The 71,851-nt window shown below is 42.7% G+C and overlaps 1 protein-coding gene across 4 annotated transcripts; it reads right to left on the bottom strand.

Moving 5' to 3' along the window:
- Nucleotides 1-34,493: 34,493 nt before the first annotated feature.
- Nucleotides 34,494-61,964, bottom strand: BCHE (butyrylcholinesterase). Of its 4 annotated transcripts, none has more exons than XM_040074186.2 (5): nt 61,773-61,898; nt 60,970-61,077; nt 57,172-58,693; nt 41,344-41,510; nt 34,498-34,738 (listed from the first exon to the last, which is right to left on the bottom strand). In XM_040074186.2, exons 3-5 carry the CDS (start codon nt 58,686-58,688, stop codon nt 34,617-34,619), a joined length of 1,806 nt encoding a protein of 601 aa, XP_039930120.1. In that variant the 5' UTR covers nt 58,689-58,693; nt 60,970-61,077; nt 61,773-61,898; the 3' UTR covers nt 34,498-34,616. The 4 variants fall into 4 exon arrangements, with proteins under 4 accessions (XP_039930119.1, XP_039930120.1, XP_039930122.1 ...); XM_040074188.2 differs by lacking the exon at nt 61,773-61,898 and adding an exon at nt 61,614-61,720 and having other exon boundaries at nt 34,518-34,738; XM_040074187.2 differs by lacking the exon at nt 61,773-61,898 and adding an exon at nt 61,623-61,645 and having other exon boundaries at nt 34,518-34,738.
- Between the last annotated feature and the right edge of the window lie 9,887 nt (nt 61,965-71,851).

Raw genomic sequence — 71,851 nt, 5'->3', positions numbered from 1 at the left:
TGCAGTGGCTCTCCCTGCTGCTGCCTCATTTATCTTTTCTGGGCAGAGATTGATCCCAACTTTCCCCAAGTTGTATTTATTTTGCTAAGCAGAGCATTGATCGATGCCATATGAGCTGAGACAACAAAACTCATTTTTCTAATGAGAGATTTTCCAGAAAGCCTGGTGAAATTTATCTATTTGGACGATACCTTAGAGTTAATTACTCCGTGCAGAGAGCAAGATAATAACCAAAGGATCAAGCAAGGGTAATTGTTTCTCCCATTTGGCAAGACTCTGCAGGAGAATTTGGGTATTCCTGGGAGGTTAATGTGAGTCCAGGCTCATGGACTGCTCATCCCACAAAGCCAGCCATGTCCAGTTGGGCTGCTCTGACACTGTTCTCAGACACATTGATTAACTGGGTAAAAAATATTTGGGAATATAGAATAAATAACATGGATAGAGAGCAGCCACTTCTTTCTGCGGCACCTCTGTGGTGAGTAGATGTGAATGTGCTGATGTGAAAAGGGGGATGAAACACTTCCCACTGAAATATAGACACACTCCACTGTAAAAGTGCATGGGAAAACAGCCTGCAGCCTCCAAAGTGCTCCAGCCAGATTTTTGACACCATTTTAGTACTGAAATTATGTTAATTTAACCACTTTACTTGAGGTTATTTCAAGGCAGAAAACAGCCAAACACAATCAAGTGTGTAGAATTTTAAAGTTGCTTTAATACCTGATTTTAAAGAAATTCCTCAGTCAACCAAGGCCACACGTTCTCCATCCCACCATTCCTGAGTGGGAATTCTCCTGGAGCACAGCCCAAGGCCTGCAGCAGTACCCCAGGGTACCCACCTGAATTCTCAGGTGTCCAATAAAGGATGCACTTTTTATTATCAGTACCAGCTCTAAAATCCTCCCTCTTCTCCAGCTTCTGGCTTTTTACAAAAATGGCAGGAATTAAATCTCTCCGTGATCTCCATTTCTTTGTTAAATTTCATTATAAATACTTCATGGCCTAAAAATCCATTAGCACAGATACCTGGGGAGGTAAACAGACACAAATGTGCAATCTTATATACATATATATATATATATATATATATATCTGTAGCTCATGCATCTCTAAAAATAAATTTCACCTTGGTCACATCACCAGTCTTTTCCTGCTTCTCCAGGAACATTAGAAAGTAAAATCCTCCCTTGCAGCAAGTGCAATTAAAGCTAATTTTGTCTCAGACTCATTCCCCAAATGACAGAGCACAAAGCCTGCGTTTTGTACAGGTGAAGCATCAGAAGTTTGGAAATGACATGTTCAGGTAATGAGTGAATTCCCTCCTGGTTTCTTCACCCAGCATGGCCTAAATTAATTCTGCACCTCCCTTGTACCCCAAGCCAGGAACATATGAATCAAGCGCATAGCAGCACATAGAAACCTTCAGAAAATTATTCAGCAAAGGGTAGAAATTAATTCTTGATGCTCCACCAGCATGGTACCATTCTTCTGGGGTTGTAATCCAATCCAAACTGCAGGGCTTCCAAAGCTGAAAAGAGGGGGAAAAACATCCTAATGTGGGATAAACAATATCACAAAACATCCTGATGTGGGATAAACAGAATGGCTCTGAGGATCTTCTACAGAGAAATTAAAATGGAAACCACACATTAATGTCGTTAATGGCACTTTATCCGAGAGCGTTCTTCATATTGCAGGATCCAAGGGCTCGAGTTCCACATTAATATCTGTTTTATGGTTCTCTCTGCCCCGGAACGAGCCATAATTTCATTATCAATTCCAGATATCCCTGTCTGAGATGTATTTTTGGTGTTTACAATGCTTTTCAAAACAGAGCTAATGAACTGTGTGTTTTAAAGGATTCCAGGGGGTTTGAGGGCAGGCCTGGTATTAGAGATAGAAAGGAAATGGCAGCAATAAAGTTCAAACAATGCCTGGTGTACAAATAAAAGTTGCAAGCATCAAGTGCTGGATCTTTGCATAATCGTGACTCATCTGAGTTCTCCGTGAGCAGGGAGGGGAAACCACGAAATGCTGCTCCAGGAGAGAAAGGAAGAAGTTCTCCATGCTGGGATCATGTCTGCCACCAACTCCTTAGATAACTAAACTCATCCAGTAATCACACCCTCAAATTCAACATGCACATTAAAAAACAAAGAAAAATTACAGATATTCACAATTTTCTAATTTATTATTTTTTTTTAGTCTGATTTCCTCCATCTCTGATTATTTTTTGTGTTTATCCTCCTCCTTGTTTGGCTGAGCCAGCTCCTGCAGCCTCAGCTCTTTGCCTGCTGCTCCTTTGCTCAGATTTGATCACAGCTAAGAACGGAGATCCCACTCAACATTTCTACTTCTGATCACCCTCAGGTCTCTCTCTACCTCAGCTTTTCACATCTCCACAGTTCTGTATATCTGTGGAGATATTCGTGATAACTCCACAAGTCTCTCTGCTATTTCATGCTTGGAATTATTTTGTTTTCTCATAATGCAAGAACCTATTCTTCCCTCATCCTCTCTAGAACATCCAAATATTTTCTTTTACACAAATTATTTAACTGCTAGTTCTTACACCCCTTACATCCTTTTGCAGGTCTATTTCTTTTTTAACTGCAGAAATATTTCACACATCTTCCTCAAAACTTTTTTTTTTTTTTTTTTTGCATTTAGCATAGACAACAATATTTGGGCAGATTAGACTTTTATGGCAGCAAAATGATCTGTAGCACCCAGATGCAGGCTGTAAATGCACATCAGCGAGGAACACGTACATTAAAACTGAGCAAATTAGAGAAATTTACAGATATTCTGGGAAAATCCTGACCTTGAACTGTCTGTGGCTGGTGAGTGCTGTAACGAGGCTGTAAAGCTCCAGCATGTGCTGTATCACAGCATGTTCTGTTATCAGCACCTTTGGAGATGACAGGAAGAAACATATTTTTGCAGGATCAGTTCAGTCAGCCTAAACCAGACGTTTAAAATAGGTCAAGGAATCGTAAGTTGCAGCACTTAGTAGTCATTAATTTCAGTGATCAGCTCAAATGCAGATGTCTGCACTGTCACTGGGGGAAGTTTGGTGGCACAGAGCCTTGGTGGGATTTCCCTCCTAAGAGCTTTTCCCTCTTTTCAGCTCATCCACTAATAAACATCTGTCCTTGGCTTTATGGTAGGAACCCTTACCAAGACACAAAAAAATTGCTGTTTTGGCAGCAAATAAGATGAGAGATGGCAATGGCAGGGGGCTCCTCGCAGAATTTGCAGGAAAACCCTAAGTGCACAACCCCTTTTTGATCTTCCAGGGTTTATCCCAGGTCTTACACCTGGACAGAAGGTTATGTAAAACCTTGTCCAACGACCCCGTGCCTCATCTTCGGAGCAGGTTCAGTTCTGCCCGCACAATCACATCCTTTTCCTGGTGGACATCCGTGTCACACTTTGTTTTAAGGTGTGGCAGGCTGCCTTTTAACTCCCCTAGCAACTGTGAACACGCTCAGAATTATGTTCTGGAGCATGGTGGGTCTATCTCACCAGTAATGGATGAGCTGTTTCCAGAGGAAATCGTTCTCCATGTTCACGTGTTCTCCCTGCTTGCTTAGCTCCAGAACTTCTCCCCGGTGGGAAAAGCCTTCAAAGGTCACTCACTGTGTGTGTGTAGATAACCTGAAATTGCTCCAAGACCTGCCTGCTGCTTGTCTGACATCTCTGCAGTGGGGCATTCTCCTGCAGGTGAGGCCAGGCCTCATTATCCCGATCATCAATCTAAGAAAGGCAATTTAGCGATGCTTTCCCATCTGGAGCTCCTTTCCCGGCTAAAATGTGAACTCGAGTCTGAGACAGGATCGTTCTATCAGATTAGGGAGTGTTCCAGGAGTGCTTGTGGGATTTTTCTTCCCAGGAAGGATTTAACACGAGGAATGGCTCCTCTTGTGTGGTTGGGGTGGTCTCTCTCAGGTGAAGAACCTGCCATTTATTAAATTAATTTTATTTTGTTTATGCAAGGATCCAGGTTGGAAGTATAGAAGAAGAGATTGAGAATCCAAAGGGGCAACCAGGAAAAGCTGTGTGGGAAGGGTCAATTATCAACATCCAGGCCAGGAATGCTGTTAGAGAGAGCAAGCTGTGAGTCCACACTGGGATCAATCCACACCAACACACTACAGGGCGTTGATTTTCAGAATTTTAAAGCTGGTATCTCTGTATATTCCTTAATCCTCTTGCTCCAAAGGAGATTAGGATTAAATGTGTCTCAATATTCCAAATCCCACCAGATCCCAGCCCCAAAAACAGAGGAAGACTCTGGAACAAGACTGTCTGAGGTTGCACCAGGCACACAGAGGTGAGAGGAGAAACAAAAGGAGAGAAATCAGGATCTGACTCTGTCCAGGTCCCGAATAAATTGGGATCCGGACACAGTCCAGGGTAATTAATTGCCCTCTACAGTTCCATTAGTTTCTGCTGGCTTTAAGTTTCTGCTGCCTCTTAAAATTCTTGCTCACAGTCTGTTTTTGCATGGGTTTTTTTTAATGCTTTCTTTTTCCTTTGGAAAATCCTGGTGTTCAGTTTGTGTAGGGAACCCAGCATTGAATCAAACCCCCAGGAGACAAAAAGAAGGAGCTGGTGGCAAACCGTCCTTTTGTTTTGAGAGAACTTGCCCTGAATTTAGTAACGTTTCTGCTCTCACTTTTCAGAGCTGATAGGGACTGGCCTCAGTTTCATGGGAACCTGGAGAAAGCGTTTTCCTTGCAGTGCCTTTAGCTAGGAAAACCCTCCTTGTAGATCACCCTGAGCTGGAAAACCAAAATCCTCATAACCCCAAATTCATAAACTAAAATAAACAAATTGAAACAAACAGCTTAAAGAAAGGCTTTCCACTTATATGTGTGTATGTCTCCATAAAGATTTATAATTTCTACCATCATTTTTAAACAGTTTGAGTGGCTTCAGAAGGAATCTCTGGACTCAGGATATTTTAAGTCTCTCCTGTTTGCATGATGCTTGGGTTATTTCTTCTGCCAGACCTTCAGGGAAATATGATTTTTGTAGAGATATTTCATGTATTAAAATTCTGAAAAGGAGGAGCAAACCCACACACCCCACCCAAACCAAAAAAAAAAGGCTGAAAAAAAAAACCCAAACAACATTTACAGCTGGATCCATGGAGATACCTGAAGGAAGGGAGAAATAACAGAAAAATGAAGACGTCCAATGTGATAAATATCATTCAGAATTAACCATGTTGTTCTATATGCACACATCACTCCAAGTTCACTTTGACTGGGATGTTTTATTCCAGGTTTTTGCTGGTGATCGTTGCCAGTCTCCCGGGACATTGCAGTGCCTGCACACTCGGTTTCTCTGTGATGATGCTGCATTCGGTCATTTACTGTCCCCAGCTCAGGAACCAGCCCCTCACAGCGCTGAAGGGAAGTGCACAGCCCCGAGACAGAAGTCTGGCACAACCCAGAGACAGCTCGTTAGGGTTTTGTCCAAAATTGGCTTGTCTGACTTATTGCAGATTAAAGGAGCCTTAATGGGGGCTGGTCGCTGTGTTTACTTGAGGAATACACTTGACGACGCTGTGATTATAGGAACAGACACTTTAGCTTAGTTGACCTGTCCTGATGTAATTATTTCACCGTGCACAGCCTTTGCTGGGCAGCCGGGTGTCCTCAGCAATCAGTGTCAGGTGCCAGGCTCCTGATGGCCTCCCCTGGCACCAAATGTGCCTCCAGGCCTGAGTGACCTCCGTGCCTCCATCCGTGGATGTGCAGAGCCTGGGATGCTCTGCCTGCTCCTCCCAAAGTCATTCCCAGCACACAGGATGAGCCAGGGTTGCCTCAGCTCCTGAGAACTGCCTGGAAGTCTGCAGATGGCAGGGTGAGCTAAAGCTTTATTTCTTCACTGGAGGACTGGTTAAGCTTTGGAGGTGTCTCCTCAGAGCAAAGGTGGGGTCACCACCCCTGGAAGTGATAAAAAGAAGAGTAAGTCACAGATCACAGAAGATTCTGAGTGGAAAAGGACCCACCAGGATCGTCAAATCCATCTCTTAAGCGAATGGCTCGTTGAGTATTTTGGTGATATGGTTTAGTGGGCAGGGGGGGATTAAGGCAAAGGTTGGACTTACTGAACATTGGAGGCCTTTTCCAACCTTAATGATTTGGTGATTTTATGGTTGATGCTTTTGCTCCAGCTTGGGGCATGCCTGGGCTGGAGCACATGTGGAGGAGAGCTGGAAATGATGGGAGGGATGGATGGACAGGGCTGGATTTACTGGGTGCTGCCCTCAGGGAGCTCTGCATCCTGCTGGCTGCATGAGAGAGAGCCAGAGTCAGCGGGTCCTGGTTGAATATACCCAAAATCCCCCCAAAACTGGGGCTGAAAGTCCCCAAAATCCCCCCAAAGCATCAGCTGAATCCTGTCCCGCCCCAGGACTCACACACAGCTCCAGGAATCAGAGAAAAATGGGATCATGGAATGGTTTGGGTTGGAAGGGACCTTAAAACTCATCTCCTTCCAGCCCCTGCCATGGGCAGGAACACCTTCCATAGACCAGGAACTCAGCTTCCCTCTTACCACCTTCGAATGCCTGTTAATTAGGAAATATCATCTTGGTGGCAAGAGTTTTTGGCACAACTTTTCTATTTGCAAAGTACATGTGGCCTTTAAGGGAATGAGACCCAGGAGATGCGAAGATTCCTTTATCCCTGCTCAATTCGAAGTTTATGTTGTTTTGCTTGAGGAGTCCTGGTGGTACCCCAGCATTCTTAATCTACCAGCTGCAGGTCCTTTAAAACAGAGGGACTTAAGTCCCATCATTTAATTTAGTCCAGGTCTGAAAGTTTTATCCTTTTAATTCATTTTTAATTCCTTTATACATTTTTAATTACATTATTAGAGTGCTTGTGCTGAAATTCACCTGGAGTGCTGCACAGAGGTAATTAGTTAAAGCAGAGAGAGAAAGCCTATTGTGTTTGGGGCTGTCGAGGATTACTGGAATTCAAGATATTCCGGCTCTTTAACTCCAAGATTGCGCACTAATATGGTCCAAATGCAAATCTGCAAACACAATATTAACCTGGCAAGTGTGAATGGGAAAGAACAAAAAGCCAAGCAAACACCCACCTTCCCTGGGAGTCACAGAACGCTCATTATTAGACCTGAAGCAGTAATGACACTCTATCTGAATCTTGATTAAAAAATTAATTGCTGGCTCACTGTAAAAATAAAAATAAGAAGAAAAGGATAAAGCAAACAAGAAAAGAGGTTTTTACAGAGCTGGAATTAATTGAAACACAATGAATTCCCAAATCCTGCAGTGTAGAACTTATTCTGACAGCCTGAAGAGTCATTTCCCACTCCAGCTCCAGAGCACAGGTCAATAAACCCTGGAAATGGCAACAATTCCAGACACATTCCTGTTTCAAACACTCAGAGCTAATTTCTTCTGTATTTCCATTTGAAATTGAAAACAATAACGTTACATTTATGCTGTGGGCTTGTACATGTTAATTTTACTGGTTTGTGTCTCTGAATTTTAGGGGGTCTCTTACTGAGCAGCGGAAGACAAGTTTGGTTTCTTCTGGTTCACCCAAGAAAAATTTGCTTCTTGGGAAAGCTCAATTTGTTTTTAATTCTTTGCTCCCCTGATGACCATTCCTCTTAATTGATATCAGCTCAGAGTTCAGAACCTCAGTGCTCACCAGAGAGAAGTACAAACCAAGCTCCAGAGTGGACTTCAGAGAAAGGTTTGGAGATTATCTTGCTCAGAGCTGATATTGGGCCCAGTTAGGAACTTTAATACCATTTTTCTTCCCTGGGAAAACAATGGATTTCACAGCAGCCTGGAGCATGTGCTGCTCCAAACCCGACAGGAAGAAATGCTGCTCAGTTCCGGGTGAGTTGCACACAGGATAAAGTTGAGCAGATGTTTGTTAGAAACTCCCTGACTCACTGAACTCTTAAAAAAAAAAAAAAAAAGAAAGAAAAATAATAGAATCGTGTTGGCTGTGTTTTACACAAGTCCTCAAATGCTGCAGGGGAGGAAATGGGAGCAAAACAATACCTGGAATGAAAAATATGAAAATTTTAAAATCCCAAGTGCCTTGTTATTTATTTATACCCTAAGGCACTTCCAAAAAATTTAAAACTAGGTTAAATTAGGTGAAATAGTAGATGAAATCTAAAGAGTACCAGAAAAGTTTTTTTTGGATAGGGTATTTTTAAATATAGACCTCAGTTTTTGTGAGGTTTGTATGAGGCAACTCAGCAACAGAGGCTCTCAGAATTGAAGACAAATTCCCAATTTTCCACTGGAAAACCGCTTTGCTCATACATTTGGGATTAATCACTGCCTTTCTGTATACATTCCCTTGAACTTGGATTTCTTCTCTATGGTTTTACCATCCACCTGATAAAAACAGTTCTGGAGGAGAATTTAAGTGAAAGATGATTAGCCTCTGGTACCGTGCACTGTCCAAGGACAAAGATCAAACCTGGTGAAAAGGGGAATTCCTCTTTCTCCAGAGGGTGTGAGTATCTGTATCCCACATTTGGAAACGGAATCTTCCTTTGGACACCAAGATATCAAAGAATCCTCGGAGACTGCCCATATTACAAATTCAGTATTTGTTTTGTCTAACAGTCAAAAAAAGGCCAAAGGTCCGCTTAGAGATGAGCAGCACTCTATAATTAAAGCCCATCAGTTCCTAAATTAAATGCTAAAATATTCTGTGGGTAGCATAAAATTTCTTTGTCTTTTGACCACATCATCCACAGAACTCTTAATCCCACGTAATTTAAATGGAGTGAAGAATTTGCCCAGCCTGTGGCTGCAACGTGGATCTCATAGAAGGACAATTGAAAGGAACCTTCAAAGTTCCTCCTCTGTGGGGAACCTGCTGGGTCCTCATTTCCCAGGATTTCTGCTGGACCATCCAGCTGTGGCGAACTGCTCTGATGGACTTGCACGAGGAAAAGAAAAATTAAATCCCGTTTTCTATCTTCGCTTTTCCTTGAGGTGGATTGCTTCAACAGCAAAATGTCATTTACAAGGACATTACGAGTTTGCAGAGCAGAGGAAAACCCCTTTGTGGGGGATGAAGGAACACACTGGGGATGGGGGGAATCTCCAATTCCTGAAGGCCCCATTAGTTTCTAATGGTCTTGTCTTTCTGAAGGGAAGGGATAGATGCTGCTCCTGCGGCAGCTGAGGGGTTTCAGGGACATTTTTCAGTCTGGGCATGACAAATGTGCAAGCCAGTAAAGCCAGGCTGTGTTTGTCGCTGCTGCAGTAACAACTCCCAGTAAATCTGAATTGCTGGCATGGGCCTGATTCAGAACCTTTTAATGCCTTTACAAGACTGCCCGTGCAGACAGCTGGAAAAAGGGGATTGTTTTCCCTGACCTATGTTCTTTTTTTGAGCATTCTGGGTTTAGTTTTTATAGTTGTGGCAAGCTGAAATGTCAGAATTTCAGGCCTCCGTCAGACAGGTCATCAATAAATCATAACGATCCAACGCGCTGGCGGCTGTGCTTGTACAAACTTCTAACCCCAACAACTCGCACTTGTTGCCTGCCTAAAGTATTTTAATCCTTTGGGAGCAAGGGAAAATCATCTCTGCAAAAGTGTGATTAGAGCTGGAGTCTCTCACCATCCTGCCTCAAAAGATCTGTGTAAATGAAGGTTCTCATGGCATCTCTGCATGATCAGCCCATTCCTTTCACTTTCACACCATTATTTAATTTTCACACCATTATTTAATCTTCACAATCACTCTCATCACTTTGGGTGACTAGATTTTGCTTTGCTGGGTCGTTATTCACCTTTTTCTGGCCCTTACCTGCTTGGAGCACTGTTCTGACCTCATGGAGAGCCACGTAAGTGTGGATCAGCTTTGGGGCATTCCTGAGCCTCCGCTCCCAACTTCAAACAAAAGTTCAAACTTCCAGCTCAGAAGTTTGTAGCTTTGGGTGCTGGCCAAGAACGATGCTGTCAAGCTGATATAAACCATCTGCTATTGTATTTACTTTTTTTTTTTGGCTCTCTATAACTCTGGTTTGGAGGCAAGTCCTTTAGCACAATCCCTGAATGCTAAGTCTTGGATGGAAGGGACAATATGGTCACAAACCATCAATTTAACTGAGCTCAGGGAAAGTTAAATAGCAGAACACCTCCACAGCCACCTGTGAGATCCCGGGCCTGTTACACTCAGAGGTGGCTGCACAGCTTTGGTGCCCCCCGACTTGGATGGAAAACTGTTTTTGTGATGACAACAAAGACAAAAGCACAGATTCAGAGCTTTATTTTTTTCCTTATGGATATTTATTATCAATGCTTCCTTAACCAGATAAAAATATTACCAGTGTTTATCCATTTGGTTGAAAGCTGTAGGGTTTCTTCAGAATGTGAACATTTCCATCTAAGAGAACATGGGAAATTGTTTTGCCACAGTATTTTGTCTTTTTTTTTTTCTTTTCAGGTGGGGTCAGAAAGGGAAAACCCAAACAAAAGGCAACAATGATGCTACTGAGAACCTGCTGTAGTTGAAGGCGTTGGACATGAGAGCGATGGAAAGGTCCCTTCCAACCCAAACTGTTCCATTAAAAAAACCCACAATGCACTCTTGTAAATTGTCTCTCTTCTCTACACATTCTTGAAAAATCCCAGAACAGCTTCCGTGGCCCAAAACCATGACCCAAACTCCTCAGCTTTTCATAAGCATGAGGCTGGAGTGAAATGATACCCTAGGAAGTAAAAAACTTATTTTATTCAGACAAATCACCTGGCTATCAGAGTTTGCCAGAGCTGACAGAAGGGTGAGAACAGCACCACAAGATGATGACTCTGGAAAATCCAAATAATAATCAAAATCCATGAGAAGTAATAGTGTATTAAGTAATCCACTCCACCATACTTTGGAGCACGCCACTCTCCAATCTCCACGAAAATAAAACATCAGTATTTATCTGTCAACACTGCTTAATCCACAGTCAGCACCCTCAGAAATGGGCCCACATGAAATAAAGTCTGGCACAAGCAGAGAGGCTGCTTTCCATCCCACACTCCTCAAAATGTCACGGGGTGACATATGATTGTATTTTGCAGCAGAAAGCACTGCTGTCCAAGCACTGAGATTTAAACAGACATATGTATGTGGTATTTCTCATCTGGCGCATCAGCTAATTAATTTTCTTTTTTTAAAATTTTCTATTTTAGAAGAGTGTCATAAAACTTTGGAGAATATTAATGGGTTTGTCGTGGTGTTTTTATCCACTGACTCCACTATGCTTCAAGGAATCTTTTGGCTAAACAATGCAAGAAAATGGAGACTTTTCAACTTTCAATCCTCTCCATGTCAGGAGAGATTATGCACAAAGCCCAGAAATTATTTTGAACCCAGACATTTTCTCTGAGTGTGATAGATGCAAATCCAGAGCCCTTTGGCATCTCTGGCACTCGCCAACATTGGGCTGGAGACTGCAGATCCCCCCACACGATCCTGACAAACATGATTACTAAGAAATGATCAGATCTTTCCACGCCATGTGCAGCACAGCAACCAAATGTGAGCCTCCAACAGCTTATCTGCTAAATCCTATTTCTCACCCTTATCAGCAAGGGATAAACTGCTAAAACAAAGCCCACCCACTTTTTAAATTTTTTTTTTGCCTGCTCTGGGTTTTTAGGATATGCCGTTTTTCTATACTATCTTTATTATACAATCATTTAGAGACGATTTACAAGAGTGTGGAGTGACAGGACAAGGGGGAATGGTTTCAAACTGAGAGAGAGGAGGGGGAATGGCTTCAGACTGAGAGAGGAGGTTTAGATGGGATAGCTGTGGATCCCTGGAAGTGTCCTAGGCCAGGTTGGACAGGGCTTGGAGCAACCTGGGACAGTGGAAGATGTCCCTGCCATGGCAGGGGTGGCACTGGAAGAGATTTAAGGTTCCTTCCAACCCAAACCATTTCATAATTATCTCAAATAAACATGACTGAGGAGAAGAAGGGAAAGGAGCAATTTCAAATATGAGCCTTACAGAAACTACTTAGCAAAGCTTAGAGCTACCTCAATTAAGTTTGGTGTCTGCTGTTTCCGCCTTAGGACCCTTCCTTCCCCTGCACCTCCAGCCCCATCTGCGCCTCCTCTTGAACCCGTGCATTTGATGAAGGAGCCGTGCTCAAAGCCAAGTTTCACCACCATTTGCTCTCGTTAAATGCCTCAGGTGGTAAGGATGAGGCAGGGCAGTGCCATGGAACCAGGGCCCCTGCAGACGGTGTTCGATGGGTGGTAAATGTGCTGCGAGGTGCTGGAGTCACACAGGCTCACTCTGCCTCAGCACTCTTTTTTTTTCTAGGAGTGGGGCTGGAGGTGTTTCAGCAACGTTTTATTAAGGCAAATGTGCACAGAAGCACTTTTTAAATTACCGGTGTTCAGGAAACCTGATGTGTTTTGGAGGCAAAAAGAGGGATTGTCCAGGGATGAGATGCGTTTGTGTACTCAGGCTAACCAGGAAGAAGGATACAACTGCTAGAAAAAGGCAGAGATAAAGGCAAACAAACCCAAACAGTCATTTTATTCAGGATCTTCCTTATAAACAGTCCTAGGTACATTTTTAAAGTTATTATGAGAAACACTGCATTACTGGACAGCAAAGACACGACACAGCTGCACTTCTTCTTGCTGCTAACCATCCTTTAGTACCAAGAAAGCTGAATCTTCATCTGTTCTTTGTTTTCTGAAAGCAGGTAAAGGAAATGCTGGAAATTCCACCTCAGGAAAACATTTTCCATTCTCTAACCATGTAAGCTTCATCCCCAAACACTTTTCTGTACACACCCGTTGCTTATGCGAGGCACAACATATCCCCCACATTGCACTCAGTAGATCAACACTATAGTGATTGTTTTATTAGCATTAAAATCAAATTATTAATGAACAATATCAGCAGCTTCTTTATGTTAATAATGATTAATTGCACTTCTATTTTGGAAAACAGCCGACCTCCAGCAATGGATGAGAATAACATTTGGTGCTGGCGTCTCTCCTGCAAAGCTTACAAATAATTTGGTGGAGCAGCTAATTATCTGACAAAGCCAATCAGTCATTAATCTCTTAGGAGATTCCAGGAGACCGCCCTTTTATAGAAGTCAATCATTATTAATTTTTTTTGCGGTTTTTCACTGGACAGGCTCTCTGATGTCACCACTCAAAATCTGGGTGTGCTAAATCAGGAGCTCTCCTCAGTCTGCCTGATTAAATCAATTGGACCCGCACCATTTTTTTATTAAAACCAAACATTTCTCAAGTTCTGAAGTTCCTAAAGAGAAGTGTGTGCAGATATTCGTTCCAAAAATATGTTACATGGAAATGTTTTTTTTTTCATAGGAATTTAATGCTTAGTACATAATCAAATGGGTTTCAGCCCAAATACCAGAAATCTAGTTTGGATTCTGAGATACACAAAGAGATTCAAAATAAGAATTATTAAACACTTATCACAGAATTGGTCCATAAAATAGTGGAGAAAACTTCACAAAAGCTGTTCCTATTCTCAGAAGAACGCTTCCATATTAATTTTCCTTCCAAAATAGGTCACTCTTTGTTATTAAATAACTATTGCTTGCTTGATTTCTCTTTTTAGAGGAAAACTACAAGGCTGACATGAAACTTGGGAGGTATTTTTGACTGGAATGTGCTTTTAAATGAGACCTACTTCTATTCCTTCTATTTCTTTTCTATTTCTTGCACCAGTTCCCCTTGTTGAACTTTCAAATTCAGGAGGAGATTATGCCCTCATTTATTCCCTCTAGCTCTGGGTTGCTTGCACCAGAGAAAATAAGAACCTTATTTTCCCCACTCTTCATTCCCATCACTTTTTCAAAAGCAGGTGGGATGAAAGAGATGTATTTATGGCATCCTTCGTGATTTATTATATATTTTTTAAAACGTGTGGAATACTGGATCTGATCCACAGGTGCACACCTGCAGGCAAACTGAGGAGCAGGAGAAGGAAAAGAAGGTTGGCAAGTGGACAACTGAAAGATTTTACAGCTTCTCGAGGGCAGGGGTTGTTTTATACTCAATAAAGGTGCAAGAAACGACCAAAACCCTGAGTTGAATGCAATGGAACATAAAAACTCACTGATTTTATACGTGAATACATCAAAAGAGGCTTGGGTGGAGTTTATCCAGGGTGGGGGTGCTCTCCAAGGAACCTGCAGGAGACGCTCAGCCTCCAGGCCACACTCAGATCCCAAATTTCAGCTCCTCCAATGCCCACCGACAACATCCCTTTGTTCCTCTCCCCACCACCTGCACCCCACAGATGATGCCCCTGCTCCATCACAGGTGTTTGGGGATGGGGAATTGCTTCCCGTAGGCAGCTTGTCCCCCTCCTGCGCCCCAGAGCCCAAGAACATCCCTGCAAAGATGGTGCCCACGGAAACCACGGAGCTGCAGAACTTCACAGCCCACGTTCCCGACAAAGTGGTGACAAAGCATTTCTCATATCTCTTTTAAAAGTAGCAATTATGGTATCTCCCGCACTTCAGCTTGCAGTAAAACACCTGATTGTGGAAGTTTTTGGGAAATGTCTACACACAGCCGTTGCCACTCGGTGTTTTTGGCCTCATAAACCCTGATACTATTCACTTTGCTTTGCCGAACTGCAGGCCAATAAATTTTCCTTCCCATTAACTTGCCTGAGCAGGAGCACACAATCCCCAAAGGAGAGATGCAGTGTTTGCCCTCCTCATTTGCTTCCCCAAGTGAGGGAGGCACTCCGGGTACCCAATACTGCTGTAAATCTCCCAAGCTCTTTAGGAGAGGTGGGCTGCAGGTAGGATGAAATCCAAAATTCCTCCTAAATGCCCTGGGATTGACCCATGAGGGAGAATCCTTGCAAAGAACTTGTGTTAGAAAAAAGGGAAGCTCAACCACATTCCCTGCCTGTGTCAGGAGGCTGGAACGAGATGATTTTTAAAGTCCCTTCCAACTCAAGCAACTCCATGACTTTTTGATGTGTTCTTTACCAGAATCCTCCAGGATTTGTATTAATTCCGAGCGTTGTCAGGGTCATCTTTATAAATAGGGGACATATCAAGATGGGAAGAAGGAGCTATTTCCTTGTACCTCAGCCACGCAGGGGATGACTGCAGAGCATCCATATGGTTCCTCCTCTGTGCTTGGTACAACTACACCTGGCCCAAAACATTCATTGGATGTAGTATCCCAGGAATTATATGGCCCCCGAGACAGCAGAGCTGGTGCTTCTGCCAGGGTAAGTTATGTTACAGCTAAATAATGTTACAACCCAAAGTTCATTGTGCCACAGGAAGTGTGGGAAAAGGTTTAAAGGGATCTTTGCTTTCCCAAAGGATCTATGTTTCTTCACCTTCCATCCCTGCAGTCTGAAAATGTTATCTCTATTACCTCAACAATCTTTTTTTTTTAAGGCTTTGCTGGTTATTTCTGTGTGCTTGTAGGTTTTGCTGGCTTTTTTTTCTCTTTTCCTGTCTTCTATGTGTGCATGAAAAATGAATAAAAGCCGTGCAATAAAAGATATTTCATTAATAAAAGCTTTTCAGCTCTATATTAACCACTAGTGCCATTAGTCAGGGAGAGGAGAAAATTCCTCACAGTCAGAATTCCCAAGCTGATTCTCTGAGATAGGAAAAAAGGGTAAAAATCTGTTGCAATTAAAAAAAAAAAAAAAAAAAAAAAAAAAGTGGAAAATTCCAAGCTGCTTGCCGCCTTCACTGCTTCATGCTTGTGTTACTTACATTAACCTGATGAAAACAAACACTGGCTGTAAATGTTAAACAACAGGACCTGAAGCAGAAGCGCTGGTGCCTGGCCCACAGTGGAACCATTTCCACCACACGGGTTGCAGTTATTGCCAACACACCCTGCTCTCCCCTCAGATTCTGTATTTCTGTGACTAACCACGCACTAAAGAGCTTCCCACAAACACTTCATTAAGGAACTTTCGATTAGTCGTGAACGCTCTACAGCCACCAGGAGATTTGCTGAATATTAAAAAATTTTCCTGTTCCACCTTACCATGAAAGAGATTGACATATTTAATAGGAACAAACAGTCACGTCTTTCCTACAGTCATCATTTTGGAATGTAAAATCCAATATCACACTGAGAAATATTTGTCTAAATTTCCTAATTAATTTCCCTAATTTTGTCTTTTTCATCATTATTTACTTAAACATGATATTTTTTTCTGAAGCACAGGAAGACACAAAACCAAGCCTTCACTTGTGATCCCTGCACCAAACTCTATTTTTGGGCAATCTCTGAAGGCCTGTTGGGGCTGCGCAGCAAAACATTCTCATAAACACTCTGTAACTGCCCTGCAAAATAATTTTTCATTTCACAGGAGCTCCCTTAGGGTGCAGAGGAATTCCTAAAGATACTGTGTTCTTTAAAGGAAGAGAGATCCCAAAGGCTGGATGCTCCATGAGCTAAAGAAAATGGTTTTTATGAGCTGGTTGACATGACAAAGTTAACTGCAGCTAATCAAACACAGGCATCAATGACCGTGGTATTTTTGGGGATAATAATTCTGGATAAAATGAGCTCCAAGTTGTCAAAGATTTGGACTTGGACTTCAACCTCTGGCATAGGATTTGGTTTTAGATGGACTGAGAGTCTTACTATGATTTATGAAGTCTTAAGTGAAGGGTCAGAGGAAAAATACTGTGAGGAAAATATTCTGGGGCTCCAAAAGTGAGGATTATATTGGGGTTCCGCAGGATGGAGGGAAGCGTTTTTAAACAAATTATTTTAAATCCTTCAAACAACTCTGATTTGTAGACACTGGTTGAATTACAGTAAGGAAAGAAACCAAATAATTGATTTCTCCTGGTAGTTTCCCTTCCTAGAGAGTTTCAGACATCCCTGGTGGTGCTCTCTGACCCTTTGTACCCAACGGGAAGGACAAACCCAACGTCGTGTCGTCCTTCAATGGAGTCGAGCACACACAAATTGGAGACTCCTCATTCCCGCACAAACAGGAGCTGATTTCCCACTAACTGGGATCACTTCCTCAGGTTCAGTGGAGACACTCCTTATTCACCAACTTCAGACAAAGGAAGGCCCACGGTGTTTGCAATAAACTTTGCTTTTTGCCTGCAGATAAAGCAGCCAGTATTACATCTGCAGCAGGAGCAGCCATGGCCTCCATCCTATTGATTTTCCATGCTGCTGCAGATCGGGAATATTGTCTGCTCCTGCCCAGCTGGAGGTGTTCGGTGAATTTCCAAGATTTAAATATTTATTGCTCTTTCAGTAATTTCTCAAAGTTTCCCTGAGGTTTTTTTTTTTTTTTTTTCCCAACTCGTCTGATCCCCGCCTTTGGGGAGGAAATTTTTAAAGCTGCCAAAAGCCAAAGTATTTTTAGAGAGGGCATCACGTATCGATTATTGCCAAATCTCTGTGGACTAAGACACTATGTTATTGTCAGCATTTTTATTGCTGCCACTGCTTTTTCTTTTTTTCCCTTTAATGGTTACAAGTGAGTCTAATATATTTCAGGCCAAACTCTTCCACCAGCTAGAAGCCACTGAGAACTTTTCATAAGGACCATATCCAGCTTCAAGAGGCAGAAAAATGAATATATTTGCTGTGCTTCTGTTTCTATCAGCCATTGCAAAGAAGAAGAAATGTTATTTCTGTTTGTTTTGACAAGCAAAGGGAATAATCTCGTTCTTCTCTTGATCTTGCTATCCCTGCACAGATTACAGTTATCTCATATGTAATGTAAAAATCTTGTAGAAATTGAAATGTGTGAAGGGGAGACAGGAACACATCTCTCAGGGTACATGGAAACAGGAATTTGTCAGGGGAACTGGGCCCAGAAAACACAGGGATAATTTGTGAATGACAAAGAATCTGCCCGTCTGGAAAATGTTACAGAGAGTTCAATCGGATGCATGTCTGAAAGGCAAAGCCCTCCTTGTTCTGCTCCCCTCTCTCTGCAGCTTGGGCAATATTGACCCTCTCAAAACCATCCCTGCACAGAGCACAAGGCCAAAAGAGACATCAGGCCCTGGGCTCAGACCGTTCCTGGTCCCATGGGCAGTGGTTGAGGGAGCTGGGAAGGGTCTGGAGCACCAGGAGGGGCTGAGAGAGCTGGGAAAGGGGCTGAGCCTGGAGAAAAGGGGGATCAGGAGGGACCCTGTGGCTCTGCACAACTCCTGACAGGAGGGGGATCAGGCTCTGCTCCCAGGGAACAGGGACAGGAGGAGAGGGAATGGCCTCAGGGGAGGCTCAGGGTGGACAGCAGCAGGAATTTCCCCATGGAAAGGGTGCTCAGGGACTGGAACTGTCCAGGGAGGTTTGGAGTCCCCACCCCTGGAGGTGCCAAGGAAGTGCTGGAGGTGGCACTCAGTGCCCTGGGCTGGGGACAAAGTGGGCATCAGGCACAGCTTGGACTCCATGATCTTGGAGGGCTTTTCCACCCTTAATGATTCTGTTGTTCTGACATCTTAGTGGCCAGCTACATTTTATTTCTGCATTTATCTTCATGAAACAGCTTTTTATCTCTCCTGCCTTAGTTTATTCAAAAAAAGGAAATTTGTATCAGAAATGTTCTCCTTTTTTTCATGCCATAATTTGGCATAGACCCTGACATTAAGCAGACCTTTTCTTTTTTTTAGATCCTGATAGCACATTTCTGTTCCCAAACAGACGCAGATAACCAAGGCCACTGCTGATGAGAGGCTTATCTGTGGTGTTTCTGTCAGAGAAAGTGCAGTGCAATGCGGGTCAAGTAAGCCAGGGCTTGTGTGAGAAAAAGAGAAAATTAATTGCAAAGCCCAGCTTACAACATCTCCAGTAATGAACTCGTTCAGCTCGCTGTTCTCTCTGATACTGAAATTCGGGAGGCTGGGGCTGAGCCTGCTGTGTTCCAGCTGTGTGCACAGCATTCCTCCCCGCAGGAATAAATGGGATTTTTATTCCTTCTGCTCCTCCCTCTGGGTCAGAGCAGGGGACGGTCCGTGGGGATTGGTGTGACACATCAAACAGGAGCCTCAGCGCGCCCAGGGTTCCTGCTGCAGCTTGGACGTGCCATTCCTGTGCCTCAGTGTCCCCTTGGAACACCCTGGGGCAGAGGGGGGGCACCGAGGGAGTCCCTGGGAGAGGAGCAGGAATGCTGCAGCTGCTCCCCAGGGGCACACGGAGGGAGCAGGAACCGCTCCAGAAATGAGGTGTGAGGAGAAACGAGCTCCACTTGAAAGGACCTCGAGAAAGCTCACAACTGCTCAAGTTACTGGGTCGGTGGTGACGGAGAGGAGAGCGGCTCCCCTGCTCCATGCCAAGGCAAATCCTTGGAAAACGGGATGGGAATTACCCAGGTACACACATTACCAGCACTGGAAAATATTTCTGCTCCTCTCTGGCGTTTCCTACTGCTTAAGTAAGGGGAAGCATGGAATGAGAGCTGGAGCTGTACAATCTCCAAGGATTTTAAAGGCCATTGGCTGATCTGCTCTGGGGAGAACCTTTCCAACACCTCTGCCACGTCCAAACCTGACACTGTCATCGTGCTCATCCTTGCAAGTAATCCAGATTATTTTAACAGATTGTATTTACCAGATAATTTTAACCAGCTCCTGGGCAAAATCAGATTATTGTGTTTAGGAGACTATTATTTTAACAGATTATTTTAACCAATTTCTGGGCAAAATCTAAACTCTTCCATAAATTTTGCACACCCAGAGAGCAGTAACAGAGCCAATACCTCGGATAACATTGAGAGTCCTCACTAAACTCTGCCTAATGCACAGCACAGGCCAGCAGGACAATTCTGAATTTACTCAGCAGAGTTCTCCTTCCCGCATTTGTTACACGCAAACTTTGTACAAATAACATTATTTTCATGTTCGCTTTGGGTTTGTTTTGCCTTTGCTCGTTATTCCCTGCGGCTTTTTTTAGTGCTATTTTGCCATTTCTCACAAGTTTCTCTGTGCTGTAATTATGCCAGTCTGCTTTCCAAATATACTTTTTTTTTTTCCCTGGTACTAAAATAGAAAGGTTGGGACTGCACGAAGAAAAGGGAAATAATTTTCACAGAATTATTTCGGCGACTTCAGGGACTGCGCACGATGTTTTTACAGCTTCCCATAGATTTTCCTTCTCCCTCTGCTTGCACACATTTGGAAATCACTCAGGCAACACGACATCCTGAATATCCCAGCCCAGGAAAAGCAACTGCTGTGCCTACAGGAGTGGATATTTTACATGAGACAAGTGGTTATTGTCAACGAGACTGGGAATAACTCGCCAGAACATTTCCAGGCTGGCTCCAGCTCTGTGTATGCAACACGAGCAGTGATGGAGTAGTTACAATATTTCTCCAGCAGCACAGCTCCCTGCAGACATCAGCAGGTTTTATCAGGCTCACAGGGAATGTTCCCACTGTTTATTGCACTGGGGAAGTTCTGCCTCCAACAGCTCGGGCCAGATCAGGCTCTTCAAAAGCCCTCATTCTTGAATTTTATATTTTAATGCTTTTTGACTTGTGGGCATGAAAGGTTTGTGTTTTTTTGTTTGTTTTTTGTTTGTTTGTTTGTTTGTTTGTTTGACAAATTTTTATCAGAAGCAAACAAAGAGGCAAAATATTTCCCAGGGACTTCTGGAACGTCCATAATTTTATATCATTTTGGGGCTGAAATGTGCAAACAACATGATTAGGCAACATAAGAAACACCATATAAGATAAAACCCCAAGAACTAAGTTCCTAATATTCTGAGCAGACTTTGGGGCTGGTGATATTTAAAGCTATGAACTCCAGCTCTCATAAGATAACCAAAAGAAATCCACTGCAGCTGTCTGCACCGAGGTGGAGATTCAGGGATATCTCCTTTAAAATCTCTGCTCATCAGTATGGGAGGCCAGCTCTCCTGCCTCAGCTCGCAACTCTCCCTCCAGCAAGGTTAGAGAGTGGCATTATAATTTCATTACAAGGCATAGGATGAGCCCAGCATTCCTGATATGTGCAGGACTGCTTGGAACTGAAGGCACGAGGAGGTGCCTCCAATTAAAGGATGGCAAATCGCGCAGCCCAGTTAAAATACTGACACGGACAGAACTTTGTGCAGCAAAGGCCTCCAGCTCAAGCCCAGCCTTTCCCAGCAAAGCACTAACTTCTGTGGGCAGCTCTCAGCTGATTTTAAGAGGGCTTTGCTGCTTAGATGTTTGTTGAAACTAAAACCAGGAGAAGAGTTGAGCAGAGGCCACGCCGTTCTCCTGGCAGAGGCAGCGGCTCTCACATTCACTGGGGCAGAGATGAGATTGTGCTCCCTGCCAGTGCAGCACCTCTGCCTCTCTCTGAGCCCTCAGCTCATTTGCTGGCCAGGGGACAGGTCTGTCACTGTGCCAGCCTGGGGAGGAGACGTTTCTGCCAGAGAAATTCTGTGGTACGTGACCCGGGCATTGCATTTCTGCCATTCCCTTCCATTTCCCGCTCACCCCCGTCCCAGGATAACTCTGTCATCACTTCCCGGAGCACAGTGTGGACAGAAATCAGATCTCTGACTCCTTTTCCTTCCAGGCACCTGCTGGAAGCAGGATTAGAAGGATAACAGGCTAAGCCTTCCCCTGCCAGCTCTGCAAAAGGAACTTGCAGGCTGAATATCCTATCCCACACACGATCCAGGATTGCAGTGATCCTGCCTATGGCCAATTACTCACACACATGAGATAAAAAAATGAATAAATTATTAGAAAAAACCCCATATTTTGAAGTCACAGCCCAACAGGGGATCTCCACAGGCTCCCCAGCTGGCGCACTGGGCTTGGCAGTGTCACACATCCCAGTTTGTGGGATGGGGAGAAGTTTGGGTTGTCCCACCATGGGGTTTGCTGCCATCCACCACTCCTGACACGAATCCTCAGGAGGAGGATGGAACTGCTGAGGTCTCTCTGGTTTGTGAGACCCTTCTGCAGCATCTTATAATATATTATTGATATCATAGGATGATTTGGGTTGTAAAGGGCTTTAATCATCTCATTCCACCCCTGCCATGGGCAGCTTTCACTAGACCAGGTTGTTCTAAGCCCCTTCCAGCCTGGCCTTGGACACTTCCAGGGATGGGGCATGAAGAATTTGGTGCATCCCTAAAAGCAGAGGACTCACCCTTCCTAATAAGAAACTGCTCCAAAAGAAATGGAACCAATTAGTAATAAAAGGCAGATCTCAAGAGAGTTAAACCCAGATTAACCGCCCCAGATGAGGACTGGAGGCATCTGATGGCAAAAGATTTTGGTCTCTAAATTCTCAGTTGGAATACCCTGGTTTGTATTGGTTATGGCTGTATTCTGATACCATTTGCAGACACTGTGTGAAATCACAGGCATAATAAATCCAGGGAAAGAGCTCCCGAAATGGAGAGGGAAATTTGCACTTCATTGAATTCGGTGTCAGCCTCCATTAAATTCAAAGGGACAAGAGAGTCTTCACGGGGTTACTGAGCATCTGTAAACACTTCAAGCATGCCCCAAGTTACAGGTTTATTTTTCAGTTCAAAAATTTAGCCAGGCGAAGAAGCATTTATTTCTTATTACAGAAATAGGAGAGCAGAGAAGAATGAGCCAAGAGGCTTCATAAGTGAGCAAAGACATCCAAAAAAATGATCTAAATATTAAGATATTTAGGGTGCTATGCAGTCTAGGAACCTCTCAGAATGTGGGTAATCTAATCTAATATGATTTATCTGATAATTTTTTACTGCTCTTGGCATTTTCATTTCAGGCCGGCCTCAGAGGCACCTGACATCCTCACATTTCATGTCCAATGTGCTCCACGTTGAGGCTCTGGATTAATGGGCACATTCATGGAAGTTCAGGATGGTTCAGGTTGGAAGGAACCTCCAGAGATTGGTCCAACCCTTCAGCTCAAGCAGCACCACCCAGAGCCACTTTTCAAGGCCAGCTTGATGAAACCGGGTCTGGTGAGTGACACCCCAGCCCAGGGCAGCGGGGTTGGAACGGGATCATCTTGAAGGCGCCTTCCAACCCAAAATATTCCATAATTCTATGACTGTGTCCAGACACCTTTTGAATAATTTCAAGAATGGAGTCTCCAGAACCTCCCTGGGTTGGCAATCCTCACAGTAAACACGTGTTTGGTCACCCTCACAGTAAATTTGTCTTTGGTCATCCTCACAGTAAACGTGTCTTTGGTCACCCGCAGAGTAAATTTGTGTTTCCTGGTGTTCCTGGGTTTCAGGTTTTGCCCACTGACTCCTGTCCTGGAGCACCGCTGGAACGAGCCTGGCAGTGTCACCTTTGCAGCCTCGCTTCAGTGATTTACACACTGATCACACCTCAGCCTTCCCTCCTCCAGGCTGAGCAGCCCCAGCTCCGTTTGAAGACTGCTTCCTCCTCATCAAAAGGCAAACTGTCAGCTCCTCTCCAGGCAGGGCCAGCAGGATCGCTGGGGTTTGCATTAATTAATCACAACTCTGAAATGAGGGGAAAAGAAAAACCCTCCCTGTGATGAGGTTAAAGAGCTCTTGTTCAAATAAAGCCTCTTGCTTAAATATCAGAGGGAGAAAAGTGGAGAGGAAAGACAGGTAAATATTTCAGCGGTAAAGCAGGTTTAAAGGCTGTGTCTCTCCCAGCAGAAACAGGAGAGGCAACTGCTGCAAAAGTGAACTTGGCACCTCACCCCTTTCTAAATCTTCCTGGGGAATGCTACGGTCAACAAAGCATTGCAATTCCTGAGCATGTGTGACTTACTCATACCTTCAACCTCAGCTGTAAATAAATGCTCAATTGTTCTGGAGTTTGTGTGCGCCTGAGCCCAAGCACAACCATGCGCTGCTGAAAGGGCTGGGGCTGGCTCAGCTGGTAAATTGGGGTTCACTTCAAAGTCCACACACCCCAGCTGCAAGGCTTGCAGGCTTCAGCCACCTTTAGATGAGGATTTTAGTGCAAAATATTGGAGCAGTTGGCAGCAAAAAAATCTTAGGGAAATCAGAAGATGACTGAAAATAAAACCATAAAATTTTGTTAAGTCTTGGGGTCTCTCTGTTACTGAGTGCTCAAAGGACAGACACAAGAGCTGGGGAAAGGGAAAGCTCTTCTAGGGTGAAGCTTTAAGAGTTATAAACTGCTTGGAGTGGTGGGAAAGGTAGAATGAAGGAAGAATGAAGAAATTATTGCAGCTGAATTCTGTGTATGGGAACACCCTGCTTGGCAGCCTCTGTGGAAAAACACCTGGTGGTTTTTTTCATCATAAAGCAAAAGGATAGAGAAGAATTGATTTTTCAAAATTCCATAACGCTGAATAACAGTCCAGGCAACACAGAGAGGAAAAGCAAGAAACAGAAAGGAGAGGGTAAAAACACACGAGTAACTGAAGCCTACCTGATGCACTTTGCTACAGTGATTCAAAAGAAAAATAGAGAGAGTACTCAGTGGTTAGTGAGAGATATTAATTAATCGCAAAAGAAAAATTGCCTAAGTGCTTTTCATATGTGAATTTGGATTGAAACCGGAGATTAAAAAGTGCCACAATTGGCTGAGCTCTGGATTCTGGTGAAGAAAAACATCAGAAGGTTGGCATTCATATTGTGTAGTTTGCTGAGTTTTAATAATCTAAATATTGACCAGGATAACTGTTATACACACACACAAAGAAAGGCTGATTCGAGGGAATGGCTCTTCTCTCCAAAGATGTTCTCGATTAACAGGTTTTTATTTTTCCTTTGGCACATTTCAGGTTAGTCACAGACGCAGGTCTGGAGCTCAGGAGGTGTTTGATGTGGGTGTTGGGGACGGCACATCCCAGGCTGGAATATTTGACAGGAGCAGCAAAGGAAGCAGCAGAAAGTTTTCCTGCACCAAGGAGGCGGAAGAGAAGGAAAACTGCGGCGTCAGCAGCTCTGCACCTCTGTGGTGGTGTCTGAGAGGTGCCATCCATCAGGCCTGAGCTCCTCCTGTGCCTTTGGACCACTCCAGGTCTCAGAAGCAGCCGAGATACCTGGCTGGGGGACCATAAAGTGAAGCCAGGCAAACCAGCCCTGATCCCCAAACAGCGCTTGAGGAGCTCCATAACTCAGACAGAAACACCCTTGGAGCAGCACACGTATTTACTGCCAACCACAACTCATTCTTTTGTGTTTTATTTTACAAATTCTCCATTACCTGCTCCGGTTACGCTGAAACTGCCTCCTGTATTTCAAAGTGTTTCAGGCTGATCCTGTACTTGGCTTTTCCGTGTGGAGAAATCTTCAGACAATTGAACAATCAGATTACTGAGAAGCTGTTAAAATGCCTCGTGATGCGAGGAAGTGCGAGCTATTTAAGAGCTAATGTGAAAAACGGCAAATTATATGCTACCAGCTAGGTCTGAAAGGGAAAAAAGGAGGAATAAGTCAATATGATTAGACAGGACTATATTCAATAAGCACAATTTTGGTTTGAAATTGCGCAAGAAAAATTTTATTCCTTTGCAGATTTTCCTTTGGATTGCAGAAAATACTCTCTGCTCTGCAAGAGACATTTTGCTTTTCCAGTCCACATATTTATAAGAATAATCTGATTGGAAATAACTGGATGCACAGAAATGAGAATTTCTTGGTTTTTTACGATGTAGATATTAAAGTGGATTCTCTATATTAAAAACTGCAGAGATTATTTATACAAGAAGTGCCCAATCAATCATTTTCCAGGCAGAAAAGCTGTCAAAAAGAAAAATCTTGCATTAATGATCGTTCTTTGGCAACTCTGCACAGGTTTCTCTGGAATGAGAAGCTGTTGAGTTCATTTGAGTGGACACAGCACAAAGCCATTACTTTAAGCAGCTGGTAACTTTGGCCAAAGGACCGAGCATTTGCACAGAAAAAACTGAGTAAAATTAACTGCAATGTCTGTGCTTGCCTGCATTTTATTGATGGGGATTTACCAAGTCCTCAGTTCTGAACCAAATCTGTAGTGAAAAATGTAAATGTTAACAGAAGAATTACCACATCATCAACTGAGGCACCGGAGGTTTAAGTGAGAGTTTTCTTTTGTACAAACTCTGGAGAAACCCAACACTGTCAGAGAGCTCCTGGTAGAAGAAGAGACTGTTTGGAATTCTTATGGGATATCCTCAGTTAGGTCGCAGTGAAATTCTGAATCTGGCTTAGAAGGGGGTGGGAAATTGGCAATGCAGAATATTCAATAACCTGTGGGTCATGTGCTCATAAAGTGAGAAAAGCTTTAATCAAAAAATACTTTTTTATAATATTTACACAAAATATAGGAGAAACTGTGTTTTTAATAGAACCTCCAGCATGGAAATACAATCAATGTTTAATACTGGGGAAAAAAATGCAAGGGTTTATGGTACTAAAGATGGAGTCAAAAGAATTTACCAGACTGTCCATTTCCATTGAAATTTAACTCAATGACAAATTATTGAGATGTTTCCATGAAGCCCAAAGGATTACAAGGAAAATGTAGAAAATACTTTTAATTACAGCATTTTCTACCATTATCTATATATTTACAGAAGTAGCTGTACCCTGGAGAAAGATGGCAAGTGTTTGTATGAAAGAAGGGGAAGAAGGTCACAAAAATTGCACATTCTGTGGAAAATGGGGAATGTGAGCACTGTAATTAATGGATCAAATTGCCAGGGAATTGTAGAGAGGATCAGAGGGTAAAAAGATAATTAGCAGATCAAAGGGTAAGAAGGCAAGCATTGAAATAAAGTGGTGGTAATAGAAACAGCTAAAGAGGAATTATTGACCAATAATTGTACTGCTTTGGGCAATGTCTGCTTTGATAGAGCTGTTATTAAGGAGGTTTTTAATGCACTAATCTGTTTTTATGAAAGTGGAGCTCGGAGTGTCAAATGCCATGAATTCACTGCAGAGCTCTGACTGTAACCTGGGTTTTAGGAGTTTGTAACCAATGCCAGTGGGAAAGAAAAGGAATTCAGGCTGCAGGGGTTGGACATGCGGCCAAGGAATCTTCCCTTAAATGGAGAAATAACACAGAGTAGGATTTTTCAGGGATTTGGGAATTTTTCTTGAATCAAAAGCAATTTCAGAGTTTATTCTGCAGTGGGGGAAATGTTGGGTTAAAGCCTCCACTGCTCTGAGTTTTATTCCTTTCCCTGCAGGCTGACTTTTGTCTGAGATCCCTCTTTGCCATCTGGACTAACAAGCCCCAGGCTTGGGAGCTCCTGGAGAGATTTGTTGTCAAGACCCCTCTCTAGAAAGAAATTTTTGGGTGTGTCGGTCTTAACCTTTGAAATAATACCTACTCTGAGTGTGGATAAGGATGGGAATCACCACAGTGGATCAAATTTACGGGACAATGGCAAAAATCTGTCGAGAGCCTTGGTGAGCAGAGGATCCTCAGGTGGGCTGCAAGTTTTTCCAAGGATTGGCAGAGGATAATTTTGGTTTCTCCTTCCATTTTTCAAAGTCCATTTACTCACGAACAGCAGCAGCACGGAATATGTAAAGGAAATGGCATTTGTAGTTAGCACCTGATGGATTTTTCTCTGCAAAGAGGAGCGTATAACCACAGTTTTGTTCACATCTTTACTCTCCCATTTAGCTCATCATTAAGAGAAATCTGTGGAAAAAAATTCACGTTCTGAGGAGTGGAATTTTCTTTGTTAATAGTAAATACCTCCCAGATTATGAAGTGATAGGGAAGATTGAAAATGTCACTTCAAAGGAGCTCTTGTGCTTCTGCTGAAGGCAATGACAAAATTTAATTAACTGAAAGTCACCCCATGATCAAGAAGTGGGAGTCCTTTGTCATTCCCAGAGATCAAAGGATACAGAAGTTTTATGGAATGGTGGCAGCAGTGAGTGTTTATGGGTAAAATTGTGGGTTTTTGTTTGCAATAATTGTTTTTGCAACCAGAATTGCACCTGCAGTGAGAGCTCCAGGGTCAAGATCTTTTTAAGGGCAGAGATGGAGAAAATTCTAACTGTTCTCATCACTGCAGCACTGAAAATGAGACATGAAATGGGATGAAGGTCTAGATAAAGATATGCTGAAAAATAAAATAGGAGCAATTTCTTTCTTTTTCTGCAGTTATAGCTCTTAATTAAAAAATAAAATAGTTTAAATATATTTCCTTTAGGTCATGAAAAATGAGGCATGGTTTGGGTTATTTAATGACTGATGTAACTTCTGCTAAGAGTACCTATAAAATTTAAATCTCTGTGATTAGCGAGTGAGAAAAGTTTAATATTTCAGAAGAATCCCTTTGGATGTGTAATTTCAACTGGTTCTCACAGTCCTGAATAAGGTCCTTTGAATCACTCTAAACAATTCTGGATAAATGATCAGTCACACCTTTTGTGGCTTTTTCTGGGTCAAAACCTTAATTTTCTCGCATGTGAGATGATAAAATCAGATCAGTAATAAAATGGAGTTGAAATGTAACTGTTTAGTAAGAAAAGGTGCTGCACAGGCTGCGCTGGAGAGAGGCTGATGAGGTGATTAAACATCCTGCAAGCAGGAATTTCATCTGGAAGATTGAGAGCTGTGATGAGAACTCCTCTCTGCCTACACGCTTTTACCACTTCTCGCTCTAACTGAGGACTTATAGAGTTTATAAATTAAAAAAAAAAAAAACAAAAAAAAAACAAAAACAAAAAAAAATTAACCCCAACACTGCCAGACTTACACTTTTCACACATGGTTCTATTAACGGTGGATAAAACATTAACATTAAAATGGAACAGAGTTGGAAAGATCAGGAGCTGGTGTTCTTTTCCAGGCAAATATGGGGATTTGGAAGGAAAAGATGGATAATTTGCACTACAACGATGATTTAGTACATTAACAATTTCCTGGCTAGCTCCAGATCCCTGAAAAGAATTCCAGGGTTTTTAAAAAGTGATACATGTAATGACCAAATTAGTAAATCCCCCCAAAAAACCAGCACCCACAGGCTCTGGAAGTGTCCTCAAGCTGTCAGGGAAGGAACTTTCATCATTGTTCACTTTGTGTAGAAGACCCTGTGCAGGAATTAAACTTCATTTTTCCTCCCGCTTCTCCCCAAACCAGCACGTGCACTTCTTACAGCTTGCCTGGAAGCCTTAGTTAATCTCACCTGCAATCCAATTAAAAGCCTCTTAAAACTTTGCACCTGCACTAATTGCAGATTCACATCACTGCTTCGCAGTCATTAAGTCCACGAGTTAAAGTTTTGATGAGTGCAGCTAATCTGGTTTATCAACAAAGAGCTGCAAGGTTCCCGTGCTAAACCAGGATAATCAGCAGGGGTCAGGCAGGAATTATCTTGTCTCGCCAAGCATTTCAAAACGGCTAATTATGTTTGTTCATAAAAGTTGGACCTGAAACAACCGAAATCCGAGGGAAGAGCTCGGGAACTCTTCGCTGTGAATAACACATTTGGCTGAGGTGTTGGTTTATATCAGGACGCTCCGTGAGCGTCTTGTTCTTCAGCAAAAAACCAAGATACTGGGGCTGCGTTTTCCAAGTGCAGCAGATGAAATTCCCTCTCCATGCTGCGGACAAAGGCTGGGAGGCAGCTGCTGCTGGACCTGCATTTCTCTGGATGGCTGTGTGCGTGGATGCTTATTCCCGGAGAAACACACAGAGTGGTCCTCCCACCTCACAGAGCCAAGGTTGTTAAATACTAACCCTGTTGCCAAATTCCTGCTGTAGATCCCAAAGCTGCAGTATCCTAGCAGTCCAAAATTCTATATTTTACCAGAGATTTTTTTTTTTAAGAAGTTTCTTTACACTCACCCACCTAGAGCTGTAGATGAGGATAAATAAAAACAGAGCATAAATAAAAACAGAGCATGGAGAAAGAGAGAAATACTTGTAATTCAGCCAGGATTTTTTTTTTTTTTTTTCCCTTTTCTTTTCTTTTTCTTTTTTCTGAAGGATTCTTGCTCCCAATTCACCCGGGGTAAATCAGCACACCTGTGGCACGTGGAACAGATGGAGCAGGCATGGCAAACACCTCCAGCTGCACAGATCTGTTACACAGATGCTGGGATCAGGCTCTGCCTAGCCAAGGGTACTGGGGCTTTGGCAAGTGCCCAGAATTCCAGGGGCTGGAGGAGAAGAGACAGGGAGAAAGGAATCAGCTGGCAGCAGCATCTTCCAGAGCAGCCCCCAAGCCTGAGCCAAACCTGCCCAACTCATTCCTCACCCGGTGCTCTGAATCACTGTCAAATTCCTAAACTTATTTGGCAGTGCAGGGGGAGGAATTTTTGGCTGGAGTTGTTGGAACAGAGGCACTGGGATGCTTAGTGCCTCAGTGGATGGTGTTAAACCCTTCCATGGCTGATCATTCTGGGGCAGGTGCTCTTGTGTGAGGTCTTTTAATTCCTTCCCCCTGATTCGTTTGGGTTCTTTTCACACCTTATTTTTTATCACTCCCATTTTCTGCCACGCTTGCTCCTCCACCTTAGTTGTGCTTTTCCTTCCTTCCTTCCTTCCTTCCTTCCTTCCTTCCTTCCTTCCTTCCTTCCTTCCTTCCTTCCTTCCTTCCTTCCTTCCTTCCTTCCTTCCTTCCTTCCTTCCTTCCTTCCTTCCTTCCTTCCTTCCTTCCTTCCTTTTTATTTTTGGTGCCTATATTTTTTCTTTCCTCCTTGCTTGTTTCTAGTTTTTTTGTTTGTTTTTCTTTTTCTTAATTCCCCCTTTTTTTTTTTTTTTTTTTTTTTTGGGGGGGGAGGGTTGATGGTTTTTGGTTGGTTGGTGTGGATTTTGTTCTGTTTTCTAATTTTTATTTCTCCTTTTTTTTTTTTTTTTTTTTTTCCCCTTCTCTTTTTTTTAAATTTTCCTCCCCTCGTTTTTGGGGGTTTTTTGGGGGGTGTTTATTTTCTCCCTTGTGGAATTTTCCCCCTCCAGCTGGAGGAGGACAGTGACAGTGTCAGGGGGCAGTGGCAGCCCGGGCTGCTCTCCTCTCCCTGGACACGCTGCAGGTGTAACTCAAGCAGGGTGACGTTTGTTATGTCCCTCTAAATAGCTCTGCTGATGGTGCAGAACTGGTGCTGAGCCAGGAGAAATGATAAAACATAATCAAGCCCCAGAAGACGACGTTGTGATGTTGATGGAGAGAAATTTATATCCCTCCTCTGTCCATGTAACGTTCAGATTAATCCATTTGGTATCTGTGTGTTATAGGAGCCAAACCGCTTGGAAACGATCTGCTGGGACAGGAACGTTAGAAAGGTCTATTCTTTTATAAACTGATTTTCTCTTCAAAACTTTAATTCAAATAATAATTTGTCTGTTTAAAAAAAGCCAAACAAAAAACCCCTTAAATTCCTTCTGTTGAAAAGACACCTTTCCAGCTCTGAGCTGGTGGGGATGAGCTGTCTCTTCACAAAGATTTAACTGGGTACATATATCCATGTGTTTATAGAACAGAAATCTCTGTTGTATAAATAGACTGAGCCTCTCCTGACCAAAGGCGGCCAAACCCCAGCCTGCCACTTCAACAGAAATCTGCCTTTTGTAGTGTGGTAACATTGGAGGGACAGATGGCCAAGGCCTGAACTCCCGTTCCAAAAATCCAAGCTCTGAGGGGTAAAAAGCTCTGAGGGGGGACAAGTTTGAGGGTAATATCTGCAGCTGGGAGGAAGCCTGGAAATTTTGAGAGGGTCTAGGTTGTGTTTGAGACAATTTTGGACTCAGTTGAAAGCCAGAGATCTTCAACATTCGTTGGTCCAACTTTGCAGACCAGGCCTTGGTCAGATACCATGAACATCTCAACTCCTTCTGAGTTTGATACTCCAGCAGGAGAACAGATTGGATTTCACACAAATAACGCTTGACTTCACTGAAAGCTTATCTAACTAAAATCTCTTCGGATAAAACATTTAAAATGTGAAAAAATAACGGTGGGTTTAATTGCTGGGAGAAGTCTGACTTCAGTCCTCCAATGCCAGTATCTAAAATAAGTGTGAAATATCTGTCATTAAACCTGAGAGATTATAAACCCAATGACAACTGGTTTGATGCCAACGTTTTTATTGGCACTGCAGTTGAATTTGTTCTGATCTTTCATCAACTCTGTGACAAATTCAGAATTCTTGCTTTGGGTATCAAGGATGGTAAGAAAGAATCAACATATTTTCTCAGGTTTCACAGAGAAACCTGTGTTTCTTGGCTCTCAGGAGCAAAAATAAAACATCAATTAACAACATTCCATCTTCAGGAAGATTTGGGTGAGATATCTCTCTAATATATAATCATTTTCAGCAATCACAGTCTTTTTTTCCCACTCTTCATTACCCTAACCATTTACATCCAAGTCCTTCAGGCTTTGTGTTTTTTTGCAGACGTGAGCAATGAATGACTACATGATGTATTGATTTCATTTGAATGATAAATGGAGATATTATTTCCCAGCAGGTGAATAAATACAAAGCTAGCAAATCACACCAAGAAAATCAGTAAAACCTTCAAAAAGTGGTTTAACCTTTGTTTTACTCAAACAAAAACCACCTTGGCAACCAAATATTTTATAAACTCCTTCGCCACCTTTCCAAAGGTTATTTTGCATTTTAATTTGCTGAGATTTTTTTTCCCCCCATTGATTAGGCTGATCAGACAGATGGATAAGGAAACATTGCTGTGAAGAGGATGGCTAAAGAAATAAAAACTGCTTTGATGGTGCTGCCAAGGCTCCCTGTGGCAGAGCAGCACCCAACATACCCGTGAAGAACAGCATAAGAATAAAATGAGGAGTGCCAGAACTGCTCAGGGATGGACAAAAATTCTGTGTTTATTTTCAGTACCCCATCATTAGCCTGAAGAATATTTGATAAATACTATGCTAATCTATGTGATGGGCTAATTGCCTGTGGTATAAACATTTAGAGTTACATGGTTATACTCTATAACCATAGAATACAACTATAAACATAGAGTTACATGGGCTTTTGGATCTCAGATCATTACAAGTTTTGATCAGCATGTTCAAAACTGATCAGATTTTTTTTTTTTTTCTCTGCACAGGTTTTGAAACACAGCCTTTGAAAATCCTGTGCTAAAAGGTGGTTTTTATAATGTAGTCAGGGAAATAATTGTGTTCTCTTAGAAATAACTGGAAAGATGATAAGCCATCCTCTCTTGCAGGATTTGGCCTTCCTGTATAAATAAATCCTTTCAGTGCAGGGATCCTGTGTGGTCAGACTGATTGCCAGGAAGAGAACGCTCTCAGTTCATTATCCGGAGTTCTTCAGCTCAATCCAAGGAGGCATTTTGCAATCACTAGCACAGAAAATAGATGCACAGAGATGCGATTGCATTTACAGAAAGCTTCAGGATAATTCATTTATGAGATGCCTTGTTGCTCTTACATACTACTTACATTCATCAAATTCTTGGCATTTATTCTTCCCAGTTGGGCCAGTGAAAAGCAACCAATTAAGTTGGCGTTCAGGCAGAAAAATTCCAGCCCCATCCAGAAGCAGGGGAGTAGGAGGAATTATCCATGGGTTTCTTCAGAAGTTTTTAATAGCTCAAGCAGGTGGAAAGGAATGTGGGAGATGCCAGCTCACAGGGCAGGGAGCTCACCTGGTTGGGACCTTCCCACCAAGGTCACAACATCCCTCTGCAAGGATCCCCTTCCCAGCCTCCCATCCAGGGGATTTCTGGCCAGGCCCCATTCTCCTGGCAGTTTTTGGGGCTGGGGATCTGCTGACACAGAGACTGAGGCTCTTCTGCAGGTGTAAAAACCCACCCCTCGTGTTCTAGTAAATGTGGGGCATCCCTCAACCAGGAGGCAACTGAGTGGACAAAAAAAAAAAAAAATAAAAATCATAATTGGAGCTTTCATCCATAGGAGGGAATTTTCCCAGGGTGCCTGAGCTGGAAAGGTGTGAATTCCTTATTTGATAATTCTTTACTTCTTGAAAAATGAGGATTGTGGGAAAGGTGTCGGGTTTTCCAGCTTATTTCACTGTAGCACTTGATTTAGGCTTTCAATACGCAGCTCAGATCCTCTCCTACCATGGCTTTGTTCCTACAGATTTGGCCAGAGAGAAGCACTGATGCACACTTTTATGGCAGTCTTAAAACTTTTTGGTCTAACAAGACAATATTGCCTGGTGCGTGCAGCAAAGTTATTGTATCTTTATGTTTATGTCGATGAAATTATGTCTGAAACAAGGCTTGAGTGCGGTGGCGTTGCAGTTAAAGATTAAATCTGATTGTGTTCTGCAAGGCAATGCCGTAAAACTGCTATTTCTGTTAAAAAAAATATCCGTTTCCCTCTAAAAGGTTACATTGTGTCTTTGAAGGGTGAATTTAAGCAGCGAGTATTTATAATAATATGTACATCATTAATCTCCAGCCTTCAATCTCTACAGTCCTACTTAACCCAGGGAAGCTTCAAAGGGTGTGGGTGCCTTATATATATATATATATATATATATATATATATATTTTATATTATTATTATTATTTTTTTTTAATTGAGAGAGGAGGTAAAATAGAAAGGAAAGATCTGAAATCAAAATTGTATCTGTAGCATTTTCCTTTTAATCTGCATGACGCATTTAACGCTCGACACGTTGGGAAGCTACCTGGATATTTGCCTGATGAACAGTTCTAGGGACAAACTGGAAAGAGTAAACATATTAATTAGAGGCTGCACAGCTCCTTCTTGCTGGTGTAATCATTAAATTGATTTTTCCAGTCTGACATGTAATTGTTCCAGCGATGGAATCCTGCTTTCCACTCTCGTTCTGCTTCATCAATATTTCCTGTAAAACATGAAATGGGTTACATTAATCTAAATTTGAATCTCTTTGTGTGCTAATTGAAAAATAATTTTGATTATCAATGTCATCTGCTCGAAATACAATATGGGATGGTCTTTTGCTTCTTTTCTTAAACCTGGAATGACTGAAAATTCAGTGATTAGCATTTTGTCTTTACATCAGAAAGGAAGGAGTGCAAAGATATCATTTTGGCAGGGTAATAAATATACTTTGGATTTTTTTAATATATATGTATTTAATGTACATTTTGGATTTTTTTTTTTTTTTTGCCCATCAAAATCATAATTTTAAAGTAACTTTTTTTTGTTCTTTTTCATCCTCAAAATATTCCTTTGGTTCAATATTCCCTACATTGAAACCCACACAACCTGAAGAATAAATGATGCAAAATAAGAGAGATGCTTGAAAAGATAAGGTAAAATCACATCCTTGTTTAAAGCAACAACAGGATTTCCATTGTTTTAGTGGATTTCAATGGATGTCCAGGATCTCAACCTCCCATGGAATAAATCCCCAAGTTTAAAGCATAAAGGGCCCAGGTTTGGAGTAGGACGCTGCCAAACGTGCACTATGTCAACATGAAATCATCTTCTCTTTTCTGTTTCATCCCCACCTTCAAAGCTTTCTCCAAGTAATCCTGAGACCCAAGGAAATATTTATTGCCAGATTTGTTGTAAGCATGGGAGCAGAGGGTGAGGATGAGAAGAGTATTAAAAATAAAGCATTTCACAGGGATCCCAGAGTACTTTATGGACTTCCTGCAGCCCCAAAAGGTGATTAGCACTGTGCAGAAAGGCAGTGGCCTTGCAGGAACACCCCAGACACCACCAAAAAGCTGGATAAAACCTGCAGGCTGTGTCAGTCACTGGTGCTCCCCATTTTGTATCGGCTGTAGACTTCAGGATAAAGTTCAGGGACCATTGAAGATCTGTGAATGCTTTATTCACTCTGGACCCAGCTCTGGTGGTGTCCCACAGAGCTCCCTTCCAGAACAACTTGGTAATGGTGTTCCTGAGGTAACAGCTCTGTTTCTTTATGCCCCTTTGGCTTTTATGTTCTTCTGCTGCAGCAGAGCCCCGGCCCTCCATAAATACACCCCTTCCCCTTTTTTTATCACCTGCCAGCGCTGCAAGTGTAACTGGTGATGTGCAAATGAAATGCTTCTGTGTTTTACACATCGCTAGAGAAAATATTCGGGGGAGAGAGTTCACTGATTCCGAGATTTAGCTTGGAGAAGCATCCAGTAATTTGGTCGCTTATCTGCAGTTTAGCTCAACGTTTCCAAACCTTTTTGGTCTGGAAATCCAGATGGCAGTTTAATGAGACTTTGAAACGAGATTTACTTCTTGGTTCCAGTGAGACCAGAAATAAAACCAAGATGCTTTTTCTCCGGGAAGTCCTGTACTTTTACATGCAGTCAAACAGAAAAGTGTGAAGAACAAATATGGGAAAAAATGTCAATAAATTAACCACATCCTTCTCCCTCAGCTCAAAGTTGTAAATAAGCTTGGTTACAACAGAGACCAAAGGAAAGTTCAGATACTTTTAAATTTTCTTTCTGCAGGCCACAACTGTCATTAACTCAGAGATGATTTGGAAGTGCTGGTAACAATAAAATCTCATTTTCATTGCCAAGCTATGCAGAGAAATATGGGGACAAAACATGCACAGCATTCTGCTTTCCTGACTCTAAGAACTCTCCTTTGTGCATATTTAATTTAAAGATGTAGTCAGGGTCTCAGGCAAAGCCAAAATTTTCACATTAAGTCAAATGAATCGGTAATTTAATGCATGAAGCAGTAGCAATATTATTTGGAGAAAACTGCCTGAATTGTGTTTCTTATTTCATTCTTGATTTTGGATGTCCAGTTTTATTTATGCAGGCAAAACCTCCACTTATGAATTAAAAAGGAAACTCAAACCCCTCTTTTCTTTAATTATTCAGGTGTAGAGGTGTTTAAAGTCTGCCCAAAGACTTTTGGCAAAGAGATATGGAATATCTCTGCCATAGACACATCTTGAATTAAAAGTCACTATTCTGGAGGAAAAATTATGGGGCTTTTCAGTCCTTTTTAAAGGTTATAGTGAACAAATGAGCCAGCTAGAGAAAGAAGACATCAAAAAATTCAGGAGACCCACCACTATGAATCTAAAAGACTAAAGGGGGACGGAAAACACTGAAATAAGAACTTGGATTCCCATTTGTTTGCTTTTTTCCCCCCAGTGATAAGATCCAAATTGAAGTCACAAGTCAATGCATCCCATTATCACCAACACCATCAATCTCTGGGAGGCAACCACCCATGACTTAGACGGGCTGACAGCTGCGAGGCAGAAAAGAGAAAGATTAGAGAGCCCAAGCTGACCGATAATTACAGCTCAGAGCCCTGGGTGCCTGCAGAGCCACGGAGGCAGCTCACAGTGAAAACAGGGAATTTTCTGTGAGCCACTGAGGCAATCCCAAACTTTACCTTAATTCCCATTAGCCCCATGCAAAGCCCAGCGCGACTGACAGGGAAAAAAAGAGAAAGATTCTGTAGGCAGTGAATCAGCGCTCTGAGAGGTTCCACTTTAGCAGATCAAAATTTTAAAAAGGGTTGGTTTTTTTTGATTCTTCAGCTGGAATTTCCTCCCATTCCATCTATCCCTTGCTTTAATGGTGTTACAGCAAAGTTAAATTTATCACCATCCCATCCTTTGAACTGCTGGATGTGCCAATAAAGTGCTAATCTTAATGTTAACACACAAAAAAACCCACTTAGGATTGGGATAAAGGCCATATAGCTGCTAATTAATAAGGGATGGCAAGTTAGAATTAATTTTTCCACTCTCAGCAGCAGGCACCTGCAAGTTCCTGGGTTCAATAGTCTGATAAATGCCACAGGTTTATGCTGTAGGTTCTCATGGTGAGAGTTTCTTCACAAATGTCCAGAAAGGAAGCAACAAATAATCTCTATATTGAATATTCTTAAATCACATTCTCTGGATAAAGCTTTGTTAGCCATAGCAGTGTATTCACGTGTAGCTTTTAAGGCTACAAAATCCTTTATTCTATTTTTTTAGTTCTTCCAAAAGTCAGCAGAGCTCTCTGAGAGATGAATTATTCTAAGGGCTGTTGTTTTTCCAATGAGATGGAACGAAATGGTGGAGAGTAATCAGATGGTTTAGGTACAGAAACTTATTGCTCATAGGTGCAATGAGTAAAGTCTTTGTGAATTAATCACAAGTAACTTCACCATTACTACCAACCTCCCAACCTTTGTTGACTAATTCACATTTCTTCATGTGGAAATTTAATTGAATCCTGATGGTGAATTTTCTATGTAGTCAATTTTTTTAATATTGTTACCACCCTGAGTATTTACCTCTGTAGAATCCAGATATTGGTTGGAGGATCATAGCAAATGCAAAACTTTTTGTTGCTCATTGGTCAAGAGATTGAGCATTTTCTCTGCCTCCATGTAAAAAAAAATTCTTTTTAGGGTGTTTTTAAAAAGTAATGTATTTAAATGACCAAGCTCGATTCCTTCATCGATGATACACGATGCAGTAATATCAAATAAAATAGAAAAATATGTATTGAGCACACTAAAATAGTAATGGAAGAGTAAATGGAAAGTTTGGCTGCCTGCAGCGCTCTGCAATCAAGAGGAAACGGGCTCATATAAATAGGAAGGGCTTTAGATGCATTAAGGGTTGTGTTGAGGAGGTAAAGTCTAACACAGATGCTTTTATAATTAACATATGATTGCTCTAAAAGCTACTTAAAAGTCACTTACTGTTTACTGCCCCTCCAGTGTGATTCTCTCAGCAGCAGCCAGCAGAAACCCTTCTGGTTTCCAAAGGAAATGGGAAATGCTGAGGGCTCCCAGCTTGTCCTGGGCTGGGCAGGGTGCAGCAAATGGGGTGAAAATCCGTGTGGGAATTGTGTCTGCTTGGAACTGAGAGCCCAGGTCTACTTGTCCAGTGTTTGTTATCAAGCTGGACGCAAAACTGCAGGTTCTGGCTTGTGTCTTTATTGATGGATTTATGAATTGAAACTCGAGGAGAGGACATTGAGAAACCTTCCAAAATAATACAAATTTCTCTAGAGGTAACAAGGCCATGCTTTATTTATGGCAGTTGCTCTTGTGTTACTGTGAGAGCCTTATTTCTCCCTTATTATTTTCCTACCCCACAACCAAAATATTTTTTTTTAAAGGTATCTGATATGATTGCTTGAGGAAAATGTGAATTATCTAACAGCAAAGATATTTATTTCTCATGTATTTTACTGCCTGAGGGAACTTGTCTTGCCCAGCCTGTGATGGGAACAGGCTGGTTCAGATCCAGGACACATTTGGAGCTGGCCTTCAAAGGCTTTAAAATCCCCCAGTGGGTGGCAAGAGTTGGGATAGCAGTGGGTCAGGAATTAAGCAAGGGGTTACCAAGCACATCCATGGCAAATCCTGATCACTTGATGCTGAAAAATCGTAATTTCTGCAGAATAAGTTGTTTTGATTATCCTTTTTGGGTTCTACCTGATAGAATTCCACCTTGCCTATCTGAACCCTACTTGAACATGTAACAATGAGAATATAAAAATTCCTTACTTGTTCCCTGTCATCTTACATCACCTCATGTCAAAGCAAGCTTCTTCTCCTAAGAATATTTCAGTGAAAGGAGCAACAGAAACCAGAGACTCTCAGAACGAGAGGAAATCTCTGCATTAATGGTGTGCACCATCCTTTGGGCATAAAAGGAAAGAGAAAATGCAAAATAATATTTCAGTGAGGAGAATTATTGAAATACAAGCTCTTATATCACGTTTGTACACAGGATTTTAAAGGGTTTTCTGTCAGAATTGGATAATATTGTGTGGGGAACATAATGGAAATACTCTGTTTTTATTATTGCAATGTTTCAAGGACTGACAGATGATACAAGACAAGGCAGTGCCACTTGTTGACAACGTTCCTGCCTCAGTTCTATATTTGGATCCAGACACCACGATTCCTCTCCTTTTGCTAAGAATACGCTCGTGAATTTCTTTTAATTAAATTATGCAAATTTATGTTGCGGATTACCGAATGTGGCACAGTGATGCATTTCCGTCTGCTGGCGGATCCTGGGTGTTCCTCCATCACCCCTCACCCCACAGGACCAGGCAGAGCAGCTCTCCTCTCCTCCAGGATGTGCTGGGCTCTGCTCCCTCCTGCTCCACAGGGTCTCAGTGAAGCTCAGCCCTTTTGTAGGATCCACATTTTCCCTTAGGGTTTCCCAGCCAGGTTAAAGGAATATGTAAAAGGGTTCAGCTCTGTCCTGGCTCAGCAGAAAGTTGTCAGAATCTTTGAAACCTCCCTGAAATCCACCCGTAATTGGGAACGCTGTGATTTTAAAGTCACATGGTGGGCTTCATAAATTATTCATTTTACCTACTGATTTCACGTCTCTTGATTTAATTGAAAAACATCTGTTGAATTGAGAGGGGATAAAAGTTGAGCCATAATGCAGTCACAAACTCAAATGAGGAAGGAATAAATTATTTCAGAAGGAATAATCTGTGCATCATGACAGTTTACATATTTTTAAGGCTTACATGTTTTTTAAGATGAGCATTCAAACTGAGTCTTAGGGAAAGATTTTAAATTAGTAATTAACATCGTAAAAGTGTATCTCATTTTTGAAACACAACTTTCCCTCACTCAAGCTGCAGAATGTGATTCCAGAGCTGCAAAATCACTTTATAAAATCAATTCCTTTTGAAATCCAGAGCACAGAGGCTTCATCTGTTGCTGGGCTTTGGTAAAATAGTGCCATCAGTCTTAAAAAATTTTGGGTCTTCTGTGTTCACCTGACCTTAAAGTTTCAAACAATTACACTTTTCTTGGCAGCAAAATCTCATAAATCCATTGTGTACAGGCCAGGTACTGTTTTCTACAGGCAAATCCTGCAGCCTCCGGGCTGTCAGCAGTGACACTCCAGAAATAAAACACACGGCTCTCACGTGAGCTGGAAACCAGAATCCCCTCTTGGCAGTGGCAGTGCACTTCCTGTCCTCGGGGGATCAGTTGCATAAAATAGAATCCCATAAATAATAGATAATATAAGCCAAATATAACATCCTGTAACGCCCCACGGTTTATACAGAGCATCTAAAGCCTCCAGAATTCCCAGGGAAAATTCTCCTTTCGCACTGGTTTTCCTGCTCTCTCCAGCACCCAAGGACCAAAGAACAGAGGTTTCAGCACCCAGTGTCTCACAATGTGGCTGCACCTGAATTTTGGGACAGAAAAGCTCCGTATCACAAAGTGCTGGCCCTTGGTGTGTCCCCAGGTTTTGTCCTGGAACAAAATAGGGTGGTGATCCCAAAGCCAGGAGCACAGGGCACGTTCTGGTGCACCCTCAACACAGCATGGCCAGCTGTATCCATCACCAGTTCAGTTTTACACAACTGAACATCTCAGTTATGGACAGGAATATAAAGAACTGAACATCTCAGTTATGGACAGGAATATAAAGATCTGAACTCAGTCTTCACATTAACATCCAGCAAATGGCCCTTACATGAAAGTTTTATATTAAAGCATCTAGGAAAGAACTGTTACCTGTCATTTCCACGACTTTGGGGAAGAAGTGTTTCCAGAATCGACACTGCTGAGCTTGGAGTTTTGTCAGTACCTCAGAAGTGTTGGTGTTCAGTGTCAAATACTTTTGGTCGGTACTAGTGAAGACTGGCCATCTTATTCCATTAGTCAGGGTCCCATTTGGAGCCCTAAATGAGAAAAGAAACACTTAATTTGGAATGAGAAACCACCTCAGCACACAATAAAGCGTGATTTGGGTTTATTTAATAGTTCAGCTGTGTTAGTGTGTCTGATGTGTCGTTTTGGAAGTAACAGGGGAAAAAAGCCAGATAAATTTCATTTACCCTAATTTGAGGGGAAAAAAAAAAAGAAAATCTTTTGAGGTGTTCTGCATTCATCAAAGGGAAAAACTTAATAAATGATCATGTTCAAGCAACTTTTTGAATCTGGAGATTCTCACAGAAGCTGTGAATTATTAGGGATGACTCTAGAACTAACCAGCCTGCCAGGCTGAGAGGCTGACTGGTTTGTGTTTTAATTTGAGTGCCTTTGATCCCTTTAGATGGACAAACAGATTGGAATAAATGAGTGGGATAAACACGCAAGTAAAAGTAGAAATAATGTCCAAACTGGGATAAGATCTGTTCTGGGAGAGAGAACAATTATTCCTCACTAAGGAGGAACAGTCATCCTGGAGGCGTGTTGGGTCCTGTCTGTGGAGGGCCAAATGGGAACACTCTGAAATCTTATGGAAACTGGGAAGAGGTACAGAGGCCTTGACCCCTTATAAAACCAGCTCTGCATGTGAAAGGAGCACAGCTGTTGGTATTAAAAGAGTTGTGATAAATATTTATAATACAACAGAATTCATCAGGCTCTAAGGACAGGCAGCCAATTTTCACCTCCAGAAATGACAGTATCTGTATGAGGGGAAAAAGTGGTTTAAGTGTGTAGGAGAACAACAAAACGGGCAGCGTTAGGCTGAGGAACAAACAAAACAAAACAGGAATTTTAGGAAAATAAGTGGATTTGCATTTCAAAGAGTCAAAGCTCACCATTAGCTCAGAAGAGGTTAAGAGTAGAAATTAAGTATTTTATTTCAGTGCAAGCACAAGGAGCCTTTTTCTTTCCTAGAAACTGATGTCAAGTTTAGGGCTTTAGGGCAAAACAACAGTAATTGATGATGCTTGGTGGGATAAATTAACTCTGATCTGAGTTCCTGTGGTTCTCCCTATTTTACTTTTTCCCAGGACTCTTCCTGGAAGGCAGAAGGCAAAGAGGAGTCCAGGGAGTGGAGCCCATTTGGGTTCTGCTTCCCAAGAGCGGGAACAAGGCAGGAGGTGAGGGTGAAGCACTCAGAGAACAAGATGCTGAAGCAATACTGATATCTCTCAGTAAATTCCAAATTAATCAAGTTTTCAGCCCGTGTCTTTGTGCTCTGGGATCTTTGGCACTAGCGGCTTCAAGAACCAGTGTTGGAATAAGAGCTTCAGGCTGATCATTTCCTGAACCGCTCCCTTCTTCACTGATTTTTCTTGACTAATTCAGCTCTGATTAACCCACGGCACCTTTTTCAAGTGCACATTTATTTGTGGCTCCTGAGAATGATGACTTAAGCAGAGCTGACTTGCACTTCAGTTCAAGATCAGGACGCTAATGGTGCTGTCAGTATTCATTTAACAGCTTTTATGCTATGAAATAAATCATGACATCCCACATTATAATTTACAGGTGTGTGGGGGGATTACACAATGCCTCGACGGCTACAGATGTATTTTACTAAAAAATGATTGAAAGAACGGTCAGGGGAACACAGCACTTTGAAGCCCATGAACCTGCTGATTATGACAATCTCTGCATTTCTAGGAAGTTTACTGTTCAAAGAAATGCCCAGCAATTTCCTCCTTAACTTTATTGTTGAAAATTCCCCAAGTTAAAAAGCAGGTCCCAGTTGGAGAAAAACGGAGATCACAGGAGTATAATTTGGAACGAGTTATGATTATAACCTTGTTGTTCCCTCACAATTACTGTTCATTCCTTCTTACTAATAACTTCATGATGAGAACTGCAGTGCCCAGAATAAGCTGTAAAATTCCCAGTTCTTTGCACCAAATTCAAAATCTAGTAATATTCATACAGAATAGTAGAAGTGCGGTGAGGACACCTTCAGTGAGCAGACAGGAATCCAATACCCTGCACAAACTTGTCGCTGCCCATTTAGGTTTGGATGGACAATATTTGGTAATCGATTACAGAAACTTGTTTGTACTGAAAAAAGAAACTTCTGTTTGCACGGAAACCTCCATTCCATCATCTTTTATCAATTCCTTAAACCTCTGCTCTTTCATCTTCTGGTACTGCTTAATCCTCTCTGCTTCAGTAATTCCAGTTTTGCCACTTCAGTGCTGGCATCGGGGCCTGATGGTGTGTCCTGAACAGGGTTAGGGCTGTGCATCTTCAGAACAAGCTTTTATTTCGTGACTTTATCTTGGCAAATCACCTTTCTTAGACAAGATTCATTCGGAGAAGGCCTGAGTTTTGTTTGGAGAAAAACATCAAAAAGTACAGCTTGGAAAGGACCTTGGAAGATCCAATCTCCTGAAATGAGCAGGGGCATCTTCAGCTAGACCAGGAATACAAGCTTCACTGAATATCTTAGAAAGAATCTTTTTCCTTTTCTACCCTTTTTGCCATTTGCAGGAGCGAGTCTTAAGGCAATGAAGGAATACAGTTCTTTGAATTGCTCCCAGAAAAGAAATGCAAGACTGAAAAAACAAAAGAAAGCAAAGCAAAGCAAAACAAAGCAAAACAAAGCAAAACTAAACAAAGCAAGACAAAACAAAACAAAACAAAACACAAACTCAAACCACCTGTGTTTAAACTTTGGTGCAAACAGAATTTGTCTCGTTCCTGAAATTATATTTTCTCTTAGCATATGCCCTGAAATTATGGGTTGAATTCTCTCTACTCTGGTAGTGGCACAGCATCTCATTTATAGCAAATTATTTTGTTAAGATAGGTCTTTAAGTGGAAGTTTCTTGGTTGTACTTGTTGCTACTAGGATCAGGTTCTCCCCCTTTGGGTTTTTCCATACACAATTGCCAATAAATTTTAGTTTTCAAGATTAATTTATAACAAGTGTACTAAATTTGATATAGGCATGAAGAGGGTTTTGGAAGAGCCTATTAACCGAACATTTCTCTGTATTTAATATTCATCTTCAGCAACTTTAGAAAGAGAAAGTTAATTTCGTTCAAATGGAAAATGCAACATGAACAGAGCTCTGTTAATCATAATAAACATACATACATTACCATTCTCATTAATATGATCAATATAGCCTGAGAAACAATACCAACTCACTGCATTTTTATTAATATTCACACAGCATTACCTTTACAAATGGTTTATCACACAGATACAGAAAACAATCCAATTCATCATCTGACTGGTTTTGGTAAACATTCAGGATATAAAGTACCTGGAAAATATCCCCTTTAGTTTTGTGAGAAAGTTCTGAATAGCACAGAAAAAGTGTTATTCAGAGTGAAACTCACAGAGGGAATTCCAGCACTACCACAGAGGTTATTCTTTTGTAGTGTTAAGTCGTATTTTGAAGAAGCCCAGAATGGAAATTACTCTCTGCTAACCCTCTTGAAAACACATTTATGGTGCTTTAGGATTTACCTTTGTAAAACAAGTGTCCTACAGCCTAGCTTAGGCTGTCCCAAGCTTTCACCGTGTTCCTGTTCAGCGGCTGTTTGTGACTTACGTTGTGTGTTTCTCCAGAGGACGAGAAAAACAATCCCACATCTCAGTGCCCACTAATGAGTGAAAGTTAATGATAATTCTGCTGCACCCTCTGCTTCCCCTGTGCAGCAGGAATTGAAATCCAAGGGAGACCTGTCCCTCTCAGTGTGGGCGGATTGGCTTCACCCTGGTTGGAACTGCTGAAGCTCGTTTCCAGTTTGGCCCCTTTTCTTTTGAAAGCTGGTTTCAAGGCAGGAGAGAGGGGGTGTGAATCCCTTTTACAGGTTTTTGTGATCTCTGGTGGCTGTTGGGCAGCACTGGCCATCAGCTGGTTTCCATGGGATGGCACTTTATGGAGTGTTGCCTTGGGCACAAGAAAACCGGGAGGGGGAATGTCCTTGTGACAGCAAAACCAACTTCAACTCTTGCAGGTTTCCTGCAGCTGCACTACAAAACCTCTGAGAATTATGGAAACAGTCAGCTCAGCATCAAACAACAAGTACAACCTAAAAGTTTCACCCCACGGGTAGCTCTGGGAGCGAGGGGTGCCACTGCACATGTCTGATGGTTGGATGATCTTAAAGGTCTAAACCAAACAGATGAACCTCTTCTTCTTCCTTCCCCCCTCATATTTCGGAAGAAGACATTTTGTTGTTTTTCCTCTTTCCCACTTGGACAGGAGGATGTTCCTAATTAGCAGGAATGCTGATGAGGAGCTCCAGGCCCTCCTGTGCTGCCCCAGCTCTGCTCTGGAGGGACGGGAAGTGTTTGTGGCATTAGTCAGGCCAGCACAGCCAGATGTCTCACACGGAGGCCAGGACGGGTGATATTTATACCTCAGCTCATTTTCCCACTGCAGCACACTGGCTGCCAGGTTAATCTCAATTTGGGGTGTTGGTGTGGTCCCTGGGGGGGTGATGGGGTAGTGACAGCCTTTAAGGTAAGGCTTTGCTTGAATGGCACCATGGATGTGAGAAAATAGTGACCGGTTTCTGAAAATATCATTAAACATTGCTCATATAATTGATTTCAACTATAATATAATTAAAATTTAAAAAAAAAAACAAAACAACAATCTCATATAATTGTTCCTTAATAAGGTGCAAAAATCCTGATTTTGTGGCATTTGAGCCTCACTGAGACTCCCACAGCAAGGAAGGAAAGGACTCCTCTGATGAGCACTACGAGTCTGAGGGATGTGCAGACTCAAATCCTTCAAACTCCCTTTTTAATCAGCCGGTTCTGGGAAGTTCATTATACCCTGCTGTGCTCAGTTCTCACTCCCAGCTCACACACACGAGTCCATAATCCAGTGACTGCAAAGTGTCCCTGAGCCAGGGCGAAGGAAAACTGCTTTGCAAGTACTAGCCTGGGTAAATATTATTCCTTCTGCTGATCCCTGAAGAAAGCAGCAGGATCCAGCTGGCAAAGTCCTTAACTGAGAGAAACTGGAGAAGAACCTTTGCAGCCAGGTTTTCTTACACCTTCACAGGCTAAATAAAGCTCAGGATATTCCTTCCACATTCCAGCCTGCAAACGGCAGCTGCCTGTTTAAATGCCTTTAACTATAAATTATCATGGGATGTGCTATTATGACCAAGACCAGTTTCAGGAAATGAAGTAACAAGCTGTTATGCCTTTTTATTTGGGTGTTATTTGTGCTATTTGTTATCATGTCTTGTGTTCTGCTCCAAAGAGCCTTGAGGAGCACCCATTGAGCTGAAACAATTCTTGGTCATGCACGTCAGAAGTTCCTGCTGAATACAAGGCAGGCCTCAAGGTATTGGTCATAAATAATGGAGCATTGGAGGCATTTAGGTGCAGGATGTTCTGCCTCAGCTCTTTGCTGAGCATTTAGGAGCTGGGTGCTTCCAAGCCCTGGCTCCTGGGCAGGAGAAATAATGAGTTTGAGCCAGAGCTAATGAGCCCTTCAGCCCCCGCCTGCATTTCTGACCCTCTGGGCCGTGCTGCACATGGGTCTCCTTCGCTCTGAAATGTTCCAGCCAAGTCTGGGGTTGCTTCAGGAACCCCACACACCACACAGAGCATGGATGAGATGGGATTTTATCACACAGGGTCTGGAACTGTCCCACTGTCCCGTGTCAGAGTCACAGTGATGATTTCACACCTTCTCCAGCACTCAGAGTCTGGTGTGAATATTCACATTTCACATTTACATTGATTTTGGATACACATGAGGGAGGCAACACTGCAGCTTACTCCTTCTTTATGCTGAAGGAACAATTTTACCTTTTTTTTTTTTGTTCCAATGTTCCTGTGAAGCATTTTGTAAGATCCTTCTGCCCTTTTGTGTGGTATCAATTTCAGCTTTCAAGGGCCACTTCTCAAAGCTGTTATTTCTTAACAGGCTTGGCTGCAGGAAGAACTCAAATGGAACTATAACTTTTAGTCTTAACCTGTAGAGGTTGAAGAGGGATATTTGGAAATGGAAGAAGTTCCTGAACCCACTGAGACCTTGAATGAGGAAGTACTTTCCATAATAGGTAGGTAAAAGAATAAGTAGATGGGAAGGCACAAGGCACTTGCCCTTTTAGTCATTCTCTGAAGCTGTTTTATCTCCTCTGCAGCCCCTCTTCATCCTCATGACCTGGAAAAACACAGATTTTCACAATATCTTGACCAGGATTACTCCCTGAAACAAACCAGGGCTTCATCAGAAAGAAAAAAAAGAGGGCGTGAAGGGAGAGAAGAATGTTTTTATAGCCACAAAACTATTAATACTGTGTTTTAAATTCACGGTTTCTTTGGTAAAATTTGTCAGCCCAGCTGGTTCTGAGGAAGAGTAAATACTGCACTCATGGATATTATTGCTGGTTCCATTCCTTCCTTTCTCTGCCATTAATAAAGTTCATCCCAGGCACTCAGAAATTGTTGGATAAATGTGTTCAATGCTTTTCTTATCTCTAGAGACTAAATTTGCAATTGAGCCTGCGTAGTTGATACTACGCCAGGATATGATATCTGAGATTTGTTTTCAATGGAAATTGCCCTAATCATGATTTATTTTCAGGATGGATGCTCCACAGAGCCCTGCACCAACCAAAATCCTCTGGATTCATCGTGTCCTGATGGATTTCATCACGGTGGCGTTTTTTCTTTATATTTTCTACTACTGTTTTATTTCTGTGAGTGGGAGGAAGTGCATGAGTCACAAACTTTCACGACCATGTAATCTAGGCCAAATTGAGCACTCCTAAAGATGAAACTATTGGGTAGCTTTCAGGAGGGGGAATTTTTGTTACTGCCTCATCGTAATCAGAATCACTGCAGCTTCATGCTGGGAAATGTAAACAAGAAGGTAGAGTACTCTCAACCCCCTCCCCAGATATTTAATAATAATAATAATAATAATAATAATAATAATAAATTTCTTATGGTATAAATTCATTGTAGGTTTGACATTTACAAGTGGAAGTTACCTATTACTTCCCTGGATAAAGAAATTTGAATTCTTGTAAATTCTTCTGGGTCTCTCTTCTGAACGACAGCAAGAGGGAGATCTCCAAATACCAGCGCGTGCACTGGGGGCCATGGAAGGGTTGCTCTTAAGAACACACCATATGAAAAGAGAGGAGGAACCTGTTTAAAGTTCTTCTCTTTCAAAATTGAGAGGGTTTTGCGGAAATTATTGTATGCAGATTACTTATTACTGGGAAAAAAACAACGGCTAAACATCTGAGCATTTCCATTTGTACAGAAAATTCACTTGGAGGTTGCACCATGAGTAAGATCCATGAGAGGCAGATATGTAAAAGTTCATTAAAATTAAAAGCTTCATTAGAATTCTAAAAAAACCCACTGTATTTAAACAGCTGTTCCTGTGGGAAAAGGATCAGGTGTAAATTGGAGGTGATGCTCTTTAGGGTTTGTATTTTATGAAATTAAGTTCTCTTATGTTCCTGCAAGGAAAGGTCGAGGACACAGATGGTGGCCAGAGGTGTCTGGGAAAGCAGAGAATGGCAGCTTTCAATTTTATATTCCTACAGAATTGTGTAACATCACCAACTGCGAGCACAAAATGCCCAATTTCTACCCACACGGCTTCGTATTCTTGGGGACAGACTCTCCCAAATCCCAACACTGAATTTCTAACTACATTTCCCCACCACTGCCTCCCCCCGCAGCTGATTGAAAACAGAATTAAACGCCATATTGAGCTCCCTTCAAAAATGTGGTGTTAGGTAACCTCTGCTGCTCCTCATTTCCTCTCCCCTCGCCTTTGCCACTTCCCTGGAACAGCCAATCTCTGCGTTGGGGAGTAAATTAAAACGTGCACTGAAAGGTTTCCATTCCTCCCGCGAAACTTCAGCATCACCTCAGATTACTGCTCCAGAACCACCTGGAGAAATGTGGTTTGCAAACCCTTCCCACTTCCATTTCTGCCTTCTGATGAAGAAACAAGGATGAGCGGCAGAAAAGCAGCACGGAAGAGGAGCGGCCCTTAAAAAGGGGATTAACTGTGGGTGAACATTAATTAGAATTTCTCAGGGCCTTTTGGAACCATGTGTTTACATGCCTGTAAAACACATTCTCTCCGAAGTGCCTGGCTTTATATGTGAACCTGCCTCAGACACAGGATAGGTCAATTAATAATGCCTCAATAATGCCTCAGACTCATAGCAAGTCCATGTGTGCCTTTCTCTCACTTCTCTGTTCACAGATTTGCTCTTCCCCTGCAAGTCTTTCAGAAATTTTCTCCTGTCATATTTCAATCTCTCTTTTTGTTCTTTCTTCTTTGTGCATTTCTCCGTCACCTGATGTCTTGTAGCAGTAACATTTCCCTCTCTTGCTGTTCCATTCTCCTTACTTCCCACCAAATATTATTTCCATCCTTCTTAACATCCAAACCCAAATGTGAGGTGGCAATCACACCGCAGGTTTATTTCACTCTTGAAATGTTTATTTCTCTTCATGACTCTCCTTTTACCCAAAATGTGTCCATGCACTCTTGGCCAGGCTCTTGGGACAGCAGGGAACCCTGCCCAGTTCAGGCTCCTCAGCCTCTCTCAGTTATGAGGAAAGGTTAGAGCCACATCCAAGATTGGATCCATAGAATCACTGAATTAAGTTGGAAAATACCTCCAGGATCTTTAAATCCAGCTGCTGACCCAGCACTGCCAAGGCCACTATTGTCCCATGTCCCCAAGTGTCACATCCATGCAGATTTTAAATCCCTCAAGGACAGGGACTGCACCACAGTCCTGGGCAGATTTTACCAGGGCAAGACATCCCTCTCCATGAGAAATTTTTCCTAATATCCAGCCTAAACCCTGGCTGTCCCCTCCTGCCAGGGAGTTGTGCAGAGCCACAAGGTTCTTCCTGATCCCCCCTTTTCTCCAGGCTGAGCCCCTTTCCCAGCTCCCTCAGCCCCTCCTGGCGTTCCAGACCCTTCCCAGCCCCGTTTCTTTTTCCAGACACTCTCCAGCCCCTCAGATCTCCCTCTCTTCCAGGGCTCAGAATTCACCCTGCTCAGCCCCAGGACCGTGAATCACCACTGATTGAATTCGAGCTCACCCTGCTCCACAAAGCACTGCCAGCGTTCCCTTCCAGGCAACCCTCTGCATTTCAGCTCGAGTTTTATTCTCACTCAAAGACTCCTACAATATTTGGACATTTCCTTCAGAGATGTTCTCATCTCCTGTTTGAAAATAATGGTTTGACTCATCTGTTGGAGGGAGTAAAATCCGTGTGGACAGAATCGCGTTTGCGGCACATATGGAGAGGAATGAGACATCTTCTTGTAATTTGCAATATTTGTAATAAAATTAAACCAACCTCAATTTGTATCCCAGACTTGTTTTCAAAAGGTATCAGAATCAAATACTCCTCTTTTCAGTTTTGTAATTCAGTGACGGCTTGCAAGCTGGACAGAGAGATATCTGCCAAGGTGAGGCTCTGGATGCTGATATTCTCCATGATCCACTGTTTCCTATCAGTTTGCTAAAAAGGTGTTTCCATTACTGTTTCTGAATACAACAACGGATGTAAACTCTGCTCAAGATGATGAGTCACTTTTAAAAACTCCAATCTGAAGGTGGAAAAATAGGAGTAAATTTTCTTAAGAATTAAACTTCTTTTTCCTTTTTTTTTTCCCCGAGACTATAGTTTCTGCAAATTTCTTTACATGGCTCAGTAATTACTCACATGAAAGACAGTGAATGAGAGAGTAAATGTGTCCTTTTGGGTCAAAATGAAAGCTTTGATTTTCCCTTACATGAGGAGGGGAAGAAAGTCTTTCCAGATACGTTTTTGGGAACATCTCTCCTGCTTTGTTCATACTCTTTTTTATTTTTAATCCAGAAATCTTTTCTTCTGGATTCTTGACCTGATCAGGAAAAATCACTTGCTGAGATGAAAACTTAATTCTTCTGGAAGGGTGTGTGATCTCAGGAGCAGCAGCCTCAGGGAAAAGCTCCTCTTGGTCACCCTGAGCTCTGGAGTGTTTGAAGACCCAGTGAGGATCAAAGTGACTCCAACCCACAAACTTTCCTCTATCCCTGCGAACACGAGCGAATCTCTGACAGAAATACAGCCCACAGTAAATTTCTTCCCTTGAAATGGCTCAGAGGTACATAAAACTTCCATCTTCCTGAAGTATAAGGAAATTAAAAGTGGTTGGAGTTTTTTATTTTTATTTTTTCCCCAGTATATTCAGGCCTTCCCATACCCAGAGTATATAGGTCCCCAGTTCAAGCGCTGCCTGGACTCTATATGAGGCTGTTGGTTTTGCTCTCACTGCTCTGAAACTACTCTCTATAAACAGGTTGTGAGAAGTTGGTAACAAAAGCACTGAAATTTATTATGTGTCTACCAGTGGAACATCATGGAAAGGCAATAATAACCAGACAAAGTGCTTCACAGCTTTAGTGGGACAATCAAAGCCTCACAAATTCCCCCTAAAACACAGGAGGAAATATTTCAAAGGCTTCACTTTATGGAAAAAGCTGCAAAGATTTGTTTCAGCAGTTGTAAAACTGGCAGGGAGACAAGTTTTGCCCGTTTCCTTTTATCCGAAACATTTTTCACAAAGCCTTAAAAAATATTATCTTTGTGTGCTCCATTATATTCTTGCTTGAGTTTTCAGCTCATCTGATTTGTCTGGCTCTTGTCACTTTGCATCTCTCATGACTAAAGAAGACATTAATGGATAAAGGAATGGAAAAAGCACCCACGGATTTGGGATCCCATCTAGTTTTTCAGGACAAATAAAATTTCCCATTTCCAGAGCTGGTAGAACATCCTGGGGCTTGGGATTTCTAGGACCTGTTAGTGTCACCTGCCTGCTTTCAAGAGCTGTCTGAAGAATAACAAAAGTGTGGCAGAAAAAGGAACTTCAAATTTGTTTAAAAAGAGAGATTTATATTTTTTTCATGAGTGTGGCCTAAAATCAAGTGTAGAATTTAGGAAGAATTCAGGAAAAGGCTACTGAAAATTAACGATATTGCTGAAATAAATCTTATTTCCACATACACATAATCACACCAGACCTGATCCAGCCCTTTTCATGGCACCACGCTTTGGTTTCCTGCTGAATCCAATCTTCCCATCTCTCTTTGTCTAACTGTGGTGATATCTGGTATTTTATCAAATGATTTTGAGGCTATGAGTTGATGTTCAACTGCCAATACTTCTAAAGGCAGGAATAAGCTGAGGAGACCCCAGGTGAAGGAAAAGGGAGGAATTCAACCTCAAAGTGTAAATCCAGAACTTCAATTTTGGAATCAGTTCTTCCTTAAAACCCTAATATTTTATTAGTCTTGATTTATTCAGACAGCAGAGATAATAAGTCTCTTTCTTCCCTTGCTGGTAGAACAAGGATTTTTCAAGGTTTGATGAAAAAGGGTTTGCTCTTTCAAGGCTTAAATGCATGAAAAATAATTTATGGAATATCTTAACAGCACTAGGAATGGCTGGGATATTTGGTCAAACTTACTTGAGACCCATATTCAGTCATGAAAAAGACCTTTTGAGCAGGATCCTCACAGGCTATGTAAAAGCATGGCAGATTCCTAAAAATGGCACAATTCCCTGGGATCCAGAAGAGAAATACTGGAGTCTAACAGCAGCACCAACTCCGAGGCTCACAGGAGAATTGTGTGCTCCTGTCTCCTGCTGAACCCTCTACATCTCCATTCCCTGTTTATATTCAAAAGCAGAAATGCCTGTAATTTTCCAGGAAAAGCGATCAGCAATCAGTGATTTGTATTTTTGCCAGGGTGTGAAATAGGAAGCGCCCAGAGATTTGGAAAATTGCATCTACTCCTGCTGGGGATGGTGGTGGACTGGGAAATCCCCGGGCTGGCTGGCGGCGTCCTTTTAGCTACTGAGAAATGCAGAAATCGAGGACTTCACACTCCTGGGATGCTCTGAAGGAGTCACTTTCTGTCCCTAACACCTTTTCTTTTGTCCTTACGTAACATTAAGGATTTCTCACAAGTTTTCTTTGCTTTTATCCCTCCAGTTCTCTCTCCCATCCCTCTGTGGGGGAAGAGGGCAGCAGTTTTGTGGGGTTTAGCTGCTGGCTGGGGTTAAACCATGGCAGAAACAGAAAATGCTTCTAAGTGCGTATTTTTTATTTTTCCTATCGGTATTTTTATTCCTCACATGATGGTAGAACCCAGAGATCACTAAGGTCCAAGTTTGGGCTTGAAGGCTCCTTATGAGAAGCAGCTCTGGCACCTCTCAGTCCCTCCCAGCCAGAAAACACCAAGAAAAACAAGGTTTCTCCCAGTTTTTTTGACTCTACTTCATCTCCTTTCCTCTGCAGGCTGCTCTCCCTTCCCTTGTGCTTTTGTACTTCAGCACATTAGAATATTAGGTCAAACACCCTCACTAAAAAATGTGCTGTACAATATTTCTCATTTTTCCTTGATTTTTCTCTTCATCTGCTGGAGACATCAATGGTAATTTTCCCCTCAGAGGTTTGCCCTTTGATCATGCCAGAGTTCCCTATAAAGATTATGTCAAAACAGGGCTTCCCCAGCTCCTTATAAATGTTTGCTGTGCTCAAATGTGCTGGGGGAAAATAAAATAAAATAAAATAAAATAAAATAAAATAAAATAAAATAAAAAGGAAAGGATTGCTTAATAATCTTGGAATTATTAGGAATTTTTATTACTTTCCCACTCCTTGCACACTCTGAATAATGGGATTCAGAGCTTTAAGTGTCTCTGCTCCAGATAATGAGTAAAGGGTCACAGGGAGGGTTAGTCCTGATCCCATCTTTTACTAACACAGAAATTGCTGGATTGTATTGTTTTTCCCAGTAGTGATGGTTTGGATCCTCGTGGTGGGAGCAGAGGGAAAGATTATTTACTGTTTGCTGTGGAAACCACTTGAAATTCAATCTGTGGGGTAATCTAATTATAGTGTGAATGATGATCAGAGTAGGTGACAGGACTGTCTTCCACAAACGTAAACCTGAATGTACCTTATGTTGTCTAATTTTAGGAGCTGCAGCGGCAGGAACAGTGTTTTGCAGAGCAGGTTATTGAGATTTACATTTTCAGGTTATTGAGATTTATATTTTCACATATATACATAAAAGTTATATACATGAAAATTAAATATATACATAATCCAGTGGAAACCGACAGTTCAAAGAAATGTAAATATCGCTCTGCAAAATCAAATATAGACCTGAATTTCTCCTCTTCCACTAAGCAATAGTTCTGTTTAAGGGCAGGATCTGCTGTCTCTGGTGGAAGGTCCTGGCTGCAAGCTCCTTCAGGGCAGCATGGGAAGCTGCAGGGTGGAATAAGGAACTTTCCCTCAGCTTCATCTCCACCAAGGGCCTGATGACACCAGCCCTGAAGGAACTGTGTCACAGCACATCTTCACGGTGCAGGACGTGTTCCCAAGCCCTTCCCAGTGTCAGAATTCACCTTGGGAATCTATCAGATGCATTTTTGGCATTGATAAATCAACCTCACAGCTCAGTTCCAGACTGAACCCCACTGAAAGCTTTGCTGTGCATCACAGCCTACTCCACCAAACTCACACAGAAGGGTGTGCTCAGGCTCTGAGCAGAGTGGGGGGCGGGAAGAGCTTGTGGATTAAATTTTAGATTAAATTTTAGATTAAATTTTACAATAATTAAACCTATATGAAAGCATTATGCAGTGATGAGTACAGCTATTGGTACGGTTATTTTCTGAGTTTTAATATGCTCATCTTATCTGGTAAGAGAAATATTACATGCTCCAGCATATAAAGGGGAACAGGAGTCGTTAAGGTAATTAATCCTCCTACAAATCAAGGCAATCAATCAATCAATCAATCAATCACACCCATTGATAAGTAAATCTTTTTTAAAAAGGATGAACGTAAAAATAAGCAGTGAGTTCACCGTGGAGGCTGAGGTGAAGGGAAAACGGGGCTGGGGCTTGGCAGCCACCAAGTTTGGGGTGTCCTGGAGCTGGAGAGAGCCCAGGCAGGGGGGGAAACGTGGATTTGGGATGGATGGTGGAGCCTTTGACAAATGGCAGCCCCAAGACAGCGCCACAAAGCACAAACAGCGCAGATAAAAAGGGAATATCAGGTTGAACAGGAAGGGAGAGGTGACACCTGGAATTACAGCTCAGTGGGGATGACAGTGTTTAATTCTGAGAGGGAAAGTTCCAACAAGGTGTGGGTGAATCACAGGTTCAACGGTGGAGAGTTACCACTTGGGAAAAAGCACATTAGTGCAAGTCTCAAGGGTATGACCTGTTTGTTTAACAAACAATTATAAAAAAAATAAAGGATTAAGGATTATTTTAATAGATCCTTAATAATCAGCCTCTATATGGAACAAAAAATCATAAAATGAATCTTACAAATTATCAAACCAAATGTAAAACCTGAAAAAATGTAGGGTTAGAGTAGGCGAATTCAGTCTAGAAACACTTTTATAATGTAACATTTTAAGTGGAATTAAGATTTAAAACAGCCTAACACTGTTTGTTCTTGATTTTTAATCAGTGGGAACATTTCATTTCTACCTGTGTTTTGTGTTATGTACAAGGCTGGGTGGACTAAATGAGCACAGTGGTCCCCTCTGGTTTCTAACCTATTAAAAAAATTAATTAGATCCTGTTCCAATGTTGATTTCAGCCTTTGCAAATCTATATATCCTTGACAAATCAAACAAAAGGTCCAGTTTAGAAGCAGAATTAATGCAGGATTTTAACACTAAAGTTAAAGAAATGTTTTTAGACTGTGAATTGACTGGTTGTGTGTTCTCCAAGGCACAGATTTTTGTATATATAATCTTCTCAGGAGAGAGCACAAACCAAACTTCTGGAAAAAGATACCTCCCCTTCCCACCAAGCTTGGGACTAATCCTACACGATTGCTGTGGTGGGGGCTGTTTTTGTTACTGCTCTGAAATGTTTTCATTTCAAACTGAGCATCTCATTGAGAGCCTCCAGCCCTGCTGAGAGGAGCAAGGGCTGCCTCACTTCTCCTGACTCCAGCTGCAGAGGGGTTGGATTTAATCCATTCCAAACACCCAAATGAAATATCCTTATCTGCTCCCTGTGCAGGCTGGGCCATATTTCACTGCAAGACGAGTGGACTGGAATTGGAGGGTGATTTGTCGTGGGCTTGCACTCGCAGCACACAGGGAAGAGAGGCTTTCTGAAATCCCAATCTCTCCACCATGTGAACATAATACACCTGCCTATTATACACCCGAATGTTCCGAGCAAATTACATCCTCAAGGAAATTGGGCTTTTTTCCTCCTACTTCTACTGCTGGAAGTCTTTTCTAGTGTTTGAAATATTTTGTTTCTAACACTTGAAACCATTACCTGCCTTTGGAACAACTGCTGCCCTGGCAAAGAAATGTGTTGTATTTGCTTTTATGGGCGGATAAACATTGTTCCCTTAAGCTTGTCCAATACAGGGAGCAACACATCAACAGTTTATTTTATTTAAACAGTGCTTTTGTCAGAACTAAAATAGGAATTCTGGATAACTGAACGATTAATCTGTTTCCATCCTTCCAGTCAGGCTCCAAAGCAGCACTGAAACCATCAAGCTTTTTCCCCCAGCGAAACAACATCCAACCAACCAAACTTCCAGAGTGAACTTACCCAGTTTTGGCAAAAGTTGCCCAATATCTCATCATAGAGCGGCTCAGGAGCTCCTCGGCTTTGGTGTAATTCACTCTCCTCTCCAGGGGCAGCCCGAACACAAACTCGATCTCGTAGCCGTGCATGACCCCCATCCACTCCGGCCAGGGCAGCTTGGAGGAGCGGTGCTCAAAGAAATAAAAGAACACGTGGTGCCCCAGCCGGGCGAAGCTGGTGCTGAATTCCAGCGCGGGACAGATGATGTTGTAGTCCCCGATAACGTCATCGACGGCATCCCGGTAGTGCTCCGGCTTCCCCACGTTTTCCCAGTCCGTGTACTGGAAGATGATCGACTCTATCGCAAGTTTGCTCACTCCTGGGAAGGCCAGAGTTAAAGCTGCTTCAAACTGGGTTTTGTTGATCAAGCCGTCGCTATCCTTGTCGAGGCCAGGGACTCCGTATGCCAGAAATGATAGCCCTTCGTCTTTGTTCACACCCGCCAGGATCTGGGTCTGTTTGAAAAGACCCTTCTCCATCAATGTTTCTGGCATGTCCACCAGAAAATCGCCATCCACGCTCGGACAGAAATATATTTGTAAAAAAGAACCATGTGGAACGACAAAAATTTCGTTTTCTAGTATTTCCTTCGGGTCCTTGTCTTGGAGGCAGAGAATGAGCTCCGACTCGTCGCTGGTGGGACACTGGAGCTGTCTGGCCAAAGCCACTGCTCTGTTCCTGGCCTCGGAAGATGTAACTGCAGCCCAGGGAGCATTTGCAGACCCACTCTGCAGGATGGCCCTGGTGAATAAAGGGTGGCTTTCAGGAGAAAGGAGGTGATATGTGACAGAGGCCGAGCCAGCGCTCTCTCCAAACAGAGTCACGCTTTTGGGATTGCCTCCAAAAGCTGCTATGTTCTCCTGGACCCACTGAAGCGCCAACCTTTGATCAAACAAACCTGCATTTCCCGGAGCTTTCTGGTTTCCTGGCAAGGACAGAAATCCCAGTGCACCAGTCCTGTAGTTCATGGAAACCACGACCACTCTTTCCACCCTGGCCAGAAACTTCCCATCGTAGACAGGCAGGGAAGTGGACCCGGACTCGAAGCCACCGCCATAAATCCACACCATGACAGTGGCGTTCTTGGGCTTGGGAGAAGGAACCCACACATTCAGGTATAAACAGTCCTCACTCAGGTTGGTTTTTGGGTTCCACATCTCTGACCCAGCAAAGCCCGGGTAAGTTGTGTCTATGGGCTGGTAACAGGAGTTGGCGTGTCTGGTGGCATCCCAGACATCTGCCCATTTCTCCCGAGGCTCTGGCTTTTGGAACCGCAGCCTCCCGATGGGGGGCTGCCCGTAAGGGATTCCCAGGAAGGCTGTGACTGTCCCCCCCAGCACCTGCAGGCTGGTCCCTCTGACTTTGCCATTCTTGGTTGCAATGATGTTCTCCTCAGGCACCACCTTCCTGGTGAACACGGACAGGAGAAGAAACCCCAGCAGGAATCTGGCAGAGAGACTTAGACCGTTTGCCCGAATCATGATGCCTGGAATGCAGGATGAAAAATAAATTCAGAATTAGTGTTGAAATATATTAGTACCAAAACAGTCTACCCGAAAGGGTGTAGGTCATCCCCAGGGCACTGAAAATAAGAAGGTGCTGCAGTTTTTAACTGTAAGTTCTTGGTTATTTGTGTTGCAAAGATTGTGTTCAGTATTTAATATCTGGCCAGGACTTCAGAAAAATTCTCTTGCTAAAAACTGTAGAAATGAGGAAGACAAACCAGGAGAGATGAAATCACACAAGCAGGCTCTGACCGCTGCAGATGATTTACCCACAAACCAAAACCTACATGAATAATTTCTTCTAAGATCTTGTTTTTCTAGAGCATCTTAACCAAGCTTGCAACCAGCAGAGTCATATGAAGCAGTCATTCTTCTACTATTTAGAATTAAAATTAAAATGCTAAAACGTCAAGGATTTTTGAATATATGGGGATACTGCCTAATAATTTGGGTACGGTGTGCTCTTTCCTTTCCGAGAACTCTTCCAAGTGATAATCAGTATTACCTTAAAGCTAAGTATATAAATGTTGATTATATATCACATTTAAGCACCCTAATAATCTCATTTACCCCAACCTTTTCAAATAAAACCTCAGCACCATCCCCTTAAAACAGAAAATTCACAAAAAGCCTGTTGGCATAAATCCATTTCTATGGTTTACATATCTGAAAATGCTCAACAAAGCTCCTTTTCTTTTCTTTTTTTTTTTCTTTTTTTTTTTCCTGTTTTACTGCCACACATCGCATGCTCTGTCCTGTCCCTTTAAACAGGCCATTCTTTGTTAATGAGGAGCACTCGTGTCCTTAAAAGGAATGAGGATAATTTCTCTGGAAAATACAGCTGTGGCCTAATTTGAGCTCCTTCTGCTTGTTTGCCCGTTCTTGGAAAGAAAATGCAGCAGAGGGGAGGAAAGGAATATTTTCTGCAAAGGGGTTCCTAACTTTGAGACAGCATCAAAGGAGCAGGGACAATATTTTTAGCATTCATCTAAACAGACAGAAAATAGATAAATTTTAGGAAACATAAACATTTATGCTCTGGTTGTTTTGTTAAAATAAAGTAGATGAGGTGGGGAAGGGAGGCAATAGACTTTAGAGTTGGTCCTACATTCCACCAAGTCTTCATCTTGACTGCGAGAAACCTGTGACTGTCCCCTTTTTTGTTAAGTATTAGAGGTGTGATTTGTCAGCTCAGGGGTCCGAGAGCTCCCAAGGAGTTCGGGTCAGCACAGCTCGCCCTGGCATGGGCAGGAGGCTCAGGCACACATTCACTGGCTTTTGGCTCCCCTCGCTCTGTGCCAGGCATGGAATCATGGAATATCCTGAGTTGGAAAGGCCCCGCCAGGATCACCCAGTCCAGCCCCTGTCCCTGCACAGACACCCCAACAATCCCACCCTGTGCATCCCTGGAGCTGTGTCCAAGCTCTCCTGGAGAGCCTTGGGACTGTGCCCATTCCCTGGGGAGCCCGGGCAGTGCCGGCATCCTCTGGGGGAAGAACCTTTTCCTAAAATTCACCCCAAACCTCCACAGAGACCAAAACAAGGGCCTGGTTTTAGCACCCCAGTTTGCTAAAACACTCAAGCCTAAATTCCACTGTCTTTGAGAGAACTGGGCGTAACTTGCCCAGTTTGCTGAATATTTCCAGCCTGCTAAACCAACGCAGACTTGGGATTATTGTTTAACACAGCATGCTTCATCTTAAAACTTTATCAAGAAAATTTAAGAGAGGCCACGGAAGGAGAGGTGAGAAGAATGATTTGGTTTGCTCTGTAAACCTGTGCTTAAAAATTCATCTGTGTTGAGCATCCCAGGGCTTCTCTCAGCTCCTCTGCAAAAACAAACCCAAAATCCTGAAAAGCCACCAGAGCTGGGAGAAGGATAATGATGGAGAAGGATTTTGGAGCACCCAGTAACTCCATGAGATGGAAGAAATTATTTCTCTGAGTCTGTTGTTGTGACACTGTTACTTCACTGAATTTGATCATGACCAAACCACAACAAGCTGGAAAAAGTAAGATATTTAAAACATTGTCATTATGAAGAGAAAATGATGCTGAGAAAAGTAAGTGACTTTAAAGTTTCTCAAGATTAATCCATCCATCTAAATAATAATTAAAATTAACTCTCCTGCACTTTTCAGTTAATTAAAAAGAGAGAGAAGGAAAACAATGTAGCATTGAAAAACATAGAGGCAATAGTTTTAGACCATAATATTAGTGAGAAAAAAATAACAACAAAAAAAAATCAGTTCTGTACCTTTTAAATTAGCTCTGGCATTTCAAAGAGAAAGTTGGATCACGCTTGAAAAACACAGAAGTTTTGTGCTACTGAATGAGAGGACTCATCTACTCTCAGGTCACTCTGCTAAAATTAACAAAAGTAGCAAATGAGAGAGGATTATTATTACACCTTGAATGCCTGGCAAATATTACATTTAATAATACATGGATTTTAATGCCGCTTTAAACCAAACTCAGCAACGTAAAGCACAGACCGAGCAAAACAAACATTACTCGGTTATTACAATGAGAGTAAAAGGGTCACAAGATTGCTTCAGCTCATCAACACCAACCCAGCAGAGTTACACCAAGCGGTGTGTTTGCACATTTTAAAAAGCTGCTGCTACAGTAGTTTCCCCCAGCAGAAAGTTAAACAGACTCTACTTTTGCATTCTTATTCAGCGAGGGGAACGCTATTTATTTCAATGCCTGTTTCCTCCCCCTTGCAAATCTTTACCCAGCCGGGGAAAAAAAAAAAAAAAAAAAAAAAAAAATCTATACACCCGACTACATAATCACTATTTAAATAGGAAAGATGGTTGAATTAATAAGTGATTTCTAGCTCCAGCTTAATTTACTTAGCCCAGGATCCCTTGAATAATGCCAAGGTCTGCTACACACGCTGCTCACTCGTTCCATTTGCAGAGCAGAGGCAGCTTCCCCCGGAGAGCAACAAATGGGCAGAGCAGAGCGCTTCCAGAGACCCCAATCCCCGCTCAGACCAAGCCGAACCGTAAATCACCCTGGCAGGCAGAGACGTGCAAAGAGAGAGTCACTTACCCCGCTCCTATTATAAGCAACTACAAAGTTTTTTTACGAGTGGGGATCTTGGGATCCCTCGGGGGAGATGCAGCGGTGCAGCGGCCGCTTTAAGCCCGCAAATTGGACAGCGCTGACATTATAATCAACTCTTTTCTGACATGGAGCTCGCGAGAGTTGGCAGCAGCAGCAGCAGCAGCCGCTCGATCTGCCGGCAGCCTCTGCCTCCCATCCCACATCTGCTCCCGGAGCAGCCGTGGAACCGCTCCAGGGACAGCCCCGGGCTGGGCAAAACCAGGCACAGGGCTGGGGGAACGCAGGGGTTGGCTCCGTTCGTGGGGCATCTGTTTTGTAAATTCAAGTCTCCCTTTCGTCTTGCTTAGAGCACTCTATCACCTGTTGTGGGTTTTTTTTTTTTTTTTTTTTACTCAAACCTCGTATTTTCAATGTAAATAAGTATTTATTTTTGGTTTTAACGGCTGTGGCAGATAAAACAGGAGTGTGCCCTGCCTGGACATGTGAACAGCTGGCAAGCACCAGCTGCATCGCTTGGCTCCTGCCCATCCAGGCCATGGCACGGGATCTGCATTGTCCCCTTCTGATTTTGGGGTTAAAAATGGGGCCCGTGTGGTGTCACATGCTGCTTGCTCTCTTTTCTGAGGTTTCAAACTGGAAATCACCCGTGGTGCTGAGCACACCTGGTATCCTCCTTTTTCCTGAGGCTCCTGAGCATTGCTCCCACCAGAATTCCACGCTGCAGGTGCAAAGCTGAACCGCAGCTGGGGGGACATGTCCTACAACACAGCATTAAGAGGCAAAAAAAATTCTGCAGGGTACGGATGAAAACAAGGGAGTGGGGAAAAGAAAAATATTACATATGCCGTCTTTACAAACTTTCTTGTCAAGCCCCCTTCCCTGAGCCGCCCCATGGAACCAGAAATCCACCCCTCGGAGCTGGGACTACTGTCCCCCAGCAGCATCTGCTCTCTAGCTCTGCACTGGAAAAATAAAAAAAAAAAAAAAGGCAATTTTCCACAATTTAAGCTTTTTTTTTTCTGCTGTCCACATTTGCTTCCCCCTTTAGAGCCGAACGCAATTACCTTCCTGTTTAATAATCAAACTACAGCTCTGTTTCAATTACACAAAAGCAATATTTGGCAACGCATAGAGCAGGAATAAAGCAGAAATAAAAAGTTAAGGATGAAGTTTATGGACCTTAATATGGAGATTACAAGTGGGGTTTTTAAAGGCAGCATGGGAATTAGTGTTTTAACCGAGGAAATTTCAAGAAAGCAGGATTATTTTATTTCTCCTGGTAATTTTACCACATCCTTTAGGATCAGACTTTCCACAGGTATTTTGCATGGATATGTTCACTGGAGAAAATATGTCCCACTCTAAACCTAAACCACCATGGCAGGGGGTGGAACTGGCTGGTTTTTAGGATCCCTTCAACCCAGGCCTTTTAAGGATTCCATTAAAAAAAAATAAAAAAAAAAATCCCTAAACTTTCAGCATGGAACTGTCCAATACAGAGGGATTTCAGAATTCTTAACCAAGATTGTTAACTCAGCAGTGTAATAGAAAAAATTAGTAATAAAATAGGATTCATTCAGAATTATTTCTGGTGACAACTCTTGCTGATCAAAACCTTTCAAGTGCAGGAAACACTAAATGCTGCTGCTCAAACTGAGGCAGTTTTCAGTGTTTCAGCGTTCGCTGCCTTTCTCTGCTGCATCCTCAGCCCATCTGGGGATGTCGCCAGGTGACACACACTTCCTTCATTTCTCTGACATCAGAGGGATGAATCATAACCCCCAAATCTTGTTAGAGGCCACTTTAAAGCAAATTTCACATGCTTATGACCATGCTTGTGCTCTCAACCTCTTTGCCTTGAGCAGTAGAGAAGCAGCAGGAGACTCAAGCACTAAAAAAAGCTGCTTCTGGCTTCATCTGTTTTCAAACACTGTCTGTTTTCTCCTTCATTTGCTGTCAGGGCTGTGCATTCCCCTCCCTGCTCCTCTTCAGAGAGCCCAAGGCACCCAGAGCAGCCTCCTGCTCCAAGGCATTGCTTTCCTAAATGCAAAATGTGGAATTTTCTGACAAGGTGACCCTGGGATAAGTGAATCCACTGTCTCAGACCGTTTCCAAGGCACCAGGAGACTCCAAGTTCAGCCTTGGGGTTACCAGGATGTCTTCAGGTAAGTGCCAGACCTCTCCAGTATTGTCCTTCAGCCTAGTATTAGACTATTATGCTGTACTTTTAAAGAAAACTAAGCCAGATTCTATATTTTTTTCCCTTTAATTAAAAAAAATTAACATATAAATTAAAGTTTCACAACTGTGTGCTGTGAGAGGAAACACTTCCTTTAGTTATTACTTAGCTTGCTAAAAATACCTGGGCAAAAATTAGAGATTAAATACATTTTATGCCCGCGGTAATTGTGTGGAGAGTCATTTTCTCAGTGGTCCTATGGGAGAGGGGAAGAAAAGAAGGTGCAAACCAATGGGTGAAATTATATAGATAGATAGATAGATATGAACAAAAGCATTTGTGCTGCAGCACCTGAACGTGGAAGTAGCTGTGATTGCATGAGAAGCTTGAACAGAGAGGAGGATGACAGTGAGGAAAACCCTCTGCCTCCAGGGAAAGAAGAAGAAGACCTCTGTTCCCAGATGACCTCAGAGATGGATGAAGAGAACCTTTGCTTTTGAGCAGCTCAATAGTTAAAATAGTACCCCAGGAGTTTCACGTGGCCCGTGAATGCAGCTGTGGGAAGGCTGCATGAGATGGGAGGGACTTCACAAATGCAGAATTCCGGGTGGATGCTATTCATTGAAGCCAGGAGAGAACTCGTTTCTTATGGAAAAGTCTCCGTGACATGGCAAAAGAGACTCCTCTCCCTAAGAGAACTGATTTTAGAGGTGGTCAACAGACCTAAGTCCCAGGTTTTGTCTCTGCACCTTGTCAGTGGGAAGGAAAAGAAAACTGTGGGGGGGGAGAGAAGTGTTCTGAAGGCTTTATTCTGATTCTTAGTCTAATTAATTTCTTTTTCTTTTTCTTGTAGTTTTGTTAATAAATCTTTCTTTATACCCTTGAAAGTTTGAGCCTGCTTTGCTCTTCTCTTAATCCTATCTCACAGCAGGAAAATTGTAAATAATTCTAGTGGGCCCTCAACCCACCACGTTATTTGGTGTGCTGGCCAGGAAATGAAAAATTGGCAAACCAAAACCACTACAGGCTTTGATCTAAGAAATGTTCCAAGTGTCTGAAGAAATGAAAGCAAAGTTCAGCTCTAGGGAAAATTGATATTCATTAGTCTAAGAAACAGAGAACAATAGATATCATATATAAATATATATGGGAATACATAAAAATATATACTATAAAAATATAGTATTTTGTTAGGATTTTTGTCCACTATTAACTGCCCTTTATGATGTTACTGAAGTATTAATAATAGCCTACGTCACACACATTCCATATTACCATAAAATCATGGAATCACAGAGTGGTTTGGGTGGGAAGGGACCTTAAAGCCCCTCCAGTGCCACCCCTGCCATGGCAGGGACATCCTCCCACTGTCCCAGGCTGCTCCCAGCCCCAATGTCCAGCCTGGCCTTGGGCACTGCCAGGGATCCAGGGTCAGCCACAGCTGCTCTGGGCACCCTGTGCCAAGGCTCACCACCCTCACAGGGAACAATTTCTTCCCAGTATCCCATCTAAACCTCTTCTCTCTCAGTTTGAAACCATTCCCCCTTGCCCGGTCACTCTGTGCTCTTGTAAATTCTCTCCATTTATCTTCAGGCCTTCTTAGCAGAGCTGAGAAGTCTTTGAGAGAGAAAAATATTTGGAAGAATACATATCTCAGATGCTTTTGGCAGAAAACATGAGCCTCTCTCACAAGATGTTCCCTGACCTTGCACATGAAGAGTCCCATTCACCAGTTGTGATGCCTTTCCAAGCCATCCACAGCCCAAAATCTGCACCTGGGCTCCTGCCAGGCTAACTGGGCTGAAAATGTTTGCAGGTGTCACCTCAAAGCAAAGGATGTCACCACACCAAGAGTGGACATGTCTGAGGAAATATCTACACGCTCACGCTAAAAGTAGGAAACATCCTTACTTTTTAATGCCTGAGAGGGAAATCAATAGGCAAATTATATCCAAACCACATTTGATGTCATTCCTGGGAAGATGTGGGGAGGGTATTTTAAACCTCAGCCTTGGTAAACTCCCCTGGGAGGGCTCAGCTCTCTCTCTGATCCCTGGCTGGATTTCTACGCCAAGCATCTGCGTGACCTTGGCTTGAACCTCTGAGCAAACCACCACGTCGTGAGAAAAAGCTGTGAGGGAAACAAGTAAACTCGAGCTCTACAAGCTCCAAAAGGTCAAGCTGCAGACAGGGGGAAGATTGCTGAGAAGGGGACACTTAGCAGCTCAAGGACTCGCAGGGAAACACATCAAAGCTGAGAGATGTGAAATTTTCAGGTTAAAGAAAAAAGCCCGAAGAAGGTGGGAGCTCAGCAGCAGCAGCAGCAGGGAATTACTGACGCTCAGCTCTGAGGCTTGCAACCACGTTATTCTACTGTGAATATTAGGAAATAAATCGTTGCCTTGTCCTGAGAGCATCTCCTGCTTGCAGAGCATCTTTTCATGCCCAAACAGAGTGACCCCGAAGGGTTACACCTCTCAACCATTCCTGTATTTCTTTTTCCAAATCTCACCCTCGTTATGAGACTGCCTGCCTGTATATCCATGGATTTAAACCAGAGACACCCTAAATAAACCTGGACAGGGACGATTGTAGCTGATGGTCAAACCCATCTGAAATTCTGCTGTTATTCTGCTTATTCCAAAAGGCCTCACCCCAAAGGGGTTTCCAGGACCAGCAGAAGTGCCCGACAATAGATCTGAAGGGTAATTTGATAATATCGGGAAAGCTATTTCAGATACACACCATAAAAATGGGTACCGATTTATTAAGTACACAGAAGACACTAACACTCATGTAAGCCATTAAACATGATTGTATTTTCCCCTTATTGGTTCAATTATGATCTGCTGTACCTTTCTCCTTATTACTCTAATTATAGATCGGTATAATTTCCTCTTTATTAGCACAATTTTGGTCTGTACTTGTGTAAATGTCTTGGAGAAATCAGAGCCACTGAGAAAATGCAGCCAGTGAAAAGATAAAGGCATTATTATTATTATTATTATTATTATTATTATTATTACTATTATATTTTGAATGGTAGAATATTCTTAGTTCCTTGTGGTATTACACAATTCCATATTTTGTCTCATATAGGGATCAGGTTCAATGAAGAAAATAAAAAAATATTAATGTGTACTCAATATGACTTGCACACCATTATTGCAGCCTGGTGTTCAGCTTGCAAGAAAAAAAAAAAAAAACCTAATTAAATTATAAGTTAGGTTTCACAGATTTCTGCAGTAAGCTATGGATTTTGAGGGTACAAATTAAAATATTGAGGCCACATTGATTCCAAAGCTTATCCACGTAGAATTATTAGGAAATATTTTATTATAGAAGCATTAAAATTATCTTTTATCAGTTTAAAAACAGTACATCCTGCTCATGATCATCCTGCCCTATGCAGATCCCTGATGGTTCGCGCACTCAATAAACTTCTCTTTCCTTCCTCCCACTTTTGTTTGCACGATGGAAACTGTACAAGCCTGAAACATCAACTTTTCCAACGCCTTGCCCTCTATCATGTCAGAGCATTTTAACTCCAAAAACGATCCTTGAGTGAACCTTCCCTTAGCAGGAGTTGCAGGAGGTCAAAACAGGAAAGGAGAACTTCAGCGCAGTGCTGGAGAGCCTGGAAGAGCTCAGGACCTCGGCTGGGGAGAAGAGTTTTAGTGGCTGCAGGAATGTTCTGATTCTCTGCTCATTTTCTCCCTTTTGCCTCGAGGCAGGTTCAGTACAAAATGCAGGAAGAGAGCCCAGGACCTGGAAGACTTTCTGTTTGAGTTGTCAGACCAAGGAGCCCGGGAAGTTGAAAGATGTGCCCAAGACCACAAGAAAAGACTGGACTGCATTCAGACACCCAGAACTTCAGGACATCACCATGCTTTCTGGTTTGTTTTAAACACTCCACTTTAACAGCTGCAATTTTTTAGATTTCCTCTCAATATATCACCAAAAATAAGGAACTTTTGCTGGTAATCTTGAATAAAAGCATCATTTCCATCCCTTCTCCACAGTAAACAGAAGTCAGCCCTTGGGATTCAGAGGCTGCATTTTCTAGAAGTCACTACAGGCAATAACCAAAAGATGCTACGCAGAATATTCCTGGGCTCCTGAGCTGGCAGCCACCCTCTGGGGAAGGAAAACCGCTCGGGATCAGCGTGCCCAGGAACCGCCAGTGCTTCTCCTTGGAGCCACCAGCCCAGCTGAGAATGTTGTGTGCACAATGATCAACCCCAGCGAGGGCTGCAGCGAGGACTCTGCCTGGAAATGGATTCGGAGAGCGCAGATGGAACCTCATGGCACGCACCCCTGTGCCTTCGTTTTTGCCAAAGCGGCAACAACTTGCTCACGCTGGAGAAAGGCCGCAGGTGGGCGGGTGGGTGCTGCTGATTTTCACATGGATTGCCTTCCCTCGCCTCTCCATACGGGAACACAGCTCCCATAAAACAGAATCACAGCAGCATTAAGGCTGGCAAAGACTCTCAGTCTATTTCCCGGTGCCCCTGGAGGAAGAAAGCACGATGCGGCGAGGACTTGCTCAGTGAAAGCATTCAAGTGATTTTAATTTTCGTGTTCCCGCAAAAGGAGAAAAGAAATAGAAGAGTAAATCCCATCACCAGCTGCTGAAAACATTGGAGGTGTTGAATGTCGCAGGAAGAATTGGAAGTGCCTGGGGGGTTGCTCCTCTGATTGAGCCCATTTGTACCTATGTCACAAATGAGCTGCCCTCCCCGCTGAAAGGGCATTTACCAGTGGTTAGGATTTAACCATTGAAAAAGGAAAAGCAATTTGCTCACCCTCCTATGCTGCCTTTCCTCTCCTCCTCCTTTTATTCCACGCCCCCCCCCTCCCCAAATTTTAGTCACTGCTCATGTTGCCAAAATATCTGCGGTGATGTCTTGCCATGCATAATTCCTCTAGTAAATGTTAACGGCAGCCATAAAGCAGCAAAAATAAAATAACACCAACAAAAGCAATCAATAAAAATCTGTACAAGAATTAACTACTGGTGCATGAGATAGGAAAGGGCCTGAATCTGAGTGTTTTATAGAGAAACCTGGAAGCTATTCCAGAGAAGATGAGCAAGGAGTAAAATTTATCAAATGTCGCTGGGATAATTAAACCAGGACAGACAGGAAACAAGGTGTTTGACCAAAGGGAATGTAAGTGAATGGATCCAGCTCTTTCTACGCTTCCCAAATCATTGTCCTTCTGGGCTGAGGTGATCCCAGAGTGTCACCATGCAAAGGATTTTCAGCCAGTGCTGGGACAGGTGTTACCATGAAGGGTACCTGGGTGTCACCGAGACACACAAAGCAGTCACACACGGACAAGAGATTTTCACAGAGGTCCTTCTGATCCCAGCTCACAGCTGAGAGAGCTGAGAGAAGAAGAGACCCCTTTGTTTATTTTTTTACTTTTTATACATTTGTGGGTCTAGCAGAAGATTGGCTTTTTGGGGTTTCCACCCCTCAGCCTCAGTGGCCAGACCAATTGTCAGTTACAATTGTTTTCAGGTTAGAAATATGCAAACAAAGGACAGAGAATGAAAAACAAAGGATTTGTTTATGTTACATCTGTGGGAAAAGGTAGAAAACTGCTCTAATATTCTACAGTAACTAGAAGAACTGACTCCATTTATGAAAATCAAAAGGCTAATAAAGAAACTCAGAAAAACCAGGGTAACACCTGGGCACGGGAAATTTAGTTTGTGCTGAGCAACTGGTGCATGAGAAATGAGGTTTCAGTCTTTGGGACCAGTACAGAGGTTCTCCAGAATGGGAGAAAAAATTACAGATTTAAAAAAAATACGAATAAATAAAAAGAAAGCAGAAGGCCTGAGGTGCTAACAGCACCAGAACCTTTTGCTCAGAAAGCTCTGCTGGGTCACCCCGTGGCTGGATTCATGCAAGGAGGATCAGCTACGAGCAGCCTCAGTGGAAAAATCCTTTCCATTTATGACAAGTGGCTTCTGGTGGGAGCAGAAAGGTGGGACCCACCCAGGGAAACCCACAAATCAGCTTTTGTCAGCACGTCCAGAGCATCCCCACAGGAATGTCAGGCAGGAGCAGCTGAGTTCTGTGGAAATGTTTACGGGAAGCACCGAGGAGCAGGGAGGTGTTTGCCTGGGACAGAGCCAGCCAGAAATGGGGTCTGGAGTTGTTGGCAGGAGCTGGAATCTCAGGAGCAGTGAGAACAAGGGGTGGGATGAGGGCAGGCCTTGAGGAGGAGTCTTTCCAAAGGCACAGGAAGGGCTCTGGCACCATCAGGATGAAATAAACCCATCCTAACCCAGTTATTAGCGTTGTGTCCCTTTGACACGATGCCTGGAGTGTTTCTCCACGGGGCAGCTGCTGGTCTGCATCATGTCAGAACACAGCACGGAGCTATTAATGGCTTTTAATGTGATCCCCTGGATCCTGACGATACCTGCCATTAGGCAGGCCTGAATCACAGGACCACTGATATTGATACACTTAAACCATTAAACAAAGACTCAAAATGCTCCTCGTTCACAGCAAAATTAGGAAACTTCAAACCAGAGCATCCACGGATCCAGTGCATGCTGGAAGAAATCTGAATTTTTATTCTCCACGTGTCCACCTATTCTTGGGTTAATGACTGAGAGTTACAACCAGCTTTTCAAAAATATAACCAAAAAATATTGCCGCTCGTTTCCCTGGCAGACTGCTTGCATCGCTTTAATTTAGGAAGCAAACCGTGTTACAACAACCACAGACATGTAAATGAGGGGAAAAAAAAAAAAAAAATGGTGCTCGTTTTGTCACTTTCCAAATTTAAGCTGACCTAAATAATTTAATACAAAATTTTCAGCAGCGCGAACACAATTTGGTGGACAAATATGGGAGCACAGCGAATTTGTACTACAGAATTTGTACTCCTCTGGATAAAAGATGATTCACCATCTGTGTGTACTGCAAGCAGCTTCCACTGTGGGGGCAAACACAGCGCAGACCCTCTCCATTTAACACGGGAAAAGGAGAATTTTCTTTCATCCCAGCAGGAAAACTGGGATTGTTTTGTGAATGGGTGTTTGGCACTCATTTGTCAAGGTTTTGCTCTTGACAAATGAAAGGGAGTCACACCCAGGTGGGTCTTGTCTCTCAGGTGAGAAGTGGCAGGAGCAGAGGGAACTCAAGTGGCCCCAGGGGAGGTTTGGCTGGATGGCAGGGAAGATTTCCTTCGTGGAAAGGGTGAAAGGCAATGGAACCATCCCCGGAAATGTAAAAAAAAAAAATGTGTGGGTTTGGCGCTTGGGGACACGGTTTGGTGGTGGCCTTGGCAGTGCTGAGGGAATGGTTGGACTCGAGGACCTCGAAGGGTTTTTCCAACCTTAGTGGTTCCATGATGGGAAGATGTGCCTGGTAGTCCATTGAATTACTGCTGACAGATCCTTTGTGCTGACATGAAAATATGGAATAACTTTGTTATTCCATATTGCAGGGGAAGGAGTGGAGAGAATTAACCCTGTCAGTGCTGCCCCAGGCATCAGCCAGTGCCCACGGCAGGAGGAGGTGTCAGCTCAACCCAGCTGGTCTGAGCTTCTCCATCCAGGCATCAACACTGTCTCCTGATCCTGAGCAAAGCACAAATCAGTGTCTGAACTGATGGGTAATAATTGCAGAGCGATCAAAGCACGTCAGGCAGGGAGACCTGACATCCCTGTGCTTGCCAAGGATTTTTAGAGAGCTGAAACATCCTCTGGTTTCTCCAGTGTGAAGCAGGATGTGTGGGAGGCTGGGACAGCTTCCATCTCAGGGGTTTGGTTTCTGTCCATGGTTGTGGTTAGCTGAGGCACAACTCAACACCCTTCCCATGGCTGCTCCAGAGGGATTCAGGAACTCAGCACCCCCCT

This window comes from Hirundo rustica, chromosome 10 (assembly GCF_015227805.2).
Source record: "Hirundo rustica isolate bHirRus1 chromosome 10, bHirRus1.pri.v3, whole genome shotgun sequence".
Lineage (NCBI taxonomy): Eukaryota > Metazoa > Chordata > Aves > Passeriformes > Hirundinidae > Hirundo > Hirundo rustica.
This window is presented reverse-complemented; position numbering and strand designations above follow the sequence as displayed.

Excerpts from the sequence above, each read along its gene's own strand:
- BCHE (XM_040074185.2), bottom strand. The coding sequence starts at position 58,688 with ATGATTCGGGCAAACGGTCTAAGTCTCTCTGCCAGATTCCTGCTGGGG. Across the intron at positions 41,511-57,171 it reads GCAACTTTTGCCAAAACTGG|GGCTCCAAATGGGACCCTGA; the intron begins GTAAGTTCACTC and ends TTTCTCATTTAG. Across the intron at positions 34,739-41,343 it reads CAAAGTCGTGGAAATGACAG|GAAATATTGATGAAGCAGAA; the intron begins GTAACAGTTCTT and ends CATGTTTTACAG.